This window comes from Gymnoscopelus braueri, assembly GCF_963280865.1.
Source record: "Gymnoscopelus braueri genome assembly, chromosome: 19".
NCBI lineage: Eukaryota > Metazoa > Chordata > Actinopteri > Myctophiformes > Myctophidae > Gymnoscopelus > Gymnoscopelus braueri.
Genome location: NC_137621.1, coordinates 13160837 through 13232925, shown reverse-complemented (window position 1 = coordinate 13232925; position 72089 = coordinate 13160837). Strand labels below are relative to the sequence as shown.

General features: G+C 40.7%; 4 protein-coding genes across 6 annotated transcripts; 1 reads left to right on the top strand and 3 right to left on the bottom strand.

The window, feature by feature from the left end:
- Positions 1-2674: 2674 nt before the first annotated feature.
- On the bottom strand, positions 2675-31665 carry LOC308074994 (uncharacterized protein). Of its 2 annotated transcripts, XM_080414569.1 has the most exons (16): positions 31611-31665; positions 31233-31344; positions 30108-30129; positions 27477-29484; positions 26953-27119; positions 26642-26862; positions 26347-26476; positions 26000-26097; positions 25337-25484; positions 7266-7315; positions 6537-6751; positions 5952-6193; positions 5572-5688; positions 4343-4490; positions 3476-3523; positions 2675-3382 (listed from the first exon to the last, which is right to left on the bottom strand). In XM_080414569.1, the coding sequence occupies exons 4-16, from the start codon at positions 29461-29463 to the stop codon at positions 3126-3128; spliced, it is 3828 nt and encodes a 1275-aa protein (XP_080270695.1). In that variant the 5' UTR covers positions 29464-29484; positions 30108-30129; positions 31233-31344; positions 31611-31665; the 3' UTR covers positions 2675-3125. The 2 variants fall into 2 exon arrangements, with proteins under 2 accessions (XP_080270695.1, XP_080270694.1); XM_080414568.1 differs by lacking the exon at positions 30108-30129 and having other exon boundaries at positions 27477-29481.
- Positions 31666-34910: 3245 nt separating this feature from the next.
- Positions 34911-49864, bottom strand: LOC308075165 (uncharacterized protein). The gene is made up of 6 exons (XM_080414832.1): positions 49854-49864; positions 46567-46733; positions 46257-46477; positions 45959-46088; positions 35992-36089; positions 34911-35418 (listed from the first exon to the last, which is right to left on the bottom strand). The coding sequence occupies exons 3-6, from the start codon at positions 46466-46468 to the stop codon at positions 35193-35195; spliced, it is 666 nt and encodes a 221-aa protein (XP_080270958.1). The 5' UTR covers positions 46469-46477; positions 46567-46733; positions 49854-49864; the 3' UTR covers positions 34911-35192.
- Positions 49865-54262: 4398 nt separating this feature from the next.
- LOC308074037 (uncharacterized protein) lies at positions 54263-58990 on the bottom strand. 2 transcript variants are annotated; one of them, XM_080413376.1, is made up of 7 exons: positions 57578-58990; positions 57040-57538; positions 56613-56779; positions 56301-56521; positions 56006-56135; positions 55663-55760; positions 54263-54755 (listed from the first exon to the last, which is right to left on the bottom strand). In XM_080413376.1, the coding sequence occupies exons 1-7, from the start codon at positions 58640-58642 to the stop codon at positions 54536-54538; spliced, it is 2400 nt and encodes a 799-aa protein (XP_080269502.1). In that variant the 5' UTR covers positions 58643-58990; the 3' UTR covers positions 54263-54535. The 2 variants fall into 2 exon arrangements, with proteins under 2 accessions (XP_080269502.1, XP_080269501.1); XM_080413375.1 differs by having other exon boundaries at positions 57040-58990.
- Positions 58991-64051: 5061 nt separating this feature from the next.
- LOC308075275 (KH domain-containing, RNA-binding, signal transduction-associated protein 2-like) lies at positions 64052-71121 on the top strand. Its single transcript, XM_080415017.1, has 10 exons — positions 64052-64370; positions 65677-65801; positions 66183-66299; positions 66423-66569; positions 66694-66818; positions 66929-67202; positions 67339-67415; positions 67533-67594; positions 68091-70084; positions 70509-71121. The coding sequence occupies exons 1-9, from the start codon at positions 64217-64219 to the stop codon at positions 68201-68203; spliced, it is 1194 nt and encodes a 397-aa protein (XP_080271143.1). The 5' UTR covers positions 64052-64216; the 3' UTR covers positions 68204-70084; positions 70509-71121.
- The last annotated feature ends 968 nt before the right edge of the window (positions 71122-72089 follow it).

Here is a 72089-nt window from a genome sequence, read left to right as displayed (position 1 = left end):
CACCAGTTTCAGTCCTGAAGCTTGTTCCATTTGTGTGGAGCATAATACATGAATGCAGTTTTTCCATGTTCACTGCTCTTACGTGGACTGGTATATCTAATGTGTGTTTGTGAACGTGTTGAGTGACTAGTAACCTTTGGTTCCAAAAGCGAGGTTAGGTATAAAGGAAGTTTACCACACAAGGCCTTATAAATAAATAACATACAATGTTGCTCTCTACGAACTGCGAGAGATGGCCAACCCACTTTATCATATAAAATACAGTGATGGGTGAGATAATCATCACCAGTAATACAATGCAAAGCACTGTGGTAGACTGCATCCAGAGGCTTCAGTGTGGAGAGTGAAGCATGCATATACAGTGTATCCCCATAAGAAAAACAGGACCTGTTTCTGTAAAGGAAGCCAATTTGACCTCTTAATTTTTTGATTAGGTTCTCCACATGAACCTTAAATGAGAGTTTGGCATCTAGCCAAATGCCGAGGTATTTATAAGATGTGACCAGCTCAATTTGTTCGCCTTTAAGAGTGTAAATACCATGCATTTTGTTTTGTTGGAGTTTAAAACAAGCTTAAGGTTAATTAGAGCCCATTGAAACCTATTGAAGGCAGTCTGCAAATTTGCAGTGGCCACTTCCAGCGTTGGGGCAATACTGTATAAAATTGTGTCGTCTGCATAATAATGGACATCCCAGTGCGGAGAGGGGAGTGCAATATTATTAACATAAAGAGTGAATAAAAGGGGGCCCAAAATTGAACCCTGAGGGACACCTTTACCAATTGACAAAGAACTGGATTTAAAACCATCAGCAACAACAGCTTGAGTTCTATCCGTCAGATAGTTGGAAAACCATCTGACCGAGAGATCATCCAAGCCAATGGAGGCTAGCTTTTGTAATAAAATATAATGCTCCACAGTATCAAACACTTTAGAAAGATCAATAAAAATAGTAGCACAGTGATGGTGATTATCTAGACCAGTTAGTATGTTATTTGTGACAAGCGTTGTAGCTGTCACCGTACTATGTCCTGGTCTGAACCCTGACTGTTGAGGTTGGAGCACAACATGCATTTAATAAATGAATCAATTGGCATATATACTGTACAGTAGTGCCCATATGAAGAACAACTCTGAGCATACAATATAATGACATTATTTATTGATTTGTTTAAAAAAAAATCTAGACTATTTAATTGTTCAATTTGGGCATTTTGGTAAAATTTACTTAAGAGTAATAATTAGTGTGGTTGCCCTAACAGGGCAACCAAACTATTGTTATAGAGAAACTGAAAAACTTCAGACCGCATCTCCTCCCACAGTTTTCATGACGCAGCTCCCCATATAGGCCACGCCCATTTGCGTCAGGATATATTTTCCGCCATTTTGAATTTTCTTCAAAACACACTTATTGCTCCTTTTCCTTCAAATTTTGTCCAAATCTCACACAAATCGGTACACGTGATCTATGGACCCATGCGATAAAGATATCCAAACGGCATTTTGATAGTCCTTACCGTTCGTCCGTAAATGGCTTCCAAAGTTAGCGGGAGGGGCCCGTTTTACAAAAAAGCCCACAAATCACGAACGAAACGTCCGGTCAATCCCAAATTTAAATCACATGTCGAGGGTGGTTTACTCAACAAATCACCAAAGACCAAGGAGATATGATTTCTTCGAAGATTTAGACCCCCATCCACTTCCTTGTTAACTTAAAGGATCTACACCATGAATAAAAAAAAAAGTGATATTTAATATCATATGGTGTATGTCCCTCAAACCTTTTTCAAAAGGTTTGAGCCTAAATCATCACTCAGATATAATCATCCCAAGTCAATTGTCTCTGGCTTATACAGCACTTTCAGCTGCAATACCAAAACGTCCTTTTGGGCAGGGGGGGGCTACTGAGCAATTCTGTCTGGCCATCATCAATGCAATGGCAAGGCAAGTGATGTCACTTGCATTGCCATTCTGAAATGGCCTGTTCAGACACGCCCATTCTGAAAATCTCTGAAATGAGAATGAATGACTGAATGTGAAAAAAAAATATTTTTGGGGGTACAAGAGACACTGGGGAGCCCAAAAAATACCCCCCCCCCCAAAAACAAAAAATTAAATTCATGGTGTGGTCCCTTTAAAACTTAAAATAAATCTGTATCTCGGCTCCTGAGTACTTTTTTTTTTTCAATGAAAAATCTCTGGCAGTGGGCAAACGCGGCCAGCAATAATTGTGGCAGTGAATGAGTTAATATGGATTTAGGAGGTTTCTGCCCGACAGCAACGAAATGCTTTCTAAAATCTAAAATGCATTCCCAGTTTTAACGAGTTAAAGGATGTGATTTTGTGGGAATGTGATATGATAAAACAACCTTAGAATGAAGATACTACAGTATGGGTACAAATCACATTCTGGGAGACATCTATTCTACTATTTTTAAGTGAACTAAATATGAAATTATAAAGTATAAAGTACACAGGCTACTCAAAGAGAGTTGTATTGTATCTTTAGATTCATTTTTCGCTTATTTGTCCTTTTCTTTACAATCTAAATGATGCTGGCAGTATGGATGGGTTACAATGTCTGAACTGTAGACAGAAACATTTCATTATAAAAAGAAGAGTCACATCTTATCCAAGGGTTAGTTTTATTTATTACAAAACGTTTTCCCGTATATGAATAAGGAAACACAGCAGATATTGGTAAACATTTTAAAGGTTCATGACCAAAACATATAAACACTTGTGAGTCATGTCATTGGACTAGGTTTAAAGTCTTCACCCCCTCTTCCGATTGGTCGATATTTGATAGTTCCTATTTTTTGCTATAACCTTTGAATGGTTTGTCGTACAGACTTGTGAGTCGCATCACTTGATTTGAGAGTTACTTAGCCTCGTCCCCTATTCTGATTGGTCAATATATCATATATGTTTTTCCCATAACTTTTGAACAGTTTGTCGTACAGAGTCATGAGTCAGCTCACTGGACTCGGACAAAAATCCTTGTCCTTCATTAAAGTTACTTAGCTCTGCTCCCTGTTCTGATTGGTCGATATTTGCCCCTAACGTGGACAGAGGTGCGAGGGCCCGGTCCATGCAGGGTCCACCCACCGTAGATCCGCCCCTGGTATTATTCCTGACCCAGTAACTCCTTCATGACCAGCTTCTCATTTATAACAAGAGCTTTGTACAAGATCTCTGCTGCTTCAGCGGTGGTCACACTGTCAAGGATCGTCCTCATGCTTTGTTGGAGTGTGGTCTCAGCTTGGACGTTGGCGGCCATTTCAGGATGGAAGTCCTTACTTTGCAGGTAATCAAGGATGGGACCCACGGTCTTCACTTTACTGACTAAAGCCTCCCGATTTTCCATCAAGAAATTCTGTTTGCCTTTATGCAAATCAAAGGATAACATACTGTAAATCTTAAGATTGTTAAGTTGAAAGAAAGAAAAACACATATATGAAGATAATGGGTGTGTACCTGAAACAGAATGGCTGATGGGGTTCATTCTCGTTGGTTTGGTTTGTCCTGTGGATGACATGAAGTGAAAGCCTTTACTGCAGGGTTTACACACATGATTAATATTATATTTAAATATTAATCTGAATAAATATCTTCTAATCATATTACATTATGTTAGTCATCAAAGTAGCAGCTGAATAAACAATTATGAACAGAATTATAATTGTGACTATTTAGTTTAATAATGTAAATAATCGATCTATGAATGCAAAAACCTCTGTGTGTAACTTTCCCCCAGCATTACTCAAGAACCGTAGAACCAATCTACCTCAAACTTGGCCTGTGTCTCAGAGGACCCGAGAGTGTGTTGAGCTGAGTGGGAAGTCAGAGAACACATAATCTGTCTGTCTGTTTGTCTGTCTGTGTCTTTCTTTCTAACCGGGTGGGGGTATCGTTCTCACTAGGCATTGGCCTATGCTTTATTTTTTATATATTAGCCATATCTCTGGTCCAAAGATATCTTTGGTCCAAAGATAAAACAATCATAGCTTTTAAACAAAATCATCATGTTCCTTTTTTTTTACCATGTCTAAAGGTTTAGTTGTGTATAGGACATAGTGCATGCCAGTGCAGTAAAAGCAGACAAGTGACATATAATGAAGCTATGTTTGGGTTATACATCGTTTAGGAGTAGTGTCTGTAGTAAAGTATGGTATGTAATAATGGTAACAATGCCTGCCTCATGCATACAGAAGGGGAGCTCCAGGTGTTCTAATGCAATGAATAGTGGACTATGGGTCTGCACAGGAGAAACCCGGATTAAAGGTGTGAATGTAAACAGCAATGAAATGTTCCCCATAATTCATAATGAACGAACAACTGTACCTTTAACACTCAGGTTGCTATGCGTCCACACTTTGTTCTTCTCAGGTGCTTGCACCTCCAATGAGACGACTTCTGTATTGAGATCCATCTTCACCATGAATGTTGGAGGGTAATTTGGTCCATAGTTCAAATGGTAAGGATGCGAAGCCTGAAGACACATAGAACTGTTTTACTATTACATCGATGTATTACTGTAGTAGTGCTAGCCTCAGCAGCAGCAGCAACAGCAGCATTCCTCACCTCAAAATGTATTTGGAAGTCACTTGAAATCTCAGACTAATGAAAATTGGCCTCACCATCATTTTATATGGCTTTTTGACAATAATTTACTAAATAATTTTAATCAATTAAACATAATTGCCGCAACTAGGATTTCTTAGGACTTTTAGTATGTTGTTCTGGTGACTTCATAGAAATGGTCTGTGAAGAAAAAAATTATGTTGCCATCATTTTATGACTTTTTGACAATAATTGGCGTCCATTTTGGATTGATGCCAATTAAACATTTTTCAACGTTTCTTCCAGTTAAGGGGGAGTTTTTTGTTGCCACCTTTGCATAAATGTCTTGCTGGGGATTAAACAATATGGGGTCTCTGCTCTACATGTAAAGTGTCTTAAGACAACTTTACATGAAGTGGGCTGTTCTAGAACCACCATGAGGCCAATTTGAATAATTGGGGAGGTGGTTTTTGCTTGGCCTACTGGGAGTGTACGTGCAAAGTTACATGGCAATTGGACGCTGCGTTTGTGGCATTTTGTGAAAAATGAGTCACTTCCGCACACTTTGAATACCAATCATAGCCAATCGGAATGGAATCTGAAAAATCGGACTTATACATACTTGATCAAGTGACCACAAATATGTAGCGTTTGTGTGAGTTTTGGACAAAATCTGTTTGAGTAGTAGAAAAAAGTGTGTATTGACAAAAATGTAAAATGTCAAAAAATCTTGTCAGGCGGAAATGGGTGGAAATGCTAAACTCAGATTGTAATTTTACCATAACATGGTAAAAGGGTTAGCCCTAACTGACCCTAACCCTAGGGCCACAAAGGCAAAGTCTTAAAAAAGAAAAGCAAGTGTAGTATTTTTGTTTTTTCGTTGTATATGCAAGCAGAGAATCCCAGTAACATAATGAGATATTGGGTTAATTACATTGATTGAGTAAATAGTATTGTAACTGTAACTGCTGTATAACACCAGGTTATACAGTGGGTTTAGTGTGTGATACCTTAGGTTGTACATCATGTGGAGGACAGTGCAGACTGTAGACTTCCCCTGGAGTGAAAAAACACTCTGTCGGAGTGTTGATGTATTTATCTTCTTTGTTGTAAGACTTTGCTATCACCTACAATGACAACAAGACACCTTGACCAGCTGGTTCACTCATAATGTCTGGTACATTGACAGATTTTACAGGCTATGTACACAGGCTTTGTTGCCATTAATATCTGGGTAATTTTGTCCTTAGACTACAATATAAACTTTGGTCTTGAATTACTATCCTCTGGTTGTCTTTTCACAATCTGAATCTATTTCATGTTTTAGTACATACGTTTAAATAGATTTAAAGCCTCTAAGATGCTCGTTACTTAACAGAACATACATTACCTGTTCAATATCCACATTGCTTGGCAGCAGTAATACTTTCATCTCAAGTATGCAGCTTGGTTGTGGAAGGAACAGCAGAACTTGACCACGGGTTGGTTTAGGGTTAGGGCAAAGTAGTTTGTAAACCAGCCCAAAGAATGACAGGTGGGTCACATTTACAACCACGTGAGTCTTGGTCACTTTCAGTGGTTTTAAGAAGTTCACCCCCTCATCTGTGATGTGGGCCACAGAAAGGTCATCATCTGTGAAAGGTTTTTAGACATTTATCAGATTATTTACCATGAATCATATCATTCTGAAAATCAAACCCAAAACAATGTGTACTGGGTCTAACGTGGCTGCAATGTTCATTCTCAGGACACAGAAGTCATTAAGTGTTGTATCTGATTTTCACATCCTACATTTAGTTTAAATATCAGCAACGTTCTGCTTTAAAAATAGATTCCATTTCACGGTAAACCTCAAAAAAAGAGAGAAAGAAAGAAAATAACACAATTGCTTCTTTAACACCATGCCTAAACCATAATATACAACATCCCACGTTGGTTTCCAACATATTATTGTCTTTTACACTGTGTAACTCACCGGCTGTGACCTCACAGTGTGGCAGGTGTAGCTGGCAGACAGACTGCTGAGGACACTGGATGTCAAACAGAGGACCTGCAGGAGTCCCTCCTTTTGACTGGAGCTGTTCCTCATCCCACTGAACAGTCCTGTAGAGGACTTCTCCTTCCCCTGACGTTTTAAACGCCAACCCTGTCTTTCTGCACTGGAACAGCCCTGTCTCGGGTAACTTGAACCTGTGACACAAAACAAGCATTTATTTGTATACATATTATGTATATATAATATAAGATATTGTGGGGGCTTTTCTGCCTTTATTTAGTTAGTACAGTGGAGAGAAGCATGAAACAGGGAGTCAGGGAATGAATGACATGCAGCAAATCTGCCGTCAGGCTTGGGAATCAAACCCGGGACACCCTTAACCACTTGACAACCGGCACCCCAAAACATTGATTGATTGATCATCTATTGACTTCATTAGGTGTCATGATGCCACATGTTGCATCCAGTTCACGTACAATCACAGTGGTTGGTTGAATAGAAACAACATGTTAGTGGAAACAGGAAGACCTGTGGTGATTGATCACCTGATGTTCTCAAAGACAACTTCTACTTCTATAGACGAATCCACAGACGTGCTGCCTGTAGTGCCTGTAGGCAGCCTTAGCTGCGGTGTCCACACCGCGACACCGCAGCTATGCAGCGGGTCTGTGGATTCGTCTATAGAGGAAGCTGTTGAGGATGACCTACCTGTATTCATTGGTTCTGTGTACCGTGTGCACGATGGGGGAAAAACTGGTCTGAAAGACAAAGCAGGAAACAAACTATCAGTGACTTTCCTGATGTTCAGTCTGTGTGTTTCTTTAATGGGAGGGGCCTATTTACTCAAATCAAAACGGCACGTGTCACGAACGCGGGATCCGATCGGCAACAAATTCGAATCGCACGTCGCGCGGCCTCCGACGGTATTCCTCCAGGCGTATTCCTCGAGTTCCGGCGGCCGCCTGCGACCCGCGACCGGCGTCGGTGCAACCACAATTTGCAATTTCCCAGAATTGCGACGCGTCTAGTTCATATATATTACTCTTGCTCAGACAGTAATATTGTAACGAAATGTATTACTTTAAAATGAAGGTAATAAGCAATAAAATCTATTAAAAATATAAAGTAACTTGACCAATAATGCTGAATAAATATAAGTCAGACACATGATTCCTCTTCATGAGTTAAAACATTTTAAAGGTATTTGTCAATTCTTTGTGTCCTGAGGTCGTTTGTGAAACATCATGTGTTTAATCTCTGAAACAGTCAATGTGTGTCCATGCGGTGGCCAGGCACCCGACCTGTTGAAGTGTCCTTCAGCAAGGCATTGCCATTGCTCATTTATTTTGAAGTTGCTTTGGATGATCATGCCATAACAAAATATAAATAAAATATAATGATCCAACCTCAGTGTGTCCAACTCAAGTACATTGGTACAGTTTTACATCAACCCAAGATGTTCAGAGAGGAATGGGTCGGTTTGAAAGAGAAACAATATCATCCTTGAACTTGCAGCAGTTCCTTTGCTCCACACTGTGTCGATGACAAAACGTGCCTTTTCATGTTTCACTTTCTCCACATGGGCCATATCATATTCTTCTTTGATTATCACGTTCTTCTCTAAAAGTTTGTCCAGGAGACTGTTGAGGACAGGATCTGAAACGCTGTTGATGAATCTGCTCCGCACGTCACACAGTCTAACTTCTGCTGGAAGAGTCGGTGTGCGTTGAACGTGTTGCTTTCTAGTAGGAGCTATCCCAGGAGCTGTTACACAGCGTTTCCATACACAGTCAGAGGTGTTACTGTGTCTTAGAAGCAATGTAACAAGCTCAAACCTGCCCTTTAAAATCACATCAAATGTTTCGATGTAATTGTGTAATTCATCAACTTCAAATGGTGCGATATCAGGTTGAATTATGATGGAATCATCTTGAGGGGAAGTGGAGAGGGTGTATTCTTGCTTTGGGATTAGTTTACAGGGAGGGTTTCCAATGTAAATCTCTTCTCCAACTAGCTTCCTCCGTCTCTTCTGCACTTCATCCAGCACAACGTTCCCAGGTAGCAGCAACACTTTCAGGGTTGATCTGGTGTCATCATTATCATCAATAGGTGGTTTATAAAACAGTGACACCAATGCCTGGACAGGACGGGGCCCGAACAACATATCGATGATGACACCAAATACAGACATCCCAGTTACATTTATGATAACATGAGTTTCTGTGATCATATGGGGTTTGATCAGCTCAAAGCCATCATCATCCATCACATGGACAACAGACAACGATTTGCCTCGACCCATGGAGAGGATCTCACAATGTGGAAATTGTAACTGACACACAGACCCCTGAGAACCTTTTATGTCAAACAGTGGTCCTGCAGGCCTCTTCATGCCGAGCTGGGATAGAAGCCCTCGGTCCCAGGGGACTGTCCTGTAAGTCACATCTCCCTCTGTCTCCAACTTAAACACCAGGTCGGTCACGTTGCATTGGAACAGTCCTGCTTGGGTGCAGTGGAACCTGTAGCTTTCCTTGTTTTCCACAACAATGATATCAGGTGTAATTTTCTGTGTTTTGTACAGTAGTGTAACATCATTTACGCTGTGGGACCGCTTTGCTCGGAAACTTTCCTCGTTCTTTAAACATGGAATTTGGCTCAGTGAGGGTAAGCTGTGAGAACGAGGCAGAGAGATGGATTCTTCTATCCTCAAACCACTGAAGCATGAACTTAGATCAGTTTCATCTTGGAGCTCCAATGAGTGATGCACAGAGGACAGTGACTCTGTAACAGGCTGGTCTGTGGTTGACAAATCACAGGCTGTGTCACATGGCATCATTTCTTCTGGGGAATCATGGGAGGACTGTTTTGATGTGGATGAGGAAGACAACATGGGGGAGACTATAACAACAGACGGATACATGTTGGGTGTAATTACTTCCTGTGGAGTATCTTGGGAAGATATTTTTCTGCTTGTTTCTGTCTTCTGATCTAAAGTGTCTACCATCTCACTATGCTTCACTTCTTCATAGGCAACTTGGAAATGAGTAGTTCCCTAAAAAAGAGAAAATGAAATTAAATCATGGACATTTAACTTATTAACCACATTGACACACTAGTAAATGGCACTCAGCCTAAACAAAGCCACACAGAAAAGCACTAACCCCTAACAATGCATACTCCTCAAATCAGAGGATCATGACTCAGTATTTCAGGGTGAAAACAGAGAATAGCTGTCTGACAGGGTGAGAAGAGAAAAAGGAATGTATTATTTATATATTATTTCATTTATTATTTCATTTATTATTTTAATACCTTAGGAATTCATGCTGCTGATTTGTGTTTACTGTCTCAACAGTTATTCTGCATGATTATTTATTGTCCAGAAGGAGTTGGCCCTGCAAGCCTTTATGCAAATACCATAACCACAACATCTAAGCCTTTTATGAAAAGACCCTAACCCCAACGTCTAAGCCTTTATGTACAGACCCAAACCCCAACGTCTAAGCCTTTATGTACAGACCCTAACCACAACATCTAAGCCTTTTATGAAAAGACCCTAACCCCAACGTCTAAGCCTTTATGTACAGACCCAAACCCCGACATCTAAGCCTTTATGTACAGACCCTAACCCCAACATCTAAGCCTTTTATGAAAAGACCCTAACCCCAACGTCTAAGCCTTTATGTACAGACCCTAACCCCAACATCTAAGCCTTTATGTACAGACCCTAACCCCAACATCTAAGCCTTTATGTACAGACCCTAACCCCAACATCTAAGCCTTTATGTACAGACCCTAACCACAACATATATGCCTTTATGTACAGACCCTAACCACAACATATATGCCTTTATGTACAGACCCTAACCACAACATATATGCCTTTATGTACAGACCCTAACCACAACATATATGCCTTTATGTACAGACCCTAACCACAACATATATGCCTTTATGTACAGACCCTAATCACAACATATATGCCTTTATGCACAGACCCTAACCACAACATCTAAGCCTTTATGCACAGACCCTAACCACAACATCTAAGCCTTTATGCACAGACCCTAACCACAACATATATGCCTTTATGCACAGACCCTAACCACAACATATATGCCTTTATGTACAGACCCTAACCACAACATATATGCCTTTATGCACAGACCCTAACCACAACATCTAAGCCTTTATGCACAGACCCTAACCACAACATCTAAGCCTTTATGCACAGACCCTAACCACAACATCTAAGCCTTTATGCACAGACCCTAACCACAACATCTAAGCCTTTATGCACAGACCCTAACCACAACATCTAAGCCTTTATGCACAGACCCTAACCACAACATCTAAGCCTTTATGTACAGACCCTAACCACAACATCTAAGCCTTTATGCACAGACCCTAACCACAACATATATGCCTTTATGTACAGACCCTAACCCCAACATCTAAGCCTTTATGCACAGACCCTAACCACAACATATATGCCTTTATGTACAGACCCTAACCACAACATATATGCCTTTATGTACAGACCCTAACCACAACATCTAAGCCTTTATGCACAGACCCTAACCACAACATCTAAGCCTTTATGTACAGACCCTAACCACAACATCTAAGCCTTTATGCACAGACCCTAACCACAACATATATGCCTTTATGTACAGACCCTAACCACAACATATATGCCTTTATGTACAGACCCTAACCACAACATCTATGCCTTTATGCACAGACCCTAACCACAACATATATGCCTTTATGCACAGACCCTAACCACAACATCTAAGCCTTTATGCACAGACCCTAACCACAACATATATGCCTTTATGTACAGACCCTAACCACAACATATATGCCTTTATGCACAGACCCTAACCACAACATATATGCCTTTATGTACAGACCCTAACCACAACATATATGCCTTTATGCACAGACCCTAACCACAACATATATGCCTTTATGCACAGACCCTAACCACAACATATATGCCTTTATGTACAGACCCTAACCACAACATATATGCCTTTATGTACAGACCCTAACCACAACATATATGCCTTTATGTACAGACCCTAACCACAACATATATGCCTTTATGTACAGACCCTAACCACAACATCTAAGCCTTTATGCACAGACCCTAACCACAACATCTAAGCCTTTATGCACAGACCCTAACCCCAACATCTAAGCCTTTATGCACAGACCCTAACCACAACATATATGCCTTTATGCACAGACCCTAACCACAACATCTAAGCCTTTATGCACAGACCCTAACCACAACATATATGCCTTTATGTACAGACCCTAACCACAACATATATGCCTTTATGCACAGACCCTAACCACAACATATATGCCTTTATGTACAGACCCTAACCACAACATATATGCCTTTATGCACAGACCCTAACCACAACATATATGCCTTTATGCACAGACCCTAACCACAACATATATGCCTTTATGTACAGACCCTAACCACAACATATATGCCTTTATGTACAGACCCTAACCACAACATATATGCCTTTATGTACAGACCCTAACCACAACATATATGCCTTTATGTACAGACCCTAACCACAACATATATGCCTTTATGTACAGACCCTAACCCCAACATCTAAGCCTTTATGCACAGACCCTAACCACAACATATATGCCTTTATGCACAGACCCTAACCACAACATCTAAGCCTTTATGCACAGACCCTAACCACAACATATATGCCTTTATGTACAGACCCTAACCACAACATATATGCCTTTATGTACAGACCCTAACCACAACATCTAAGCCTTTATGCACAGACCCTAACCACAACATATATGCCTTTATGTACAGACCCTAACCACAACATATATGCCTTTATGCACAGACCCTAACCACAACATATGCCTTTATGCACAGACCCTAACCACAACATCTAAGCCTTTATGCACAGACCCTAACCACAACATCTAAGCCTTTATGTACAGACCCTAACCACAACATCTAAGCCTTTATGCACAGACCCTAACCACAACATCTAAGCCTTTATGCACAGACCCTAACCCCAACATCTAAGCCTTTATGCACAGACCCTAACCACAACATATATGCCTTTATGCACAGACCCTAACCACAACATATATGCCTTTATGCACAGACCCTAACCACAACATATATGCCTTTATGCACAGACCCTAACCACAACATATATGCCTTTATGCACAGACCCTAACCACAACATATATGCCTTTATGCACAGACCCTAACCACAACATATATGCCTTTATGCACAGACCCTAACCACAACATATATGCCTTTATGCACAGACCCTAACCACAACATATATGCCTTTATGCACAGACCCTAACCACAACATATATGCCTTTATGCACAGACCCTAACCACAACATATATGCCTTTATGCACAGACCCTAACCACAACATATATGCCTTTATGCACAGACCCTAACCACAACATATATGCCTTTATGTACAGACCCTAACCACAACATATATGCCTTTATGTACAGACCCTAACCACAACATCAGCGTTGTCATGGTGATTTTTTTACTGGCCGGTGTTTTAATGACGTCACACGCACGCACGCGTGCCGTGCATTTTATTTTACCTTCAATTAGGAAACATGTTTGTATAGGAAATGTTTTTTAGCTTAGTTTTAGTCTTTTGAATCTAATACAAATTCAAGGAATGCCATGAATTATTATAGAGCTGAAACTAAAAGTTTGCTTTGAACGAGTATCTTTCTCTTCTTCGCCGGTGGCTGAGGCATTGCTGCGTGCAGATAGGATCCTGGTAGCAGCCCTACTGAAGCCAACATGCTGTGTTGCTTACCGTGTAGCCTATAGATGTGAGGTGTGAGGAATCTGAGGAAACATTTTCACACTCACTAAACCTGTTATGCAAAGTAGCCATTTGGGTACTTGGCTCGTGAATCTACGGGGGGGGGGGGGGGGGGGGGGGGGGCACGTTCTAGCTTGCACATGCGTGAACGCGCGTGCACTGTACCGTGCCTTAACTTGCGCGTGAAAAAATCACTGGCCACATGCCGTCCTACTCCGTGTGGCTTCCATGACACCACTGCACAACATATAAGCCTTTATCTACGGACCCTAACCACAAAATCTTAGGTAGCAAGTAGCATGTTTGTTTGTCTGTCCGGCCCGCAGATACTCAACGATGCTCTACAAGCAGAATGGGTTGAACCCATATCATAGGCTGTTAGCCGGGTGAAAAGTGTTCATGCCCAACTAAGATATGAAGTGGTCCTTGACGAGACAGTACAGCAGGTGTTTTCAGTCTCCTCCCACCAGTGAGAGGTACCATTGAGGTACCATTGTGTCACACAAATATTTACCTATCTTTGCCATTTTAAAAAGAAAATTGCTATAATGTTCACCTATCATGTCATGGCCCGAATAGGGATGCTAGGGTTACTTGTTTCTTCCACCACTGTTTGTTATTTCTTATCTCTACACATTGTGTTCTTTTCAAAGTAATAAGTTGAAGCTTTTTGTTAGAGAATTATCAAGTAATTTACATCTCTAATTCTCTATCATTAAATAAATAGTAATAATATGAAATAATAATTTTCTCTACAGGACAGGCCTGGAATTTTGTTGTTGTTATTAATATTATTATTATTGGTTGATGCTATATTAAGTCATTTTGCTGGGGACCCCCTGAGTGTGATCATACGGCCTATTCACTTCTTTTGGGCTCGTTTCTCTAATAACATCTGTCAACATTGGTGTTGGTATTGACAATAATTTCTCATTCATAAGATCAGGCCATATTGGAGAACAATGGGCCTCATGCAGCAACCGTTCTTAAGAGAAAATGTCTTCTTAAACCCACTTAAGAGGTTTTTAAGAAGATTTTGGTATAGTCCAATGTTTTCTTAGCTGTGATCTGTTCTTAGGTAAGAACAGAATCTACGCACACTTTCGTAAGAGGACATTTTTTCTTAGACCCACTTAAGAAGTTTTTAAGAAGATTTTGGTATACTCCAATGTTTTCTTAGCTGTGATCTGTTCTCAGGTAAGAACAGAATCTACACACACTGAAGAGGACTCTTAGGGTGGCCTTTGAGTTCTTAAGCGTGACATGTTCGTGCAAAAATTATGTATTCTCAAAGTTTCTTCAATTCTACAGTTGTATAATATAGGATTGAAATTACAAGAATATTTTTATAATATCTTTAGAGCAGTGGTTCTCAAAGTGTGGTCTGAGGACCCCCAGGGATCCTTGAGGGAGTTCCAGGGGGTCCACAGCAAACGAGGAACAGTTTAATCACTTTAACCCTATTTTATACTTCGTTTGAAAATAGATGATCTACAAGCTCACAACGCGTCCCATTACTGGCCATTTTGAGCTTGTAGATCGGCTATTTTCGAAACATTTTGATAAATCTTTTCAAAAAATCCCAGGCAGAAAATATTTTCAGGTGGGGGTCTGCAGCCAAATGCAAGTCAATTTGGGGGTCCTTGACATGAAAAGGTTTGAGAACAACTGCTTTAGAGTTTTCAATGGGTCTGAATCTAACCCAAACGGACCCGGTTGAGTTGAAGCCCAAGCCCCATACCCACTCCACAACCCCCCACCCAACCCACCCTCATCGCCCCCCCCATACCCCCACCCCCATATCCCCGACATTCGCCACACCCCCATTTTCCTGTCCCCTTCCTACCTGAAAGCCCCCCTATACCCATCCCCATACCCCCCCCCACACACACACACAGCCCCCTACACCCCTCCTTGCACCACCATATCACCCACCACACCCATATTTCCACCCCATTACATACCAAGCAGCTGCTACCTTAAAGACCCTCCATATCCACCCACCAGCTTTCAGTAATAAAATGTTTTATATCCACTACTAACGCTACTCCTGAACATGAAATATGGATAACATGCCATTTTCAACAAATTTACATTGATGTCTAGTGGTGATATGTTATTTAATGTGAGAGAAATAATAATATGCATTCATTAATTCAATTAAATAATGTGCTGTTCACTTCAGAAGTACCTCCACAGAACTATTTATTTATTTATTTTTATGTTTGGAGTCTGGTGAACCATCTTTAGACTTTAGTTTAGGTATTCTTTACTTCATTCTCTCAACTTTATTTCTGTGTGTGATTTCTGTGTGCAGCAATCACACACAGGTGTGACTGCCGGCAGAGCCATGCAGTCATGCAGTCAATGGGCCTCATGCAGCAATAAGTTCCTAATGTTTCCTCTTACATTTCTTCCTAAGTGAATTCCTAAGAGAAGTCGAGTCAGATTCATGAAACGTTCTTAAAAGGCAGAATTGGGCCTCATTCAGCAACAGTACTTAAGAGGAAATTTCTTCTTAAACCCACTTAAGAAGTTTTTAAGAAGATTTTGGTATTCTCCAATGTTTTCTTAGCTGTGATCTGTTCTTAGGTAAGAACAGAATCTACGCACACTTTCTTAAGAGGATTTTTTTTCTTAGACCCATTTAAGAGGTTTTTAAGAAGATTTTGGTATACTCCAATGTTTTCTTAGCTATGATCTGTTCTCAGGTAAGAACAGAATCTACACACACTGATGAGCACTCTTAGGCTGGCCTTTGAGTTCTTAAGTGTGACATATTTGTGCAAAAATAATTAATTCTCGAAGTTTCTTCAATTCTACAGTTGTATAATATAGGATTTAAATTACAATAATATTTTTATCATATCTTTAGAGCAGTGGTTCTCAAAGTGTGGTCTGGGGACCCCCAGGGGTCCTTGAGGGAGTTCCAGGGGTCCACAGCAAACGAGGAAAAGTTTAATCACTTTAACCCTATTTTATACTTTGTTTGAAAATAGCCGATCTACAAGCTCACAACGTGTCCCATTACTGGCCATTTTGAGCTTGTAGATCGGCTATTTTCGAAACATTTTGATAAATCTTTTCAAAAAATCCCAGGCAGAAAATATTTTCAGGTGGGGGTCTGCAGCCAAATGCAAGTCAATTTGGGGGTCCTTGACATGAAAAGGTTTGAGAACAACTGCTTTAGAGTTTTCAATGGGTCTGAATCTAACCCAAACGGACCCGGTTGAGTTGAAGCCCAAGCCCCATACCCACTCCACAACCCCCCACCCAACCCACCCTCATCGCCCCCCCATACCCCCACCCCCATATCCCCGACATTCGCCACACCCCCATTTTCCTGTCCCCTTCCTACCTGAAAGCCCCCCTATACCCATCCCCATACCCCCCCCCACACACACACACAGCCCCCTACACCCCTCCTTGCACCACCATATCACCCACCACACCCATATTTCCACCCCATTACATACCAAGCAGCTGCTACCTTAAAGACCCTCCATATCCACCCACCAGCTTTCAGTAATAAAATGTTTTATATCCACTACTAACGCTACTCCTGAACATGAAATATGGATAACATGCCATTTTCAACAAATTTACATTGATGTCTAGTGGTGATATGTTATTTAATGTGAGAGAAATAATAATATGCATTCATTAATTCAATTAAATAATGTGCTGTTCACTTCAGAAGTACCTCCACAGAACTATTTATTTATTTATTTTTATGTTTGGAGTCTGGTGAACCATCTTTAGACTTTAGTTTAGGTATTCTTTACTTCATTCTCTCAACTTTATTTCTGTGTGTGATTTCTGTGTGCAGCAATCACACACAGGTGTGACTGCCGGCAGAGCCATGCAGTCATGCAGTCAATGGGCCTCATGCAGCAATAAGTTCCTAATGTTTCCTCTTACATTTCTTCCTAAGGGCAGGTACACACTGCAGGAGATTTGGTCCGATATTGCTGTCGCCGAAATTTTTTGGCGCTCGCCGACAAAACCTCCCGATCTGACACAGATCGGCCTTTGATCGGCGAGCTAATGCTCGCTCTGTGTGAAAGGTTCCGCGAGACGATGTGGCCGCGATTATCCGCTCTGCGACGGCTTTCCAACCGTTTTCAGATAACTACCATGTTAGATATTCAGCTCTGTCCCAGACAGGACAGCAGACAATATCGTACAGTATGAAAGGAGCTGCGACCACCTTGCAAAGAGATGAATGCTACAGCCAATGAGAGCACATTACAGCCACCGTGACCACAACAAACAGATCCCCCTCATAGTTACCGTCCAGTCCTGTATTAAGTTAAACATTATTATAAAACAGAATGAGAGTGAGTGAGCATGCTCGAAGGGGGCTGTTTATTTGAGACTATTGCACAGAGATAGAGAGAGAGAGAAAGACACAGAGAGCGAGCGATGTGTGTGTGTGTGTGTGTGTGTGTGTGTGTGTGTGTCATTGTCTGTGACTGTTGCCAGATTTTGCGAGAGAAATAAGCAACCAGGTTTGTGAAAACAAGCCCAACAACTATGAGCACTTTAAGCCTATATACAAATACATTGGATACTTGAAAATAGACGATCTACAAGCTCACGTTGTAGATAGGCTATTTTTAAAGAAGAAATTGGGGGGGGGGGCGGAATTTGTGGAATATTTTCCAAATCCACACAGATCTTGTATGGGGGTCTATGGCACAATATATTTTCAGAAGGGGGAGGTCTGCGCCTCTGCGGACAATTAATTATTATTATTAATTTGGGGGTCCTTGCCATGAAAATGTTTGAGAACAACTGGTTCAAACAATATTAGGAAACAAGGCCAAAAAAGCAACTACACTTTCAAGCAACTTTACAGAAAAACAATCCCTAAGTCGCTTATAATAAGCAGACATGGCAACGCTGTCACTGACTTCAGCGCACTTGACGTGCGAGAGAGAGAGGGGGAGAGGGAGAGGGAGAGAGGCATATCACGGGATACGTCGATTAAAATGAATTGGAATAAACACAAATGTATGTATTGGGTCTGACTCTGGAGATAGCATCCTAGTGAACTATCCTACAGTGTGTCAGCCCTGGTCGGGGATCAATCCTGTTGTGAAGACCACAACGATATTATGACAGCCGATTTCAAGAAATAAACTCCTGCAGTGTGTTATGCTTAACGATCAGATGACCCCCGACCACTTAAAGGTCCTGCAGTCTGTACCTGCCTTAAGTGAATTCCTAAGAGAAGTCGAGTCAGATTCATGAAACGTTCTTAAAAGGCAGAATTGGGCCTCATTCAGCAACAGTACTTAAGAGGAAATTTCTTCTTAAAGGAGCACTTCACCCCTGGAAGAAGTTTTCGGTCTTTTAATGAAGTTTAGGAGTCAATAAACAAGATCCTGGGTTTTTTTTTTGAGTAATCTGTGTTTTTAGATATCTAGTAATATTCGCAATATTCGTGACGTTATTTGCGTCATGAGAGATTGGTCTCATTCCTTTCCGCACTACATGTCTCGGCGTGTCTCAGTCAGACCATCTCAAAAGACAGCCCCAATGGGGTGTCCGTAACACTTTGTTCAACCTTCTTTCCCCACTCGGCCACTCCCATTAGCTGCGGCCATCGGCCCTTGTAGAGTGAGGCATTACTTTACCTGAGTTATCTTCTGATAGTTGTACTTGAATGTTGACATGAAATAATAATCCTGTGTAGTGTTTCATAAGCGCAAGCTTGAAAAAAAAAATACAGCGTGGAGTAGCAGCGCTGGTAAACAAACACCGTCACGAAAGGCTAGGATCATAATACCAAGGATGTGACAGTGATGTCAATACTATGCGACACGGAAGTTAAACTGCATGAAGATACTAAGGATGTCCCAGTGATATGACATCACTAACGAATCCTTGGACATATATGTAACTAGATGAAGTTTGCGAGGACAGCCAGTGTTGCCAGATATTGTGAGAGAAATAAGCAGCCAGGTCTATGAAAACAAGCCCAAAAGAAAAATAACTATGCCAAGAGCACTTTACCTAGACATGGGATATTATATATTTGAAAATTGCTGATCTACAAGCTCACAACGCTTCGCAACCCATTGTGAGCTTGTAGATCTGCTATTTACAAAAAAATCTTGAGGGGGAAAAAGTCCAAAATGTGGATTTTTTTTTTTTTTGCAAAATATTTTTATTTGCTTTTCAAAATGTGGAATATTTTTGACACATATTTGTTAGGGGCTCCCTGCCACAAATTATAATTTCAGATGGGGGTCTGTGGAAAAATACATGAACATGTTTGAGAACCACTGGTTTAAACAGCAATCAAAACATTTGGAAACAAGCCCAAATATCAACTACATTTTAGAAAGAAGCCGCTTATAATAAGCAGACATGGCGACACTGGCATGTCTGCTTATTGGTGGTGCGATGGTGGTGCGATGGTGGTGCAAGGAGGGGTGCAGGGGGCTGTGTGGGGGGTATGGGGATGGGTGTGACGGGTGGGTATAGGGGGGCTTTCAGGTAGGAAGGGGACGGGAAAATGGGGGTGTGGCGAATGTCGGGGATATGGGGGTGGGGGTATGGGGGGGCGATCAGGGTGGGTTGGGTGGGGGGTTATGGGGTGGGTATGGGGCTTGGGCTTCAACTCAACTGGGTCCGTTTCGGTTCGATTGTAATTTCAGACCCGTTGAAAACTCTACAGCAGTTGTTCTCAAACATTTTCATGTCAAGGACCCCCAAATTAACATGCATTTGGCTGCAGACCCCCACCTGAAAATATTTTCTGCTAGGGAAATGTTTTCAAGATTTATCAAAATGTTTCGAAAATAGCCGATCTACAAGCTCAAAAAGCTCAAAAAGCTATTTTCAAACAAAGTATAAAATAGGGTTAAAGTGATTAAACTGTTCCTCGTTTGCTGTGGACCCCCTGGAACTCCCTCAAGGACCCTTGGGGGTCCTCAGACCACACTTTTGAGAACCTTTTTTGCTCTAAAGATATGATTAAAATATTATTGTAATTCAAATCCTATATTATACAACTGTAGAATTGAAGACATTTCGAGAATTAATAATTTTTGCACAAACATGTCACACTTAAGAACTCAAAGGCCACCCTAAGAGTGCTCTTCAGTGTGTGTAGTTCTTTGTCGTTCTGAGTCGTGAGACACTCACTATGGGAAACAGCGCCATCTGGCGATGCAACAGAGCTACACACAATACGCTCCCGGGGCCCATTCATTGGGCAAGAGGGTATGTCACGTCACCGGCCGTCCCTTCCCCTTTCCGGAAGGACATATAAGGCCCGGTCGTGACGTAGTACTTCCTCCCTTCAGTTCCTCTGTTAGCAGATGTAACTACGGCTCACACGCATTAAAACTGAATTTATTTAACAAACAACTACAATCTTCGATTCCAGTCTTCACGAGAGAAACCAGCTTTAGCCCTAAAAGTGGAGATTAGGATAAATCGCCCACGGGCTTTCTCTCGCTCCAGAAACCATCTTTACAGCTTATTTCTACCTCGTGGCGAGTTGGCTAACTAGCCACCTTTAGCTACTAACTAGCTACCTTAGCTGCTAACTAGCCACTTTAGCTGCTAGACTACAGCCACAGCTTCCGCTAGCACCTCGTTTCTTTAGGCTAACTCCCCGTATAGAGCTGTTAGCCTAGCTCACGACCGCCTCTCACGATGGCCAACGCTAGCAGCGTCTCCTCCTACGATGGCCCCCTACCATCAGGGCGATGTGGACTCCCAGACTACTCGGCCCTGATCGCCGGAGACAGCAGCAGCGGTGAGTCGCCCGCCATCACCGGCCCCTTGCACCGCGGAGACGCTGAGGCCTTGGATGCTAGCGGCGTTAGCGGCTCTCGTGACACGCCGCAACGGCACTCCCACCTCCCCCCTCGACCCCAGTAGCCACGAGCGGTGGTTCTCATCGCTCGCAGCACCTTGATGGGACCCCACCACTGCCACGGGCCCTGTGGGTCGCAGCACTAGCCTCCCACGGAACCGCAGAAACCAACACCTGACCACCGCCGCTGTGAATACTGATATTCACTACTCCCAGCCCCGCCGTGGCCAGGCACCATCCGCCGTTATTGTTCCTGATGGTTCTCTTCTGGAACAACACACCAGTGGCCCTTCCCCCCCCTCTCCCAAGCGGTCCTTCCAAACGGCAGGTTCCAGCCCCAGGAGGACGTTTATTACTCGGACAAGGAATATTCGGGCGGAGAGGAGGAGGAGGACGACGAGGGGGAACTCCCGTGCTACCAGGGCTCCAGCGACAGCGTCTCGCACAGCCCCAGCCCCGAGCATGGAGCCGACTCCGGAGCCACAGCGGCCCATATCGGAGAAGTAATCTCCACCAGCACCCCCCTCCCGTCCTGCTCATCTGGTCAGCTCTCTCTCCAGGGCCCCGGAGAAGCCACCGACGAGACCCCAAGCACCACCAAGCTCTCCATTTCCTCCGTCTTCGAGAGGGCGGTGGCTAGGTGCAGGCAGCAGCTTCCAGTTGAGGAGATACAAGCCTCCTCCTCCGCACCCACGTCGGCGTTCCCAGGCATGGTCGCCCCAGAACCTCACCAGCCCCGTGTGAGGAAGCTGCCAGTGGCCACTGGATCTAAAGGGAACTTCCATACCGCCTGTAAGGGCCACGCCGATCCCCGTAAGTTCCCTGAGCTTGAGGCTGCAGGACCTCAAACGCGAGGCGGCGTCGGACGTCTTTGAGCCCCCTCCTCCCCCCAATGCTGCCAGGTCACAACGTCGCGACGCTACCCGACACCCTCGTGGGCGGGGTACCTGACCACCCTGACCACCCTGTTCCTCCCAGTGTCTGACAGACCTAGAAGGAGACACAGCATTGCCGACCGCCCCACCCAGGTCTGCAAGGTCAGAGTGGGTGGGAGCAGATACCCCCGTTGACGTTGGGGAAAAGAGAGGGACCCTCACTGGACTAAGAGGACAGGGTCAGGGACCACTCCGCTGCAACCAAGAAAAAGAGGGAATTTTTGCACATTTCTGTGAGGTCGGTACAACATATAATGCCTGTTTTTTGTGCCAATAAATTTGTTACAAAGAACCAAACCTTGCATTATTCAAACTCTGTCGAAATAAGTCCACAGTGCTAGGAAAAGCACCGGTGCTCGGCTTTCCAAACACTGCTGGATACAACATATAATGCCTATCATTGTGTCAATACATTGTTATGTAATGCTTGTCATTGTGCCAATATGTTTTTACACTTGAGTTATTTAAACCCTAAAATCAATATATTGTTATATAATCAAGGTTCAAGGTTCAACTTTATTGTCAACAATACCATTTACAAGTAAAGGCACGTGAATGTTCGCCATTATGCCAATGTGTTTGTTACACTGAATTTAATAACACCAGTGCAGATAATAAGACAAGTATCACCTCTGTCCGCCAGAGGGCGCCTTTGCACCTTGGCACAGGGGTCATGCCGGTTTTATCTCCCGTCCAACAGAGGGCGCCAAAACGCCACTGTAGTAGAGGGATTTCACAAGATGGCCGCACGGAAGGTAGGCAAGATGGCGAGAACCAGGTTAAACCGGATGTTGACATCGAGGAGGCGTGCGGGGTCACGTGACTTCCTCGAATTCCCCAGTCAGTCATATAACGCCTATACTGTCTCTAGGGGGTGCCACACGTGTGGCCCCACCAGATCGACCGACCACGTCACTAGTTCCCATGGTAACGACCGAACGGTTTGTGGGACAAATGACGCCAGCAGCCACGCCCCCCCCAACCCTCCCGCTCGCTGGTTAACACAGTGGAAAGCTTGCAACCCGCCTCCTTGGGTGCTCCGCACCATACAGAAGGGTTACAAGATGTATTTCTCCGCAAAACCCCCCATGTCGGACAAGGTTTGTTCTCCCATGCGACGGGCGGAGCAGCGCTGACTTTGGGAGAGGAGGTTCTCTCTCTCCTAAGCAAGGGCGCTATCAGAGAGGACCAAGCGTGTTTACAACCCTCTGTGTACTGTGCCCCCCTCGTCTCTGGAGGGCGACAGAACGTCTCCACCGAGGAAGAGGGCCCGACTAACAACTCAAACTCGACAGCCAGGGCTAGACAAGATGGCGACGACCAGGCTAGACTGGATGTTGACGTTGAGGAGGAATCTCGTGCACGGTCACGTGACTTCCCCAAATTCCCCGGTCAGTCATATAACGCCCATACTGTCTGTAGCGGGCGCCACACGTACGGGCCCACTGGATCAGACAACGACGTCACTAGTTCCCATGGTATCAACCAAATGGTCTGTGGGGCGAATGACGCAATGGAAAGCTTGCAACCCTTTTTTCTTGGGTGTTACGCACCATACGGAAGGGTTACAGAATGCAATTCACCGTGAAACCTCCCATGTCGGACAAGGTATTGTTCTCCCATGTTTCACTTAGCGGCTAACTGCCCTCACTCACAACGACACATAGCAGTGTTGTTTCTCTAGTGCAGCGCATAGCCAGCCCCGCTGAGGCAACACCGCGGTGACCACCTACCACCGCTACCCTCCACGACCTCCAGCGGGCACCACGCGTGCAGACCCGCTGGATCACGTGACGACGTCACCGATCCCCTTGGAAACGGATTTCAACGTCTCCTCGTTCATGGTGAGTCAGCCTTTGACTAGCTTCGATAGCTTCTATGCTAGCATAGCCCCCGGTCAGGCTACTGTTGTTTCACTTAGCGGCTAACTAGCCTCACTCACAACAACACAGTGTTTTTTTTATTGCAGCAGGTACGTCAGTGTTACACTGTGTTTGTACTGGTCAGGCTCAGTACAACAGTAACACATTGTGGTTGTACTGGTCAGCTCACCTGGACAACAACAACAACACACTGCGGTTGCACTGATGTGGTTCTTTCCATGTCAGGCGCAATGTTGTTTCTTTCATGCGGAGAGGTAATGCAGCCATGTCTCTGGGAGAGAGGGTCTCTCTCTCCTGAGCAAGGGCACTATCAGAAAACTATCTACGAATCGGAACCGACTGGGTTTTCTTCGAAATATTTTCTGGTCAAAAAGAAGGGGGGAGGATATACGACCCATTCTGGATTAAGGGGTCTCAACAAGTCTCTTATGAAATTCAAGTTTCGTATGCTGACGACCGTGGCGCTCCTGCGCATGGTACGTCACAGGGACCGGTGGACCAACATAGACCTGAGGGACGCTTACTGTTCGGGTTTCACCGTCAATTTCCAAAGGAGCGTTTTGGTTCCGTCTCAGCAGACCTCCCTTATAGGGATCTCACTGGACTCGACCACGCTCATAGCACGTCTGTCCCAGGTGAGATAGACGGCTTCCTGTCCTGTGTGAGGTCTTTCCGAGTAGGAAAGAAAGTCACTTACAAGCTATGCATGCAGGTGGCGGGTCTCATGGCTTCGGCCATACACCTGATCCGCCTAAGCAGGCTATTTATGAGACCTTTTCAAAGGTGGATGCGGGCTCTCAGGATCCCGCCTACCATGGAGTCTCGACAAGGTCTGGTGTCTCCACTTTGCATGGATTCACTCGGGCTGTGGTCACGCGCACTTTTTCTGTCAGAGGGTGTCAGCATAGGTGCTGTGATCTCACGGAGGGTCATCGCGACGGACACCAGCCTCACAGGCTGGGGCGCCGTCTGCGAGGGCGCACGGCAAGGGGGGTGTGGGACCTCGGTCTACAGTCGGCCCACACATAGGCCTACATGTTACATTTACATGTTACATTTACAAAGCAAGTTAATTTGTATAGCACATTTCATAAACAAAGGCATTTCACAGTGCTTTATATAAGACATTTAAAGGCATACAAATACATTTAAATAAAGAATAGAAGGAATACAAAAGAGAAATAAAAAACAAATGTCAAATTGCAACAGTGGTTTTATGTTCTCTCACACAATTTGAAATAAACTCACCTTGCGTTTCCACGCAATATCTAATCTTTTAAACATTTCCTCCAGGGTGGTCCTTGAGTTCCAGCCTTGTTCTTGGGCAAACTTGTAAACGCGTCCAAACAGACCAGGAAACATCTCCATCAGGTCAAGATGAGCTACATCCGCAGCTCTGTAAACAGAGAGAGCAGAGGTCACTCAAGTCACATATTCTGATGGTGACCTGTGACCACACTCACAGCTATAGTAATACAACCGCCATATCATTTTCTGCAATATGATCAAACCTATTTGACAGGATTCAATAGAAGAGAATGGCAATGTGAATACAATAATTTTTCATTGGCCTGTACTGTTGTGGTCATTCGAGGAGAACTCCATACTGCATGATGTAAACCTGTATAAGGAATTGCAGATAAACACTCTGATGATGGCTAATGTGAACTGCAACCTGTGGCCCATTGGGTTGATTTCCTTGATGATAAATTCATACTTTTGATATTTTTGTCCTAAAATTCTGATACAGAGAACTGACTCAGACATTCCAGGAAATTATTTCGTTTTGACAACGAAGGAAGTGCTCCAGGAGGAGTGCTCCACAGTCCACACATCATAGAAATAAAGAAACCAAATATTTTTGTATTTACACATATTGACCAGAGTGATGTTGTTTTTAACTCAACTTACTGGTGCTCACGTGCATTGCGTATGAAGCGCAGCAGTCCAAATGTGTTCTCAGGGTAGGGCTTCTTGCCATCCATCTTCTGGACCAACGCAGGTGGGAACTGGAAAAACATTAGACAACAACTTAGATAAAATGGACTTGGGAACATGTTGTTACATTGACAAAACAAGTTAATTTGTATAGCTCATTTCATAAACAAAGGCATTTCACGGTGCTTTATATAAGGCATTTAAAGGCATACAAATGCATTTAAATAAAGAATAGAAGGAATACAATGGAGAAATAAAAAACAATTGTCAAATTGCAACAGCGGTTTTATGTTTTCTCACACTATTTGAAATAAACTCACCTTGCGTTTCCACGCGTTGAACTGTCCCTGCTCAGCATACTGGTCTAATGCACCGATGAGGTCCTTGTCAGCATTTCGATAGTTCTGAACTTCTTTTTCATTTCCAATGTTCCTCAGGTACTCTACTCTCCTGGAAAGAAAAGTACTGAAAACATTAGGCTACTCTGAACAGATTTGTAGAATATACATACCTTACTGTAGGATGAAACTGATTAAGATTAAATGTATAATAACGTTTAAATATCAGTGAATGAATGAACAATATGTGGATAGGAAATGTTTTAGCTTATAGTACCTCTCGTTTAACCAAAAGAAGGGATGAGCCAAGCATTCCTCCACTTTAGGTCTTTTCTTTGGGTCTTCATTGATCATCTGCTCAATGAGATCCTTAGCAACCACATCCTGAACCTTATCCAGATTGTAGGCTCCATCCAAAATGTTACCTACACATCTAGCCGCTTTGCCAAATGGATGGTGTCCTCCAGATAGGATGTAATATGTTAACATTCCAGCCACCTTAAGAATGAGCATCATAGTTTTGTAAGTATTTTAATCATTCATTTCATTCCCATTCATTAACTTCTCACACAGAAAAAAAACAACAACCTGGATGTCAGTGCTCCTTTTATATGGGATATCATCTTCGTCTTCATCCAAAGTCTCCTTTGCCTTCCAGCATTTCGTTCCTGCACTGCTTGTACGGTGGGTTGTTTGTCCTTCTGGTAATCGACGGCTTATTCCAAAATCAGCCAATCTTGCTCGCTTTTGAATATCTGCAGGGCAAATTGGGTAGATCAAGGTTTTTAGATTGAGAGAGACACACACACACACACACACACACACACACACACACACACACACACACACACACACACACACACACACACACACACACACACACACACACACACACACACACTGTACAGTATATACTATACTGTGTGTGTGTGTGTGTGTGTGTGTGTGTGTGTGTGTGTGTGTGTGTGTGTGTGTGTGTGTGTGTGTGTGTGTGTGTGTGTGTGTGTGTGTGTGTGTGTGTGTGTGTGTGTGTGTGTGTGTGTGTGTGTGTGCGTGCGTGCGTGCGTGTTGCTTATGTTTATTATATTATCTGCTTGTTTATTGTAGCTTACCAATCAGCACATTCTGAGGCTTGATATCCCGGTGGAGAATAGGAGGATTCTGACGATGAAGAATACTTAGGCTTTTGAGAAACTGATTGGCAAGTTCCCTCCTCAATTCAGAAAGGCTGTCTTCAGGAAAGTCACGTTTGATGTATTCTTCCAGTGTGTATTCATATAACTGAAGTCCAAGGTAACCAAAGTATTTATCCTCTGTGAAGTCAACATATCGTACGATCGAAGGATCATCAAGCTCTGGAAGACGTAAAAAGCCTTCCTCAATCTTCAGCACTTGGTAGTTGGATTTAGTCATTCTCTTAACTGCGACTTCAGTGCCATCATCTCTTAACCCCAAGAAGACCTCAGTTCCATCACTTCCCTTTGCAATGCGGAATTCATCATCTTCCACAAACATAAGGCTCCCGACTTTGATAACTTTACAGTTATCAATATTTGCAAGCTTCTCTAACTGCTGCCTCCATCTGTCACTTATTTGGTGCCATTTTCGTACTTTTGGTGATGTACTGACAATGGGGTCGACAGGCTGCACATGTGAACTTTCAGTCAGACCAGATTCCTCAACAGGAACAGTTGTTGGCTTTTCTGCATCAACATGAACTTCATCTTTCAGCTTCTCTTGCTTTACATGCTTGGTGCCTGGTGGCTCTGTATTGGTGATCGTGGAAACTTCACATTCTGAGGATGGCTTGTTTAGATACCTTTTCAATTCTCGAAGCCTTTCTTTCAGGTTGTCATCTGTCTCCATGTCTGCAGATGCAATGATATCCTCAGGCACATGATCTATTCCCATTGACATAAAGCTGTTTGTGGCACGCTCAAATGGAAGGTTTGCCAGTATGCCGTATGTATACTCCCTCATATTAAACTTCTCTTTCTTCACAAAAGGAACAAGCAACTGCTCTTTCTTCACAAAAGGAACAAGCGCTTTGCATAATTTGTCGATCAGGTTCTGATTCCAGTTATCTTTTACTTTAGTTTTCTGTGTAATCACATAGAGCGTCTTCAAAACTACATGCTGTATTTCAGGAGTGCTTGCGTAGAGGAGTATCAGTAGTTCGGGGATAATAGCCAGTGATACCTCACTGGATATCTCTCTCAGTGTGCAGAAAACTGCACTTAGATTTCTGACAACTGTACCCTGTGTTTGTTCATTGGGAAGTTTTGGAAGCCGCTTGCCTGCATTTTCAATGTAGAAGTTCAGCTTTTCGTTGTCCTTCAACCACTGAAGAGTTCTCTGACGATACTCTTTTGCTGGTGGCCCCTTAACATTAAAGAGTCCGTCAATCATGTTTATATGGGTCTGGGGATTTTCCTCCAGCATATAACGATCAAAAATGCTGAAAACCTCTGTTGGTGTTTTCTGTTGTACAGCAAGTGTGAGATCAATAAAAAGTTTGATTTTGAAATAAAAGTCATCACCACTCAATGCAAGCTTATCCATCATTTCAGACACTTTTCTGTTGTAAATTGCTTTTTCATGACTTGTAGTATTGAATAAATTTACAATCCCTCCAGCTTTGATGAGGACTTTCATGATATCATCCCTATCATTGACGGCAGCATTGAGAAGTGGTGTCAGCATTGAGAAGGGAAATGGTGTGGTACCATTTGGATTTGCTCCTGCTGCAAGCAGCCTCTGCACAAAATCAAGTGGTGTTTTCTTAATTGAGGCATAATCCAGAGGGGTCCATTTATTTGTGGATAACCGATCTGGGTTTACACCTTCTTCACTCAGAAGAAAGGCACAAATGTCCTCCCTGTGAAATGCCACAGCAGCAGTCAGAGGACATATATGATCATTCAACTCCTTGCATGGGTAGAGGCCATTAATGTCTTTGTCTCTGATAAATCTTTTGAGCTTCTTGAGGTTGTCCCTAATAATGAACTGTATTATATGATGTGTTTCTCTTCGGGCAGCTGCAGTCACTGGTGGAACTAATTGGAATGTAAAATTCCCACTCTGCGCAAATAGATCCATTTCTTTGCTTCAGATTAACTGCTGGGTAAAAGAAAAACAGTTTAATACATCTGACCAGTACATCTATTACTTATATATCATGAGCTTTATATTTTCTACACATGTTAAAGAAGGTGGAGGGTTAGAACTGTATATGAGATTGTTGTGTACTCTGCAGAGCACCTAAAAAAACTGTACTTGAACTTGACCTTTACCAAAGATTTGATATTAGACTTGTCTCTCTGTCACTCCAGCCAGTTAAGATGCAGGTATTTCACGTAGAATACTGGTTGCACTTGCCTTTTCTTCATGAAACCACCACTTTGAAATGACTATCATTCTAAACCTGACTAGTCATACTTTTCAGTAGTCTGAAAGTAGGATGTTTTAGCTGAAATATATCAAATAAATTATGAAATGTGTACATATTCTGTATTTATGGTCAAGCATGAACCCACTAGTAGAACAAACAGTAAAAATAATTTCATGTCTCTATATTGTTCCATTTCCATATTATATTTACTTTTGAAAAGCTCTTAGTTCTTCATTCCTTGGACCAGTCTAGTAATTCAGCTCTAAATGCCCGTATTGATGTTACCTTTCCTCTAGACTTTTAACTTCCTTATTTCAGACTGAGAACAGGACATTCTATGTAGTTGTCTTACCTGACAACACTTGTTAATCAATCTGAAAAAGAAAATGGCTAGTAAGGGTATTTTTCATAATATTGTAGTCACATAATGTTGTGCCATTGAAAACGTATTTGCTTTTAAAATACTATGAAGTGTGGCAGCTTTAATAAATATATTGTTGTTGACTATTAGAAATATATATATTTTTTCTAAATATCCACAGGTTGACAAAGTAGACACATAGCTAATGTTCTGGACACTGTTTTATATTGTGTAGATATATCATTCTAGATAGACATTCTACCCAGAAATACCACTCTATACTTTTGTTTACAAACTCTCCGATCTGATCTAATAGCAAAAGGACTACAAATGTCATTAACAATTACATTAAATTAATATATAAATCTGTTTAATAAAGTTGAAGTTGTTTGTCTGTCTGTAGGTCTAGACTCTAGACAAATATGAACATGCCAGACGTCACAGAACTGATGTCATGGATGACTGACACCTTTTTTTGCCTGCACAATGCTAGGTATCAATATAGACAGACACACAATGCTGACATCAGGCTTGACAGTGCTGATGCAGTTGTTGTTGTTTTTGTTTTTTTTACCCATTTAGACCGGGAAATAATCTGTGTCATTTTTAGATTTCTTTGGCAATTAAAAAAAATTGCAGATATACAAGCTCATAGCGCTATGAGCTTGTAGATCTGCGATTTTTTTCTTTAATTATATATATTTTGTAGAATATTTTGTTCCAGGGACCCCCCGCCCCAGAAGAAAAAAATTGAGTTACAAATATATATATATTAAAAGATTTGTACAAATTTTCACGATTTTTCAAAAATAGCAGATCTACAAGCTCATAGCTTTGCACGAGTGCCGCGCTATGAGCTTGTAGATCTGCTATTTTTGAATAGCCAAAGAAATCTAAAATGACACAGATGCGTCCCCGGATTCAATTGGTTAATTGATTGAATACTTTATTAGTCAGAAATGTAAACAGCACATGGTACAGTAAGACGTTAAGGCTAAGAGGGTAACACAAACACAGTCCTGGGGACTTGTTTCCATTGTGGTCCTACAGTGGTATTCAGTTCATCAACATTATCAGCACTATTATGTACAAAATAGATGGGAAATTGACATTTACCTCCCCTTGTAGTCTCCTGATAGATGTTTTTTTTTAAGAAAACAGTGTTACACATCCTTTAATGGAGGGCATTCCACATTTTGGTGGCATAGTAGTAGAATGAGAATGTTCCCTGTAAAAAGTCAAAGCCTTTGAGCGCAGTTCACTAGCGTTAGTGTTTATGTGATCAATGCATTTCGATGATGTTACTCAAGAGCTATTGGCAAGACCTGGTTGGTTGATTGATACATGATGGTAAGAGTCATGCCCTATTCACGCTTTAAATGAAATACATACAAAACTATGGTCATATTATAACATACGTTTTATATAATTATAATTGCTCAGCCTGTAGCATAAAATAACACCATTAAGAATAATGTGGTAAATTAAACTTACAATTTCCAAGTATAATCTTCACATTGACACAGGCACGTCTGTCTTTCAAAACCCCATCAACACCTGTGTAAGGCTGATGCAACCTCATTAGAATGAAAATAGACCAACTTGAAGTCAGGACAGCCCTCTACATTCTAGAAAAACCTGAATGACAATATCTGACTGGAAACAGGGGATAGTCATTTGAACACATACCGACAACAGGCGGAAATGTAAAACTATGTAGAATGTTTTATTTACTTTGTAGTGACTCTAACATGGATTGTCATAGCAACACAAAGAGGGCTTGTAGGAAAGGTGTGGTTCTACTGAATCCAGCAATACCAATAGCTGCATACTCATAGGGTTATGCCATTAAACGTATATAGTGTTAGTGTCCCAAATGAGGGGAAAAATTAAACAGTCCTATGAAATCTATATGACACAGATTGGTGAACATCTACCTCTGTCAACAACAGGAGGCACTGCTCTGAAGGAAGTCAAGGACTTCAAGTACCTGGGCTCATGGGTCAACTCAACTGAGCAAGATCTTAAAGTGAGGAAGGCACTTGCATGGAGGGCCCTGAACGGCATGGCCAGTGTATGGAACTCCAACCTCCCCCGACAAATCAAAGTCAGCTTCTTCTATAGAGTCTGTTCTCCTATATGGCTGTGTATGCTGGACCCTGAAACCAACCCTGCAGAAGTCTCTAGACGGGTGTATGGAGAACCGGGATGACTGGAAGCGACGATGGAGGGCTCGTCTGAGGACGACCTAGAGAGGTAACAATATGGTTACTGTACATAGAGCGTAACAATAGTGTACTTACAACATGGATACTGTACAAATTCTGCAGTGTATTTTGTAGCTTGTAGATCCGCTATTTTCGGAAAAGAGAGAAAAATGGATGCAGGGCCCAGTATAGACCCCTGGGGGACTCCGGTCAACTAAGTATATGGGGTCGTTGTGGTTAATGCAGAAGTTACATGATCTTGTGGTTTTGTGTGTGTGTGTGTGTGTGTGTGTGTGTGTGCGTGTGCGTGCGCGGGCGTGCGTGGCGTTGCTCTCCTGCAGGCCTATCGAACTCTAAAGCCACTGGCGTCCTGGGTGTGTGACCTGCTCCATAGGATCAGGTTCCTGCAGAGCTGGACCTCTGGATCAGCGGCTTCTTCTTCCCGCAGGCCTTCCTCACCGGAACCCTGCAGAACTACGCCTGCAGCGCCACCGTATCCATCGACACCATCGGCTTCCACTTCCAGGTTAGCCATGCAGGCCCGGGAGGCACAGTGGTGCTCAGCGGCCGCTCTCCGTTTAAGACTTTACCTGCTGATACTTAACCTCTTAATTTATCGTACGATGGTGTCACACAAAAATAGTGAAAAGAGCTGATGTACAAGCTCATAAACTTTTTATAATGTAAACATTTGTTTTTCAAGTAAAATGTGTAAAAGCCTTTGACAACATATCGGGGCAACCCAAATTGGTCACACACAAGCTTATAGATCTATTATCACAATAAAAAGATATATCATTGATAGAAGTGGTCTAGGTGTACACCCAAAAGGTGACGTGTGTTTCAGATCTTTTGTACACACCCATTTAGTGGACAAAACGCAGCAGTAGAAGTCGATACCGCTGCTGGTGTGAATTTTACGTAATTTAAGTACACAGTCATGCACATGCTGTTCAACTGATCAATTAGGCCTATATACTGTATGTATTTATAATCAAAGATATGTAAACGTATTGTGTGTCCTACAATATGTTATTACATAGTTTGTTGAATACTTGATTCTGATTGGTCTGTCAAGGCATTCTGAATCAGCAGTCTGTAATTTCTGAATAATGGATCCCTGTTCTCAATAACAGACTGCTGTTCTGCCTCTGCTTATGTTGCTATAAAAACAGAATTTAGAATAGAATAGAAAAACATTATTGGAATAAAACAATAAAAGAAAAACATCAACGTGGTTAAAGACAAAAAAAGCCAAAACTTGTTTCCATTGTGGTTCACGCCATAAAAAACACTCAGAAAAGGACAGAACAACAGTGCAAACAGGACTAATAAATAAAACAATACGAGGGGGGCCATGGGGGTCCTAAGAACGGGTTTAGTTGAGTTCAAATTGTGTTTAGGTGGAGTAAACCATTTTCTATATCAATAATGTGTGTCTAATCACAAAATAAGTAAGCGTGTAATAAGCAAGATAATGTACAATGGTCATCGCTTCACCCTAAAGAGGTTATTATTTACAGTGATCACCAACTCGTATAGATTGCTAGTCATAGAGTTAAATTAACATTGTGGATTTTAATGTGGATTTTATGTCTGTTATCTCTATATGTATGTGAGCAACCTCCCAGGTCAAATTCTTAACACGCATGCAGTTATATTTGTAGTGTGTATACCTAACAAATGCTGATACTTGCAGACTTGAATCAGTGATTCTTGATAACTGAGATGTAATTCTATACTGTACAATACGTTCTACAGAGAACAAAACGAGTGATTTCATATGTTGACACTTAACAAAACTATTGTGCAAACAATGATCACAATCATGAAAAAGGTTAGGGTTTTGTATGCTCTCGTATTCATCTGGGGATTCTCCTCAGCCTCAGTTTTACATGAAGGGATCGGGTGATGGCTGATTTTACCTCTTTCAACATGGCGTCTCTGTTTTGGGTATATCTTAACTAACTAACTAAATAAGTACATTTACTAAATTTTGATCTGCTATTTTCACCAGTCACACCAGGCCTTTCAAACTAATTAGCACTGAGCTGGGTGTGATGATGTCACACCTGTTGCAGAATCAATCATCCTCACACATGAACCTCTGTCATGATGACATGTTGTTTTTATCTGCTCTGGTTTTTTAACTCCTTTTTTCCTCAAAAAAACAAAAGTGGTGACAACTACTACTGATTGAACCAAGCGCATGGCAAGCAGCGTCATTTATGTGTGTAAACCACCAGAAATAAAAGGACTTTGCCTGTCATCCCTCTACTATTGAGCCTGTTACAGTACAGCACCATTCAGGAGTTTTGAGCAGAAAAAATTGGTATGCAACTCCATGAAAATATTTAAGTATTAATTATACGGATACTCTCCATATGTATGTGGTGAAACATGGTAACTTTAAGTCTATTAACTACTGAATAAAAGTGTCCTAAAACAAACATCCACTCTTTTATCTTAAGCATTAATGTAAGCATATATCTAGTTCAAACCTGCAGATGGTGCTAAAGACCAAATCAAGTAATGAATGGCCCATGAGACAATTGGAGACGTTATGCATATGCAAAGCTTTATTATGAGTTTGGATATTTCCAGATAACTTAACATTTCTGTTACGGTATAATACCCATCAAGTGTGAAGTGTTTCTGCTCTGTTATTAGAGCCCAAATCATAACTACTGATTCTGTGTACATATGAGTGCTGTTGACCCTAATGCTTCAGTAGAAGAACATACTGTAACTCTGTTCATGAGGTTATATCTCTATTCATGCAGTTTCCTTTAATAGACAACAAGATATGTCAATGACTCATACTCATACAGTATATCAAACTGAGCTCATTTATTTTGTGTCCTTCTAGTCACTTCGAGTCTTTGAGTCCAGATTCTTGCACTGGTAGACTGACACTTGTCTTTCTCTCAGGGTTTGGGGACTTGCACACAACAGTGGTGCCGACATCTAATCTTTTCAACATTTCCTCTATGGTGGTGCTTGAGTTCCAGCCTTGTTCTTGGGCAAACTTGTAAACACGTCCAAACAGACCAGGAAACATCTCCATCAGGTCAAGATGAGCTACTTCCGCAGCACTGTAAACAGAGAGGGCAGAGGTCACTCAAGTCACATATTCTGATGGTGACCTGTGACCATAGTCGCAGCTATAGTAATACCACCGCCATATCATTCTCTGCAATATGACAAGATTCAATAAAAGAGAATGTAAATGTAAATATCATTTTTCATTGGCCTGTACTGTTGTGGTCATTCTAGAAGAACACCACATACTGCATGAGGTAAACCTGTATAAGGAATTGCAAATAAACACCCTGATGATGGCTAATGTGAACCGCAACCTGTTGGGTTGTTGGGTTGATTTCCTGTTGGCCCGTTGGGTTGATTTCTTTGATGGTAAATTGATATTTTACTGTACATGCAAGTCGATACCTTTGTATCATTGTCCTAAAATTCAAATGTAACAGAGAGTGATAAACAGAGAAAAGAGAAAATTTTGTTTTGACAATGAAGAAAGTGCTCCAGGAGGAGTGCTCCACAGCCCACATAGAAATAGAAATAAAGAAACCAAATATCTTTGTATTTACACATATTGACCAGAGTGACTTTCCTTTGTGTTGTTTTTAACTCAACTTTTTAACTCGACTTACTAGTGCTCACGTGCATTGCGTATGAAGCGCAGCAGTGCAAATGTGTTCTCAGGGTAGGGCTTCTTGCCATCCATCTTCTGGACCAACGCAGGTGGGAACTGGAAAAATATACAACTTAAAAGATAAAATGGACTTTGGAAAATGTTGTTACATTGACAAAGCAAATTAATTTGTATAGCACATTTCATAAACAAAGGCAATTCACAGTTTTTTATATAAGACATTTAAAGGCATACAAATGCATTTAAATAAAAAATAGAAGGAATACAATAGAGAAATAAAAAACAATAGTGGTTTTATGTTCTCTCACACTATTTGAAATAAACTCACCTTGCGCTTCCACGCGTTGAACTGCCCATGCTCAGCATACTGGTCTAATGCACCGATGAGGTCCTTGTCAGCATTTCGATAGTTCTGAACTTCCTTTTCATTTCCAATGTTCCTCAGGTACTCTACTCTCCTGGAAAGAAAAGTACTGAAAACATTAGGCTAGTATACTCTGAACAGATTTGTAGAATATAAGTACCGTAGGATGAAACTGATTAAGATGACATGTAATAACGTTTAAATATCAGTGAATGAATGAAAGATAATGCGGAATGGAAAGTTTCTCTTACCTCTCGTTTAACCAAAAGAAGGGATGAGCCAAGCATTCCTCCACTTTGGGTCTTTTCTTTGGGTCTTTAATTATCATCTGCTCAATGAGATCCTGAGCAACCACATCCTGAACCTTATCCAGATTGTAGGCTCCATCCAAAATGTTGGCTTCACATCTAGCCCCTTTGCCAAATGGATGGTGTCCTCCAGATAGGATGTAATATATTAACATTCCAGCCACCTTAAGAATGAGCATCATATTTTTGTAAGTACGTTTTCATCATTAATTTCATTCCCATTCATTAACGTTTCACACAGAAAAAACAACAACCTGGATATCAGTGCTCCTTTTATATGCAATATCATCTTCGTCTTCATCCAAAGTCTCCTTTGCCTTCCAGCATTTCGTTCCTGCACTGCTTGTACGGTAGGTTGTTTGATCTTTGGGTAATCGACGGCTTATTCCAAAATCAGCCAATCTTGCTCGCTTTTGAATGTCTGCAGGGCAAATTGGGTAGAACAAGGTTTTTAGATTGAGAAACACAGACAGACAGACAGTATTGTGTGTGTGTGTGTGTGTGTGTGTGTGTGTGTGTGTGTGTGTGTGTGTGTGTGTGTGTGTGTGTGTGTGTGTGTGTGTGTGTGTGTGTGTGTGTGTGTGTGTGTGTGTGTGTGTGTGTGTGTGTGCACGCGCGCACGCGCACGTGCACGTGCGTGTAATGATGTTGCTTATATTTTTTATATTATCTGCTTGCTTATTTTTCTTTTGTAGCTTACCAATCAGCACATTCTGGGGCTTGATATCCCGGTGGAGAATAGGGGGATTCTGACGATGAAGAATATTTAGGCTTTTGAGAAACTGATTGGCAAGTTCCCTCCTCAATTCAGAAAGGCTGTCTTCAGGAAAGTCGCGTTTGATGTATTCTTCCAGTGTGTATTCACATAACTGAAGGTAACCAAAGTATTTATCCTCTGTGAAGTCAACATATCGTACGATCGAAGGATCATCAAGCTCTGGAAGACGTAAAAAGCCTTCCTCAATCTTCAGCACTTGGTAGTTGGATTTAGTCATTCTCTTCACTGCGACTTCAGTGCCATCATCTCTTAACCCCAAGAAGACCTCAGTTCCATCACTTCCCTTTGCAATGCGGAATTCATCATCTTCCACAAACATAAGGCTCCCGACTTTGATAACTTTACAGTTATCAATATTTGCAAGCTTCTCTAACTGCTGCCTCCATCTGTCACTTATTTGGTGCCATTTTCGTGCTTTTGGTGATGTACTGACAATGGGGTCGACAGGCTGCACATGTGAACTTTCAGTCAGACCAGATTCCTCAACAGGAACAGTTGTTGGCTTTTCTGCATCAACATGAACTTCATCTTTCAGCTCCTCTTGCTTAACATGCTTCCGTCTCCTTCTTTTCTTATTCTTTTTGGATCCTGGTGGCTCTGTGTTGGTGATCGTGGAAACTTCACATTCTGAGGATGGCTTGTTTAGATACCTTTTCAACTCTCGAAGCCTTTCTTTCAGGTTGTCATCTGTCTCCATGTCTGCAGATGTAATGATATCCTCAGGCACATGATCTATTCCCATTGACGTAAAGATGTTAGTGGCATGTTCAAATGGAAGCAGGTTTGCCAATATGCCATATGTGTACTCCATCATATTAGACTGCTCTTTCTTCACAAAAGGAACAAGCGCTTTGCATAATTTGTCAATCAGGTTCTGATTCCAGTTATCTTTCACTTTTGTTTTATGTGTAATCACAAAGAGGGTCTTCAAAACGACATGCTGTATTACAGGAGTGCTTGCGTGAAGGAGTTCCAGTAGTTTGGGGATCATAGACAGTGATACCTCACTGGACATCTCTCTCACTGTGCAGCAAATTATATTAATACTTCTGACAACTCTATCCTGCATTTGTGCATTGAGAAGTTTTGGAAGCCGCTTGTCTGCATTTTCAATGTAGAAGTTGAGCTTTTCGTTATCCTTCAACCACTTAAGACATCTCTGACGATACTCTTTTGCTGAAGGCTCTGTATCACTAAAGAGCATATCAATCATGTTCACATGGGTCTGGGGATTCTCCTCCAGCATATAACGATCAAAAATGCTGAAAACCTCTTTTGGTGTTTTCTGTAGTAAAGCAAGTTTGAAATCTATAAAAAGTTTGATTTTGAAATACAAGTCATCACCACTCAATGCAAGCTTGTCCATCATTTCAGACACTTTTCTGTTGCAATTTGCATTTTCATGACTTGTATCATAGAATAAAGTTACAATCCCTCCAGCTTGGATGAGGACTTTCATGATATCATCCCTATCATTGACGGCTGCATTGTGAAGTGGTGTCACCATTGAGAAGGGAAATGGTGTGGTACCATTTGGATTTGCTCCTGCTTTAAGCAGCCTCTGCACAAAATCAAGTGGCGTTTTCTGAATTCAGGCATAATCCAGAGGGGTCCGGTTATTTGTGGATAACTGATCTGGGTTTACACCTTCTTTACTCAGAAGAAAGGCACAAATATCCTCCCTGTGAAATGCCACAGCAGCAGTCAGAGGACATATATGATCATTCAACTCCTTGCATGGGTAAAGGCCATTAATGTCTTTGTCTCTGATAAATCTTTTGAGCTTCTTGAGGTCGTCCCTAATAATGAGATGTATTATATGATGCGTTTCTCTTGGGGCAGCTGCAGTCACTTGTGGGACTAATTGGAAAGTAATATTCCCACTCTGCGCAAATAGATCCATTTCTTTGCTTCAGAATAACTGTTGGGTAAAAGAAAAACGGTTTAATACATATGACCAGTACATCTATTATTACTTATTTAACTGAGGCTAAGTTTAGATGAGCTGTATATTTTCTACACGTGTTAAAGAAGGTGGAGGGTTAGAACTGTATGAGATTGTTCTGTACTCTGCAGAGCACCTAGAAAACTTGTACTTGAACTTGACCTTTAACAAAGATTTGATATTAGACTTGTCTCTCTGTCACTCCAGCCAGTTAAGATGCAGGTATTTCAGGTAGAATGCTGGTTGCACTTGCAACAATGCCTTTTGTTCATGAAACCACCACTTTGAAATTACTATCATTCTAAACCTGACCAGTCATACTTCGCAGTAGTCTGAAAGTAGGATTGTTTAGCTGAAATATATCAAAAAAAGTTACGAAATGTGTACAAATTCTGTATTTATGGTCAAGCATGAACCCACTAGTAGAACAAATAGTAAAAGTAATTTCATGTCTCCATATTGTTCCATTTCCATATCATATTGAATTTTGAAAGCTCTTTGTTCTTCACTCCATGGCCCAGTCTATTAATTCAGCTCTAAATGCACGTATTGATGTTACCTTTCTTCTAGACTTTTAACTTCCTTATTTCAGACTGAGAACAGGACATTCTATGCAGTTGTCCTACTGTACAATATATCCTAACAAACACAGCACTTCTATTCTATATAATCTATTTAATAAAGTTGAAGTTGTTTGTCTGTAGGTCTCTAGACTCTAGACAAATATGAACATGCCAGACGTCACAGTACTGATGTCATGGATGACTGACACCTTTTTTGCCTGCACAATGTCAGGTATCAATATAGACAAGACACACAATGCTGACATCAGGCTTGACAGTGCTGATGCAGTTGTTGTTGTTGTTTTTTTTAACCCATTTAGACCGGGAAATAATCTGTGTCATTTTTAGATTTCTTTGGCTATTCAAAAAAATAGCAGATCTACAAGCTCCTAGCGCGGCACCGAGTGCCGCGCTATGAGCTTGTAGATCTGCTATTTTTTTGAAAAATCGTGACAATTTGTTCAAATCTTTAATTATATGTATTTTTAAACCGAACATTTGTAGATTATTTTGTTCCAGGGACCCCCCGCCCCAGAAGAAAAGATTTGAGTTACAAATGTTACAAAAAAATATATATATTAAAAGATTTGTACAAATTTTCACGATTTTTCAAAAATAGCAGATCTACAAGCTCATAGCTTTGCACCGAGTGCCGCGCTATGAGCTTGTAGATCTGCTATTTTTGAATAGCCAAAGAAATCTAAAATGACACAGATGCGTCCCCGGATTCAATTGGTTAATTGATTGAATACTTTATTAGTCAAAAATGTAAACAGCACATGGTATAGTAAGACGTTAAGGCTAAGAGGGTAACACAAACACAGTCCTGGGGACTTGTTTCCATTGTGGTCCTACAGTATGTATTCAGTTCATCAACATTATCAGCACTATTATGTACAAAATAGATGGGAAATTGACATTTACCTCCCCTTGTAGTCTCCTGATAGATGTTTTTTTTTTAAGAAAACTGTGTACTATGCCACATTTTGGTGGCATAGTAGTAGAATGAGAATGTTCCCTGTAAAAAGTCAAAGCCTTTGAGCGCAGTTCACTAGCGTTAGTGTTTATGTGATCAATGCATTTCGATGATGTTACTCAAGAGCTATTGGCAAGAACTGGTTGGTTGATTGATACATAAGATACGTAAGAGTCATGCCCTATTCACGCTTTAAAGGAAATACATACAAAACTATGGTCATATTATAACATACGTTTTATATAATTATAATTGCTCAGCCTGTAGCATAAAATAACACCATTAACGAATAATGTGGTAAATTAAACTTACAATTTCCAAGTATAATCTTCACATTGACAGGCACGTCTGCCTTTCAAAACCCCATCAACACCTGTGTAAGGCTGATGCAACCTCATTAGAACGAAAATAGACCAACTTGATGTCAGGACAGCCCTCTACATTCTAGAAAAACCTGAATGACAATATCTGGATGGAAACAGGAGATAGTCATTTGAACACATACCGACAACAGGCGGAAATGTAAAACTATGTAGAATTTTTTATTTTACTTTGTAGTGACTGTAACATGGATTGTCATAGCAACACAAAGAGGGCTTGTAGGAAAGGTGTGGTTCTACTGAATCCAGCAATACCAAAAGCTTGCATACTCATAGGGTTATGCCATTAAACGTATATAGTGTTAGTGTCCCAAATGAGGGAAAGAATTAAACAGTCCTATGAAATCTACAGTATGACACAGATTGGTGAACATCTACCTCTGTCAACAACAGGAGGCACTGCTCTGAAGGAAGTCAAGGACTTCAAGTACCTGGGCTCATGGGTCAACTCAACTGAGCAAGATCTTAAAGTGAGGAAGGCACTTGGCTTGCATGGAGGACCCAGTGTATGGAACTCCAACCTCCCCCGACAAATCAAAGTCAGCTTCTTCTATAGAGATCTGTTCTCCTATATGGCTGTCTATGCTGGACCCTGAAACCAACCCTGCAGAAGTCTCTATAGACGGGTGCTATACCAGAATGTTGCGTGCAGTACTTAAAGGGATAGTTTACCCCCAAAATGACTTTTTTTCTATCGATTAGTCACCCCATGGAGACTTGAATGAATGGATATTTTTTAGTTTTTGTCGCATTCCTAAGCCAATAATTTGATGACCGGCAGCGGTAGGGAGCGGTTCCGGTAGGAGATACAAAGGAGACTCTTTGTGTCTCCTACCGGAACCGCTCCCTACCGGTCCTCTGGTCATCAAATTATTGGCTTAGGAAAGCGACAAAAACTAAAACATATCCATTAGTCTCCATGGGGTGACTAATCGATAGAAGAAAAATAATCTGGGCAAACTATCCCTTTAACATCAGCAAGAGTGAACATGATACCAACAAGAATCTGCATGATGAAATGCCAAGGGAATGTCCCACATTAACATACGTGGATGTACTCAAGAAAGACACAGGAGCGCAAAGTACCAACAAGCTGGCCAGATGTATGGAGAACCGGGATGACTGGAAGCAACGATGGAGGGCTCGTCTGAGGACGACCTAGAGGGGTAACAATATGGTTACTGTACATAGAGCGTAACAATAGTGTACTTACAACATGGATACTGTACAAATTCTACAGTGTATTTTGTAGCTTGTAGATCCGCTATTTTCGGAAAAGAGAGAAAAATGGATGCAGGGCCCAGTATAGACCCCTGGGGGACTCCGGTCAACTAAGTATATGGGGTCGTAGTGGTTAATGCAGAAGTTACATGATCTTGTGGTTTTGTGTGTGCGTGTGCGTGCGTGTGCGTGCGTGCGTGGCGTTGCTCTCCTGCAGGCCTATCCATCTCTAAAGCCACTGGCCTCCTGGGTGTGTGACCTGCTCCATAGGATCAGGTTCCTGCAGAGCTGGATCTCTGGATCAGCGGCTTCTTCTTCCCGCAGGCCTTCCTCACCGGAACCCTGCAGAACTACGCCTGCAGCGCCGCCGTATCCATCGACACCATCGGCTTCCACTTCCAGGTTAGCCATGCAGGCCCGGGAGGCGCAGTGGTGCTCAGCGGCCGCTCTTCGTTTAAGACTTTACCTGCTGATAACCTCTTAATTTATCGTACGATGGTGTCACACAAAAAAAGCTCATAAATGTTTTATAATGTAAAACATTGTTTTTTATGTAAAATGTGTAAAAGCCTTTGACAACATATTGGGGCAACCCAAATTGGTCACACACAAGCTTATAGATCTATTATCACAATAAAAAGATATATCATTGATAGGAGTGGACTAGGTGTACACCCAAAAGATCTTTTGTACACACCCATTTAGTGGACAAAACGCAGCAAGTTCATACCGCTGCTGGTGTGAATTTTGCGTCATTTAAGTACACAGTCATGAACATGCTGTTCAACTGGTCAATTATATACTGTATGTATTTATAATGAAAGATATGTAAACGTATTGTGTGCACTACAATATTTTATTACATAGTTTGTTGAATACTTGATTGTGTAAATAAGTAAGCGTGTTAATAAGCAAGATAATGTACAATGGTCATTGCTTCACCCTAAAGATGCTTATTATTTTCAGTGATCACCAACTCGTATAGATTGCTAGTCATTGAAATCAGTGTTAAATTAACATTGTGGATTTTAATGTGGATTTTATGTCTGTTATCTTTATATGTATGTGAGACACCTCCCAGGTCAAATTCTTACATGCATGCAGTTATATTTGTAGTGTGTATACCTAACAAATGCTGATACTTGCAGACTTGTATCAGTGATTCTTGATATCTGCCATGTAATTCTGTACTGTACAATAAGTTCTACAGAGAACGAAACGAGTGATTTCACATGTTGACACTTAACATAACTATTGTGCAAACAATGATCACAAAAAGGTGAGGTTTTGTATGCTCCCGTATTCATCTGGGGATTCTCCTCAGCCTCGGTTTGGCATGTAGGGTGGTTGATGGCTGATTTAACCCCTTTCAACCTTGCGTCTCTGTTTTGGGTATGTCTTTAGAGGCAAAATAACGAACTAACTAAATAAATACATTTACAAAATTTGTTTCTGCTATTTTCACTGCATACTACCATTGATGGAGTATAAAATACTACTTAAGTGGTTAAGCAGTCACTCCAGGCCTTTCAAACTAATTAGACACTGAGCTGGGTGTGATGATGTCACACCGGTTCCGGAATCAATCATCCTCACACATCCAACAGTCAGAGAGCCTCTGTCATGACAGGTTGTTTTTATCTGCTCTTGTTTTTTAACTCATTTTTTCCTAAAAATAAAAATAAAAATAAAAAAGTGGTGACAACTACTACTGTTTGAACCAAAGGTATGGCGAGCAGCGTAATTTATGTGTGTAAACCACCAGAAATAAAAGGACTTTGCCTGTCATCCCTCCTCTACTATTGAGCCTGTTACAGCACCATTCAGGAGTTTTGAGCAGAACAAATTGGCATGCAACTCCATGACAATATTGAAGTATTAATTATATGGATATTCTCCATATGTGTGTGGTGAAACATGGTAACTTTAAGTCTGTAAACTACTGAATACAATTGTCCTAAATGTGAGCATGTAAAGATATATCTAGTTCAAGCCTGCAGATGGTGCTAAAGACCAAATCAAACCCCATTGTAGGCGATTTTCTGCTAAAGTAATTAATGGCCCATGAGACAATTGGAGACGTTATGCAAAGCTTTATTATGAGTTCGCATATTTCCAGATGACTTAGCATTTCTATTAGGGTATAATTCCCGTCAAGTGTGAAGTGTTTCTGCTCTGTTATTAGAGCCCAAATCATAACTCTACTGGTTCTGTGTACATATATATGAGTGCTATTGACCCTAACACTTCAGTAGAACATACTATAACTCTGCTCATGCGGCTATATCTCTATTCATGCGGTTTCCTTTAACAGACAAGATGTGCCAATGACACATACAGTATATCAAACTCTCCCTCAGCTTATTTATGAAAACACGTTTTGAGTCCTTCAAGTCACTTTGAGTCTTTGAGTCCAGATTCTTGCACTGGCAGAATGAAACTTGTCTTTCTCTCAGGGTTTGGGGACTTAGCAGTGGTGCCGACATCTAATCTTTTAAACATTTCCTCCAGGGTGGTCCTTGAGTTCCAGCCTTGTTCTTGGGCAAACTTGTAAACACGTCCAAACAGACCAGGAAACATCTCCATCAGGTCAAGGTGAGCTACATCCGCAGCTCTGTAAACAGAGAGAGCAGTGGTCACTCAAGTCACATATTCTGATGGTGACCTGTGACCACACTCACAGCTATAGTAATACAACCGCCATATCATTGTCTGCAATATGATCAAACCTATTTGACAGGATTCAATAGAAGAGGTTACGATCGTTTTGCATTGGCCTGTACTGTTGTGTTCATTCTAGGAGAACGCCACATGTCTGCTTGAGGTAAACCTGTATAAGGAATTGCAAATAAACACCCTGGTGATGGCTAATTTGAGTTGATTTCCTTGATGGTAAATTGATATTTTACAGTACATGCAAGTCAATGTACCTTTGTATCATTTTTCAAAAATTCAAGTGTAACACTGATAAACAGAGAACATTTTGTTTTGACAACAAAGGAAGTGCTCAAGGAGAAGTACCACATTGTCCACTCATATTAGAAATAAAGAAACCAAATATTTTCTTTGTGTTGTTTTTAACTCAACTTACTGGTGCTCACGTGCATTGCGTATGAAGCGCAGCAGTGCAAATGTGTTCTCAGGGTAGGGCTTCTTGCCATCCATCTTCTGGACCAACGTAGGGGGGAACTGGAAAGACATGCAACTTAAAAGATAAAATGGACTTGGGAACATGTTGTTACATAGACAAAACAAGTTCATTTGTATAGCACATTTCATAAACAAAGGCAATTCACAGTGCTTTATATAAGGCATTTAAAGGCATACAAATGCATTTCAATAAAGAATAGAAGGAATACAATAGTTAAAAATAAAAAACAAATTGCAACAGTGGTTTTATGTTTTCTCACACTATTTGAAATAAACTCACCTTGCGTTTCCACGTGTTGAACTGTCCCTGCTCAGCATACTGGTCTAATGCACCGATGAGGTCCTTGTCAGTATTTCGATAGTTCTGAACTTCTTTTTCATTTCCAATGTTCCTCAGGTACTCTACTCTCCTGGCAAGAAAAGTACTGAAAACATTAAGCTACTCTGGACAGATTTGTAGAATATACGTACCTTACCGTAGGATGAAACTGATTAAGATGAAATGTAATAACGTTTAAATATCAGTGAATGAATGAACAATATGTGGAATGGAAATGTTTTCGCTTTTTATATCGTACCTCTCGTTTAACCAAAAGAAGGGATGAGCCAAGCATTCCTCCACTTTAGGTCTTTTCTTTGGGTCTTCATTGATCATCTGCTCGATGAGTTCCTTAGCAACCACATCCTGAACCCGATCCAGATTGTATTTTCCATCCAAAATATTACCTTCACATCTAGCCGCTATACCAAATGGATGGTGTCCTCCAGATAGGATGTAATACATTAACATTCCAGCCACCTTAAGAATGAGTATCATAGTTTTGTAAGTATTTTCATCATTCTTTTCATTCCCATTCATTAACTTCTCACACAGAAAAAAACAACAACCTGAATGTCAGTGCTCCTTTTATATGGGATATCATCTTCGTCTTCATCCAAAGTCTCCTTTGCCTTCCAGCATTTCGTTCCCGCACTGCCTGTACGGTGAGTTGTTTGTCCTTTGGGTAATCGGCGGCTTATTCCAAAATCAGCCAATTTTGCTCGCTTTTGAATGTCTGCAGGGCAAATTGGGTAGATCAAGGTTTTTAGATTGAGAGACACAAACAGACACACAGACACGCACGCGCAAGCACGCACACGCAGACAGAAAGACGTGGTGATGTTGCTTATATTTCTTATATTATCTGCTTGTTTATTTTTCTTTTGTAGCTTACCAATCAGCACATTCTGGGGCTTGATATCCCGGTGGAGGATATGAGGATCCAGATGATGAAGAATACTTAGGCTCTCGAGAAATTGATTTGCAAGTTTCCTCCTCAATTCAGAAAGGCTTTCTTCAGGAAAGTCACATTTCATGTATTCTTCCAGTGTGTATTCACATAACTGAAGTCCAAGGTAACCAAAGTATTTGTCCTCTGCGAAGTCAACATATCGTACGATCAAAGGATCATCAAGCCCTGGAAGACGTAAAAAGCCTTCCTCATTCTTCAGCACTTTGTAGTTGGATTTAGTCATTCTCTTAACTGCAACTTCAGTGCCATCATCTCTTAACCCCAAGAAGACCTCAGTTCCATCACTTCCCTTTGCAATGCAGAATTCATCATCTTCCACAAACATAAGGCTCCCGACTTTGAAAACTTTACAGTTATCAATATTTGCAAGCTTCTCTAACTGCTGCCTCCATCTGTCACTTATTTGGTGCCATTTTCGTACTTTTGGTGATGTACTGACAATGGGGTCGACAGGCTGCCCATGTGAACTTTCAGTCAGACCAGATTCCTCAACAGGAACAGTTGTTGGCTTATCTGCATCAACATGAACTTCATCTTTCAGCTCCTCTTGCTTAACATGCTTCCGTCTCCTTCTTTTCTTATTCTTTTTGGATCCTGGTGGCTCTGTATTGGTGATCGTGGAAACTTCACATTCAGACGATGGCTTGTTTAGATACCTTTTCAATTCTCGAAGCCTTTCTTTCAGGTTGTCATCTATGTCTGCTGATGTAATGATATCCTCAGGCACATGATCTATTCCCATTGACGTAAAGATCTTAGTGGCATGTTCTAATGGAAGCAGGTTTGCCAGTATGCCATATGTGTACTCCATCATATTAGACTGCTCTTTCTTGACAAAAGGAACAAGTGCTTTGCATAGTTCGTCGATCACTGACAGGTTCTGATTCCAGTTATCTTTTACTTTTGTTTTCTGTGTAATCACATAGAGGGTCTTCAAAACTACATGCTGTATTTCAGGAGTGCTTGCGTGAAGGAGTTCCAGTAGTTTGGGGATCATAGACAGTGATACCTCACTGGATATCTCTCTCACTGTGCAGCAAACTGCATTAATACTTCTGACAACTGCACCCTGCATTTGTGCATTGAGAAGTTTTGGAAGCCGCTTGTCTGCATTTTCAATGTAGAAGTTGAGCTTTTCGTTTTCCTTCAACCACTTAAGAGTTCTCTGACGATACTCTTTTGCTGAAGGCCCTGTATCAATAGTCAAGAGTCTGTCAATCATGTTTATATGGGTCTGGGGATGCTCCTCCAGCATATAACGATCAAAAATGCTGAAAACCTCTGTTGGTGTTTTCTGTTCTATGGCATATGACAAATCTATAAAACGTTTGATTCTGAAATAAAAGTCATCACCACTCAATGCAAGCTTATCCATCATTTCAGACACTTTTCTGTTGCAATCTGCTTTTTCATGACTTGTATTATAGAATACAGTTACAATCCCTCCAGCTTTGATGAGGACTTTCATGATATCATCCCTATCATTGACGGCAGCACTGTGAAGTGGTGTCGGCATTGAGAAGGGATATGGTGTGGTACCATTTGGATTTGCTCCTGCTTTAAGCAGCCTCTGCACAAAATCAAGTGGTGTTTTGTGAATTGAGGCATAATCCAGAGGGGTCCGGTTATTTGTGGATAACCGATCTGGGTTTACACCTTCTTCACTCAGAAGAAAGGCACAAATATCCTCCCTTTGAAATGCCACAGCAGCAGTCAGAGGACATATATGATCATTCAACTCCTTGCATGGGTAAAGGCCATTAATGTCTTTGTCTCTGATAAATCTTTTAAGCTTCTTGAGGTCATCCCTAATAATGAACAGTATTATATAATGCGTTTCTCTTGGGGCAGCTGCAGTCACTGGTGGAACTAATTGGAATGTAATATTCCCGCTCTGCGCAAATAGATCCATTTCTTTTCTTCAGATTAACTGCTGGGTAAAAGAAAAACAGTTTAATACGACCAGTACATCTATTACTTATATAATTGAGGCTAAGTTTAGATGAGCTGTATATTTTCTACATATGTTTAAGAAAGTGGATGGAGGGTTAGATATCTAGAGATATATATCTAGATTTATATAGGAGATTGTCTTCCAAGCACAAAACTTGTACTTTCATTTTATTTTGTTTCGCTCTTGAACTTGACCTTTAAAAAATATTTGATATTAGACTTGTCTCTCTGTCACTCCAGCCAGTTAAGATGCAGGTGTAGTGGGGGAAATAAGCTGCCACTTTGTAGGGGTACAATTGATCTAGTTACTTATGTAAGTACGTAGATCATAGAGTTAAAAAGATGTAGATATATGTTAATACTATCTGTGGATGAAGTGTTGTCAATATTGATGACAATAGATATGCAAGAGGGGCTCTAAGCCTTTCTCTGTCACGGTCGCTACCTGGAGTGTGTATCTGTGCACTTAGCCTCTTAACTCAAACTAAATTCAGCACAAGTCCCCTCCCTTTCTATATCTAACAGGATAGGTGAGACGTAGCCTGATATCCAGCCTGCTTCGCTACGTTCGGCGGACTTTTTTTTCTCTCTTCGAAGCGAAGAGAGAAAAAAAAGTCCGCCGAACGTAGCGAAGCAGGCTGGATACCAGGATAGGTGAGACGCCCCTGCTCCAAAGTAAATGGTAAGTTCCCAACCAACTACATGAACAATGAGCTGACTGAGTGATTTATTTACTTGGAAGTAAACTCTGATCACTCCTTTGTAAGTGTTTTAAACCTGAATTAAATTGTAAATAGCTTTCCAAAAGTGATGATGAAAATAAAACGAGTCCCGAAATAAAGTTCAAAAGTCCAAAATAGAATTAAACATAAGATGTATAATCCCATAAAAATGAACACACACTTAAACGTAGTTTAACGAGAATCTTACCTCTCGCCTGGACACTGTCCCACTTTTTCAAAGGTATTTTAGTGTAGACAACACATTAACGCCTTAAAACGTGGTGATTCTATCTTTTTTTCTCTCTTCCTCTTCCTCTCTTTCTGTATGAACCCACCTCTTCTCGTCAGTCGCGTCAGTCTCAAAGGGTAACCGGAAGACTCGCCCCAAAACACGTTCATCCCCATTTTTTTCGCGGACCAGCACGGTTCTTGTATTTGTTTTATTGAGAATAAAGTTATAAATACATTTAGGGCTAGGCATAGTTTTACTGAGGTTAAGTTTAGGAGCGAGGTTAGGTTTTGGTACCGTTTTACTGAGGTTACGTTTAGGAATAATAAGGTTAGGTTGGTTCAGCATGCATAGTTTATGTTACGTTTGGGAATAATACCGGTACCGCCGGATTTGCCCCGGGGTGACTGTGTTTTGGGGCGCGCGTTTTTGTTTTGGCGCTTTGTGAACGCGCACAAGGCAGTTTCAGTTTCTATTCTTTTTTTTAGGAGGATGAAGCGGGCTTTTTGTTAGCCACGAATGCTACACAAAGTTCAAACTTAGCCTAGTTATAGCTTAAATGGCTTTTAAAAAGCCTTTAGAAAGTGAGGTGGTGCAACTCGCCGTAGGCATATTGCAGATCAAGAAAATCACCACAAACCAACACTACACATCGTGTGTGTTTGTTTGTTTGTTTGTTTGTTTGTTTGTTTGATTGATTGCATACTTTATTTAGAAGTTTGCAGAAAAAAAGCACATGAAAGTACAGTTTAAATTCAAGGTCAACTAAATAGGATTGAAACGCCCATGAAAGCCTAATGGCTTGTTTCAAATGGGGTCCCCATGTACTCAAATCATATACATTAAGGTATCTCATATTGCGTTGTGGAGCTGGGTTCTAGCCTTATAGCCCTGATACATGACTGACTGTCATGGTCTAGCCTTAGATCAAGACTATCGTAGAATCGTAGATATATTTGATCGATTTTGACATTTTTATATCTACGAGAGTCTCAGCGACCCCCCCCCCCCCCCCCAGTTTGCACTGGATTCTCCAAACAAAATATGCAAAATATAAGGTGCTTAGCCGCTTGCTCCAAATGTTAGCTAGGTGTCCGGAGTATTTGTACAATGTATTAGTCCATATTGTTCAATAAAGAAGTGTTTTAATCCCGTCTGTGGCCGATCTGTTGGAATTTCCCAATGGGTGGTAGTACCGGGGCGCACCCGGTGAAAGCCGGAATTACACTCAATGGAAACAGGAAGTATATGGCGTTCGGCCACAGGCGGGATTAAAACACTTCTTTATTGAAAAATATGGACTAATACATTGCACAAATACTCCGAAACCCTAGTTAACATTTGGGGTAAGCACCTTATACTTTGCAGGTGGGCAGCTATGATTGGCTCCGGCAGACTTTTGGGGGCTTCTTGTGCTTCAAACGCTATGTTGGTTCAAACACCACTGAGCAACTTGAAATGAATGATTGTAAAAAATCTTCTGAAAATAGCTGATCTACAAGCTCACAACGTGTCACGATGCAACACGTTGTGAACTTGTAGATCGGCTATTTTCAAATAGCCAAAGTTTAAATGGGGCTGAAGTGGTTAATGTATGTTTTGTAATAATAATCTAAATCTACAAAGTAAGTAACTAGTCACTAAAGTTTTCAAATAATTGTAGTGGAGTAAAAGTATAATATTTGCCTCTTGGAAATACTTCAGTGAAGTAAAAAGAATACAGTACAGTACTTGAGTAAATTTACTTAGTTACTTTACACCACTGGACATAACACTGCCCTCATAGGAAAATGCATCCTGCCAACAGGTCGCTAGGCAAGTTTTCAGAATAAAATGAATACTTGTATACCTTACTGAGTCCTTACACACGTATATAAAGTAATAATGGTTGCTGCAACAATGCCCGTTGTTCATGAAACCACCACTTTGAAATGACTATCATTCTAAACCTGACCAGTCATACTTCGCAGTAGTCTGAAAGTAGGATTGTTCAGCTGAAATATATTTAAAAAAAATATGAAATGTGTACAAATTCTGTATTTATGGTCAAGCATGAACCCACTGGTAGAACAAATAGTAAAAGTAATGTCTTGTCTCCATATTGTTCCATTTCCATATTATATTTACTTTTGAAAAGCTTTTAGTTCTTCACTCCATGGCCCAGTCGAATAATTCAGCTCTAAATGCACGTATTGTTGTTGTCTTTCCTCTAGACCAGGGGTCTTCAACGTTTTTCAGGCCAAGGACCCCTTAGCAGAGAAAGATAAACAGGGAACTGTGTTGCAGATTAAAAATGTCCATAGATTTCATAGATGGCTTCATAGACTTGTTTGACGTACATTACATTTTCTATTAATATCTTAATGTGTATTTTCAGACAGTTAACCTCTTAAACCCTCAACATTTAGTCAACTTGACCATTGGCTCTCCTCTTTTCCCCTCTACACCAACTCCGAAAAGAACAGATCTACAAGCTCACAACGCCTCGCAGCGCGATACGTTGTAGGCTTGTATATCGGCTAAATTCAGCTAATGTTCCCCATCACACAAAGATTTGGCGGACCCCCTGTAGTTACTCTAAGGACCCCCTAGGGATCCTGGACCCTCTGTTGAAGACCTCTGCTCTAGACTTTGAACTTCCTTATTTCAGACTGAGAACAAGACATATGTAGTCGTCCTACTGTACACTATCTCCTAACACAGCACTTGTTAATCAATCTGAAAGATGGCCAGTACAGGTATTTTTCATAATATTGCAGTTACATAAGGTTGTGCCATTGTAAACGTAATTTGCTTTTTAAAATGCTATGAAGATAGAATTTGGTTGTGGCAGCTTTAATAATTGTGTTTAACAGCAAGGAAATATTGGTCTTGTTCCGATGTTGTTCTCACAGAATATTTAAAATAGATGATTGTAAGAGTCATGTCCTATTCACACTTCAAATGAAATACATAAAAAAACATGGTCAGATTATAACTTTAAAATATATATATATATATATATATATAGATATATATATATATATATATATAGATATATATATATATATAATTATGTAATATGACAGCCTGAAGCATAACATAACACCATTAAGAATAATGTGGTAAATTAAACTTCCAATTTACAAGTATAATCTTCACATTGACAGGCACCTCTCACGTCTGTCTTTCAAAACCACATCAACACCTGTGTAAAGGCTGATGAAACCTCATGAGTCAAAATGGGCCTTTGGACCTGCATATGTGTACCTAAAGTTTTCAAATAAAGGTGTACATCTCAGAGACAAATATTGTACTTTTACTCCACTACCGTAGTGGAGTAAAAGTACAATATTTGTCTCTGAGATGTAGTGGAGTAGAAGTAAAAGAATAGAAAATTGGAAACACTCCAACAAAGTCAAAGTACCTCAAAATTGTACTTAAGTAGGCCTACATGTATTTAGTTTCTTTCCACCACTGGCATGTAGGGTGGGTGATAGTCTCGCGTGGCCAGACTGTTGCCTCCCACAATTTTCAAATGTTTCCGGTCATACAGTCTGGGACTCGGAAGCTCTGATCATGATTAGAATATAAACCGGATGTGAAGCGTCCTCCCCACTTCCATTTCATCTTTACAGTCGCTCAAATTTATCCGACTATAAATCAAAATCATTTAAGTATATTTAGCTTGCTGCTTAGCAGAAATGGAAATTAAAAAAGAAAATGTAAAGATATTTTAAAATATATTTTCGTGAACGGAAGTGCCAGTTTCCTCAATCGGATTTCGGGAGTTGTAGTTCCAGACTCTATATAGCATTAGTTCGGAGATTGTGGAATAGTTGTCTGGCTACGCGAGACTAGGTGGGTGATGGCTGATTTAACGATTTAACCTCTTTCAACCTGGTGTCTCTGTTTTGGACATGTCATTATAGACAAATTAACTAACTACTTTACATTTACAACATTTGAATCAGTTATTTTCACTGCATAGCTACCATTGTATGATGAAGTATAAAGCAGTCACACCAGGCCTTTAAAACTCATTTAATTAGCGACTGAGCTGTCAGTGATGATGTCACACCTGCTGCTGAATCAATCGTCCTCACACATGCGAGTCAAAGAAAGTTTTAATCTGCTCTTGTTTTTTTTGTTTTTTTCCTGTGTGGTGACCATGGCATAGACTGTAAAAAACAAAAAGTGGGTACGACAACTACTGACTCAATGAAAAGCATGGCAAGCAGCGTAAATATGTGTGTAAACCACAGAAATAAAATAACTTTTGATCCAGAACCCTGCAGATGGTGCTAAAGACCAAACCCCATTGCAGATGATTTTCTGCTGATGGCCGCGTGAGAAAATTGGAGATGTTATGCTTATGCATATGCAAAGCTTTATTGTGAGTTTGGATATTCCTGGATAACTTAACATATCTGTTACAGTATAATACCATCAAGTATTTCTGCTCTGTTATTAGAGCCCAAATCATAACTCTACTGGTTCTGTGTACATATATATGAGTGCTATTGACCCTAACGCTTCAGTAGAACATACTATAACTCTGCTCATGAGGTTATATCTCTATTCATGTTTCCTTTAACAGACAACAAGATGTGTCAATGACTCATACAGTATATCAAACTCTCGCTCAGCTCATTTATGAAAACACCTTTGAGTCCTTCAAATCACTTTGAGTCTTTGGGTCCAGATTCTTGCTCTGGCAGACTGAAACTTGTCTTTCTCTCAGGGTTTGTGTTCTTGGCAGTGGTGCCAACATCTAATCTTTTAAACATTTCCTCCAGGGTGGTCCTTGAGTTCCAGCACTGTTTTTGGGCAAACTTGTAAACGTGTCCAAACAGACCAGGAAACATCTCCATCAGGTCAAGATGAGCTACATCCACAGCACTGTAAACAGAGAGAGCAGTGGTCACTCAAGTCACATATTCTGATGGTGACCTGTGACCACACTCACAGCTATAGTAATACCACCGCCATATCATTGTCTGCAATATGATCAAACCTATTTGACAGAATTCAATAGAAGCGAATGTAAATGTAAATATAATAGTTTTTCATTGGCCTTTACTGTTGTGTTCATTCTAGGAGAACGCCACATATAGAGCATCGCAGTTCCCGCCCACTTCCTGGTTTTTCCTGGTGCCGGAAGGAAAAACTCAATGCATTTTTCCCATTGACATTTCCAAAAATATTTATATCAATGAATTTAAGCCTAGAATCAAGCCATCCAGGGTCCTGGTGAATCATGACCATAAAACGCTTTTTTTCTGTGATTTTTTTTATTTTACATTTAATTATATGATATACTATATTTAATAAATACCCTTTGTTTTGCCGTTTTCAAAAAAAATGTATCACAGAATCAAACGTTTTATGGTCATGATTCACCAGGACACTGGATGGCTTGATTCTAGGCTTAAATTCATTGATATAAATATTTTTGGAAATGTCAATGGGAAAAATGCATTGAGTTTTTTGCGGTGGAACCCGGAAGGGGCGGGAACTGCGATGCTCTATACTGCTTGAGGTAAACCTGTATAAGGAATTGCAAATAAACACCCTGGTGATGGCTAATTTGAGTTGATTTCCTTGATGGTAAATTGATATTTTACAGTACAGTAAAGTCAATGTACCTTTGTATCATTTTTCAAAAATTCAAGTGTAACACTGATAAACAGAGAACATTTTGTTTTGACAACAAAGGAAGTGCTCCAGGAGAAGTACCGCATAGTCCACTCATATTAGAAATAAAGAAACCAAATATTTCCTTTGTGTTGTTTTTAACTCAACTTACTAGTGCTCACGTGCATTGCGTATGAAGCGCAGCAGTGCAAATGTGTTCTCAGGGTAGGGCTTCTTGCCATCCATCTTCTGGACCAACGCAGGTGGGAACTGGAAAAACATACAACTTAAAAGATAAAATGGACTTGGGAACAATTTACATTGACAAAGCAAGTTAATTTGTATAGCACATTTCATAAACAAAGGCAATTCACAGTGCTTTATATAAAGCATTTAAAGGCATACAAATGCATTTAAATAAAGAATAGAAGGAATACAATAGATACATTTTAAAAACAATTGTCAAATTGCAACAGTGGTTTTATGTTTTCTCACACTATTTGAAATAAACTCACCTTGCGTTTCCACGCATTGAACTGTCCCTGCTCAGCATACTGGTCTAATGCACCGATGAGGTCCTTGTCAGCATTTTGATAGTTCTGAACTTCCTTTTCATTTCCAATGTTTCTCAGGTACTCTACTCTCCTGGAAAGAAAATTACTGAAAACGTTAGGCTATTCTGAACAGATTTGTAGAATATACATACCTTACTGTAGGATGAAACTGATTAAGATGAAATGTAATAACGTTTCAATATCAGTGAATGAATGAACAATAATGTGGAATGGAAATGTTTTCGCTGTTTCGTACCTCTCGTTTAACCAAAAGAAGGGATGAGCCAAGCATTCCTCCACTTTAGGTCTTTTCTTTGGGTCTTCATTGATCATCTGCTCAATGAGATCCTTAGCAACCACATCCTGAACCTGATCCAGATTGTAGGCTCCATCCAAAATGTTGGCTTCACATCTAACACCTTTGCCAAATGGATGGTGTCCTCCAGATAGGATGTAATATATTAACATTCCAGCCACCTTAAGAATGAGCATCATATTTGTGTAAGTACGTTTTCATCATTCATTTAATTCCCATTCATTAACTTCTCACACAGAAAAAAACAACGACCTGGATATCAGTGCTCCTTTTATATGCAATATCAACTTTGTCTTCATCCAAAGTCTCCTTTGCCTTCCAGCATTTCGCTCCTTGACTGCTTGTACGGTGGGTTGTTTGTCCTTTTGGTAATCGACGGCTTATTCCAAAATCAGCCAATCTTGCTCGCTTTTGAATGTCTGCAGGGCAAATTGGGTAGATCAAGGTTTTTAGATTGAGAGACAAACACAGACGCGCACACGCACGCACGCACGCACGCACGCACGCACGCGCACACACACACACACACACACAAACACACACACACACACACCAACACACACACACACACACAGACAGTATATACAGTGTGGGGGGGTGTGGGGGTGTGCGTGCGTGCATGCGTGCGTGCTATGTTGCTTATATTTCTTATATTATCTGTTTGTTTATTGTAGCTTACCGATCAGCACATTCTGGGGCTTGATATCCCGGTGGAGAATAGGAGGATTCTGACAATGAAGAATACTTAGGCTTTTGATAAACTGATTTGCAAGTTCCCTCCTCAATTCAGAAAGGCTGTCTTCAGGAAAGTCACGTTTGATGTATTCTTCCAGTGTGTATTCACATAACTGAAGTCCAAGGTAACCAAAGTCGTCATCCTCTGCGAAGTCAACATATCGCACGATCGAAGGATCTTCAAGCTCTGGAAGACGTAAAAAGTCTTCCTCATTCTTCAGCACTTGGTAGTTGGATTCAGGCATTCTCTTAACTGCGACTTCAGTGCCATCATCTCTTAACCCCAAGAAGACCTCAGTTCCTTCACTTCCCTTTGCAATGCGGAATTCATCACCTTTCACAAACATAAGGCTCCCGACTTTGATAACTTTACTGTTATCAATATGTGCAAGCTTCTCTAACTGCTGCTTCCATCTGTCACTTATTTGGTGCCATTTTCGTGCCTTTGGTGATGTACTGACAATGAGGTCGACAGTCTGCACATGTGAACTTTCAGTCAGACCGGATTCCTCAACAGGAACAGTTGTTGGCTTATCTGCATCAACATGAACTTCATCTTTCAGCTCCTCTTGCTTTACATGCTTCCGTCTCCTTCTTTTCTTATTCTTTTTGGATCCTGGTGGTTCTGTATTGGTGATCGTGGAAACTTCACATTCAGACGATGGCTTGTTTAGATACCTTTTCAATTCTCGAAGCCTTTCTTTCAGGTTGTCATCTATTTCCATGTCTGCTGATGTAATGATATCCTCAGGCACATGATCTATTCCCATTGACGTAAAGATCTTAGTGGCATGTTCAAATGGAAGCAGGTTTGCCAGTATGCCATATGTGTACTCCATCATATTAGACTGCTCTTTCTTGACAAAAGGAACAAGTGCTTTGCATAGTTTGTCGATCACTGACAGGTTCTGATTCCAGTTATCTACTTTAGTTTTCTGTGTAATCACATAGAGGGTCTTCAAAACTACATGCTGTATTTCAGGAGTGCTTGCGTGAAGGAGTTCCAGTAGTTTGGGGATCATAGACAGTGATACCTCACTGGATATCTCTCTCACTGTGCAGCAAACTGCATTAATACTTCTGACAACTGCACCCTGCATTTGTGCATTGAGAAGTTTTGGAAGCCGCTTATCTGCATTTTCAATGTAGAAGTTGAGCTTTTCGTTTTCCTTCAACCACTTAAGAGTTCTCTGACGATACTCTTTTGCTGAAGGCCCTGTATCAATAAAGAGTCTGTCAATCATGTTTATATGGGTCTGGGGATGCTCCTCCAGCATATAACTATCAAAAATGCTGAAAACCTCTGTTGGTGTTTTCTCTTCTATAGCAAGGTTCAAATCTATAAAATGTTTGATTTTTAAATACAAGTCATCACCACTCAATGCAAGCTTATCCATCATTTCAGACACTTTTCTGTTTGCATTTTTGCAATTTGCATTTTCATGACTTGTATTATAGAATACAGTTACAATCCCTCCAGCTTTGATGAGGACTTTCATGATATCATCCCTATCATTGAGGGCAGCATAGTGAAGTGGTGTCACCATTAAGAAGGGATATGGTGTGGTACCATTTGGATTTGCTCCTGCTGCAAGCAGCCTCTGCACAAAATCAAGTGGTGTTTTCCGAATTGAGGCATAATCCAGAGGGGTCCGGTTATTTGTGGATAACCGATCTGGGTTTACACCTTCTTCACTCAAAAGAAAGGCACAAATATCCTCCCTGTGAAATGCCACAGCAGCAGTCAGAGGACATATATAATCATTCAACTCCTTGCATAGGTAAAGGCCATTAATGTCTTTGTCTCTGATAAATCTTTTGAGCTTCTTGAGGTCGTCCCTAATAATGAACAGTATTATATGATGCGTTTCTGTTGGGGCAGCTGCAGTCACTGGTGGAACTAATTGGAATGTAATATTCCCGCTCTGCGCAAATAGATCCATTTTTTTGCTTCAGATTAACTGCTGGGTAAAAGAAAAACAGTTTAATACATCTGACCAGTACATATATTACTTATATATCATGAGGTTAAGTTTAGATGAGCTTTATATTTTCTACACATGTTTAAGAAGGTGGAGGGTTAGAACTGTATAGGAGATTGTTGTCTACAGAGCCCAGAAAATGTGTACTTGAACTTGACCTTTAACAAAGATTTGATATCTAGACCTGTCTTGCTGTCTCTCCAGCCATTTAAGATGCAGATATTTCAGGTAGAATGCTGGTTGCAACCAGCAAAAATGTCTTTTGTTCATGAAACCACCACTTTGAAATGACTATCATTCTAAACCTGACTAGTCATACTTTTCAGGAGTCTGAAAGTAGGATATTTTTTAGCTGAAATATATAAAATAAATTATGAAATGTGTACATATTCTGTATTTATGGTCAAGCATGAACCCATAGTAGAACAAACAGTAAAAGTAATTTCATGTCTCCATATTGTTCCATTTCCATATTATATTTACTTTTAAAATGCTCTTAGTTCTTCACTCCATGGACCAGTCTAGTAATTCAGCTCTAAATGCACATATTGATGTTACCTTTCCTCTAGACTTTTAACTTCCTTATTTCAGACTGAGAACAGGACATTCTATGTAGTTGTCCTACCTTGCAGCACTTGTTATTAATCAATCTGAAAAAGAAAATGGCCAGTAAGGGTATTTTTCATAATATTGCAGTTACATAATGTTGTGCCATTGTAAAGGTATTTGCTTTTAAAATGCTATGAAGAATGAAGAATTTTGGGTGTGGCAGCTTTAATAAATGTTTGTTTAACAGCAAGGAAATATTGGTCTTGTTCCGATGCTGCTCTCACAGAATATTTAAAATACATGATTTTAAGAGTCATGCCCTATTCACACTTTAATGAAATACATACAAAAATATGGTCAGCTTATAACACAATCTTTTTTATATAATTGTAATTGCTCAGGTGAATTCTGACTGCCTTTAGCATAAAATAGCACCATTAAGAATAATCTGATGAATTAAACTTACAGTTTCCAAGTATAATCTTCACATTGCCATGTACGTCTGTCTTTCAGAACCATATCAGGTCTGTGTAAGGCTGAAGGCAACCTCATGACTCAAAATGGACCTTTGGACTTCCCTATGCTTATGCATTTATTGTCTACAATAAAACAGGGAGGAAATCAAATAGACTGTTACGCCCCGGCCTAGGGGAACATATGGTGTTGAAGACCGCCCTTTCCAGCTCCCAAGAACCGCCGTCCAAACAGTTTACTCCAAATCATCATGTCATCACTCCAACCAAAACTGTATTTCCGGGTAGATAACACCGGCAGCGTCGCATTGGAGCAGTATCATTCATTAACCTTATATCTGTAAGAACAGGACATGTATTGTTGTTGACTATTAGAAATATATTTTTTTTTTCTAAATATCCACAGGTTGACAAAGTAGACACATAGCTAATGTTCTGGACACTTTGTTTTATATTGTGTAGATATATCCTAGACATTCTATTTCTACCCAGAAAAAAACACTCTATACTTTTGTTTACAAACGTTCTGATCTGGTCTATAGCAAAACGACTACAAATGTCATTAACAATTAAATCTAAAATCTATTTAATAAAGTTGAAGTTGTTGTCTGTCTGTAGTTCTCTAGACTCTAGACAAATATGAACATGCCAGACGTCACAGTACTGATGTCATGGATGACTGACACCTTTTTTGCCTGCACAATGCCAGGCATCTATATAGACAAGACACACAATGCTGACATCAGGCTTGACAGTGCTGATGAAGTTTATTTTTATTTGTATTGATTGAATACTTTATTAGTCAGAAATGTAAACAGCACATGGGGCAAAAAGACGTTAAGGCTTAGAGGATAACACACAAATACAAACACTATATGTACGAAAGAGATGGGAAAATTACATTCACCTCCCCTTGTGGTCTCCTGATAGATATTTTTTAGATTTTTAAAGAAACCAGTGTTACACATCCTTTAATGGATGGTGTCAGGGCATTCCACATGTGGGTGGCAGTGCAGTATGAGAATGTTCCCATGTTTGTTCTATATTGCTCCATCTGCTTGGAATGAGCTCCAGAAGTCCTTAAAAATCTGATCACTTCCATCTTTAGGTCATTTCAAGGCAATGGTTTCCAACATGTGTGTTCACTGCTTTATTTAATTATTTAATTTTGTTTTAGTTTACTTTGTTTGTTTTAGTTTAACTTTTTTTTGTGTGTTTTCTGTCTTCATCATAAAGGTTATGATGATGATATTTGGGTAGTACCAGATCATGGTTGCTCCCTCTAGTGTCATGGCCATGTCGGTGTCAGTAGTTAGACAGGTATGAGGCTATTGAGGGCACTCAGTAGTCCATCCGTCATACGGATACTGACATCATATACTCACTACTGGCCTCCCATGACTGCTTCAACGGAAATGGACATTTGAGACAATGCATACAACAAGACACTTCTGCATACTAGAGATCTACATTAGATGAGCTGTTAAAACTTCACTCAGTTTAATTGACAATTCGCAGACAGGACAGCATAAAAATGGCAAATCAACAGAGCAAAGGCAAGCAAAAGAAAAAAAACAAAAACAAGGCAAAAACTTCTGGCAATAACGTTGAAGAAGCCTTTATTCAGTGGCTATATTTGATCATGAAAATGTTTACAGATCCAGTTCCAAGTCCAAACTGTGGTTTAAATCTACAGGAATATAAATCTTTGATCAACAAGTGTTCATGTAAAGTATTTGTCGCTTGTTGGTGTTGTTGTCATGGAACAATCAATGGGGTGTCCTGTTCTCTTCTCTCTTGGGTTTCCAAACTGTTCTACTGTCTCTCTGTCTTAACACACCTGGACCATTGATATGCTTCCTGGGTGATTCCCATGCTAATTTGCACTGTGTTGCTCCCCATGGGGGTTCCTATTCAAACCTGCAATTCTGAACATGAGTGGTCAGCTAAAGTGATTTGTGTCAATGGTTGTTTTTGTCTGGGTTTTCAAATTGCTACGATAGTGAAAGAGTGTGTTTACTATTTACATGATCTCACACTTGCAAACGTTATTTGAGAGAGTTCGCTGTACATAGGGGTTGCCAATGTCGACCAAACAGCCTGTCAAGATTAGCTACCCTGTATCTTAACGACATGCCATGCGTCCCCATTTTGAGCAAATTGTCTAAAACAAATCTTTGAAAATAGAATATGTACCAGCTCACATGTGACAGGTTGTGATCTTATAGATCAGCTATTCTCGGTATTCGTTGACACGGTTGCCAACCCCTGATCTAAAGAGTGGAATGAAAAAAAAGAGAGAAAATAATAACAGTACCTAACTAACTGGAGTGCCAAGTGGACTTGCATGCACGCATCTCATTCAACATCTCATTTATCTGGCATTCTCTTCCTCTAAATGTGAAGTAGTATGCCTAGTCTATGAAATCACTGCATGTGTTCTTTAGCAACCACAAGGCCTACTTACTTTAAGATAGCAGATCCTCTAGATATGACCTATATTATCATCTTATTTCTCTGGGCCCCAATGTTCTAACTCAAGCATTGACCTAGGATCACATGACAGTATTAACCCTCCCTATGTGACAGAACAGTTAAACCGGCCTGTTCTGTTCCATAAATACGTATCATATACGTAGCTACTGCCCAAGGTGTGCCACATGACAAGTCCTATTAGTGGTGGTATAAGTAGAAGCAGAATAGCCTTTTCTGACTGGCTATAGCTAAAAAGAAATATGGCATTCTTAATTTATATTATTAACCTTTTAGACAAATTGCAGATCTACAAGCTCTCCATGTGTCACAGTAACAACACATTGTCACTCATGCGTGTTATGCACTTGTAGATCTAGATTTCACTAGGCTGTATGTATGTATGTATGTATGTATGTATGTATGTATGTATGTATGTATGTATGTATGTATGTATGTATGTATGTATGTATGTATGTATGTATGTATGTATGTATATATGTATGGCTTAATATGGTTAAACTGGCAAAAAGTAGAGTAGAGTAGTAGAGTGCCAAAGTTTGATGTTTAAACCACACCCACAGGGCTCATAAAGACATTTTCCCTTTAAAAAATAAATGTCAAAATCACTTAATATGTAAAAAAAATAAAAATAAGCGCCCAATCATTGATTCTGTCAGGGTGGTGGCTCCATATGTTTGTCTTTAATATGAAAAAAGGTAGGATATGCACATCCCTTTTATTTAGCGCAGTCTGTGGTTTAGCCTTGTAGTGCACGTGGGCTTGTATTGTATCTGCTTTTTGGATACATTTAGTTCTTTTTCGGCATCATTTGATGCTTGGTGTCTTGGTGTTAAATTATAGGTGGAAATTGCCATAATTTGTCATAAGAATGTACATGTGTACACACACACACACACACACACACACACACACACACACACACACACACACACACACACACACACACACACACACACACACACACACACACACACACACACACACACACACACACACACAATACAATTCAATTCAATTCAATTCAAAGGGCTTTATTGGCATGAGAAAACATACGTTTACATTGCCAAAGCAGAAAGCACAATACAACAATACAGCAATACAATCAAAACAAAAAATATGTACATTTGAAAGTCAGAATCTTCAATAGATCAATTTCACACACACGCACGCACACACATAAATTATATAGCAGCTCACAAGTATGCTTGTAGCATAGGCTTGTAGTAGATAGGGTTTTTGAATGGGAAATGTTCTTCCACCCCCCACAAAAAAAGAAACTCTCGTGACGTCATTGTCTCTTCCTGAACGTCCTCCCCGGAGCCGTATCCGGCCAATAGGCCAATCAGCGGGCGTCATCGTCTCCCCCCTGAACCCCGCCCTCCTAGAGGATCCAGCCAATCGGCGGTCGCCATCGTCTCGCTACATTATCAAAAGCAACTGCGCCACCATTCTTCTTTGTCCACGACGAGAAGCAGCAGCATAGCGAAGAGGACGCTTTATTTATCCGTTTATACTGTTGTTCATCCAGTTCAGGCCGCTATTATTATTATTATCACCGTGTGTCTCCGGGGTCATTGAATCATCGTCATAAACCCAGGGTTAGGACTTTAACTGTAAAGTAATGAATCAGATGAAGATGAAGTCAGACGCTATGGCTGAATCGGGTCCCGCTCAGAAGAAAACCAAGATGGACGACAAGTACCTGCCGGAGCTGCAGGCGGAGAAAGACAGCCTGGACTCGTCCTTCACGCACGCCATGAAACTCATTAATGCAGGTAAAAAATGGCTCTTGTCATCGCTATTGTGTTTGTCGTTGCTGTATGCTAGTAGCATGTTTGGATAATAATACCACGGTGAACAGGAGTCTAGTAACGTGAATGTAGGCCAAGGCCTGCTTTTGGGTCTGTCTGCAGGCCTGTGCCCACGAACAGGGTTGCCATGTCTGCTTATTATAAGTGACTTTGGGCTTGTTTTTCTGTAAAGGTTGCTGGTTGCGGTTTTTGGGCTTGTTTCCTATTGTTCAAACAGTGGTTCTAAAATATTGTTTTAATATGTATCGTCGTCCCCCCCCTCAGAAAATTACCCATTTTCTCTCGAGATATATTTTTGAAAATATCAGATCTACAATTTCACAACGCGTTCCATCGCGACGCCTTGGAAGCTTGTAGAACGGCTATTTTCCAAATAGCTGGTGTGCTCATGTAGCCTTAGTAGTCGCTTATTTTGGGCTTGTTTTCATAGACATGGTTGCTTATTTCTCTCACAATCTGGCAACACTTGCCACGAACGGATGAAGCATCTGAAATGTCCATTTTTTAAGTTTTTTTTATATTAAACTTACCTTCAAGTTGACCAAACTGAAGCCTTGGATCAAGACTATCATTGATGTATTTTATCGAGTCTGACTTTTACTTATCGTAGATAATTTAAAAATCGATAAAATACGTTATGCTAGTCTTGATCCAAGCCTAATCAAAGTATAATGCCACGTGTAAAATTAGAAAAATTAAGCAGGGTTTTTTAGTCCAATCTGCACCTGAGCACCACGTGTAGGCTACGTTAAATAACAGTACAGTGAATGGGTTATTGTTAAGGCCGGTTGCAGTAAACATCCCTGTTTTAAGGTGGGGTTTTTTTCAAAGAGGGGTTGCAATTATTTTTTGCTAAAACTAATTTAGTCCTGTAGCAGTGAGTTTTGGCAGGATCAAACTGAAAATTGTATGATTAAATAATACAAATGGTTTGAAATAAACCTATTGTTTTTGAGGCCTGCTATTGTAGGCCTGAAGTGTAGCCAAGTGCACTTTTGATTGATAAGATTAAATTGATTTAAATACTACTTAACGGTTTGCAAAAAAGGCACAGTGGCACAGATTTATACAAATGAATGCTGAAAGGATTCTCAAGCCAGGGGATTGTTTCCATTAAGGTCCTGTGTATACTTTTTTTTGTCCACTTTAGTATCTATGAAAGAAACTCAAGTTCTTAGCAGATGTTTATATGAAGATGTTTGTATTCAGTTTTGGCACTGTATTCTGGCGACTTGGTTAATAAGTACTTGTATGCAAACCTTTTCTGCAGAAATCGAAAGGATTCAGAAAGGAGACAAGAAAGACCTGTCAAATGAAACGTACCTGGACCTGTTCACCACAAAGAACCTCAAGCTCAAAGAACGTGTCCTTATTCCCACCAAACAGTACCCAAGGGTAAGTGTTTTGCCCTTGTAACCCTACTGGCCAGGTGTGCCATGAACCACTTGGCTTAGAGCCCATGTCCCCTCTCTTCCAAGAGTATCGCTTTAACTGGATCAGAGGCATTGCCACAAGTGGTCTGGGACTATTCAAATGGCCACACAAGCTGGGGGCATTTGGCAGACACACTTAACGAGTGCAAAATCGGAGTAAATGGCACAAACCAGTGTACAAAAAAAGACAATCTAAAACCATTTGGAGCGTTTTTTACTACGGTAGCTCTTGTATGATGTGTTGACATTGATTTGCCGTAGCTATAGTGATGTGCACGTACGTGGCCCAAGTCTTCATCTTGTTTGAAATGTCTTAATCTTGTTCAACATTCTGTGTCCATAGGTCAACTTTGTTGGTAAGATTCTGGGACCTCAAGGTAACACCATCAAGCGACTCCAGGAGGACACTGGAGCCAAGATCTCAGTTCTGGGGAAAGGCTCTATGAGAGACAAGAATAAGGCAAGTATTAGATTAAAAAATATTTCCAAAAAGTCAGGTCACAGTGGTGAAGGCATGCAAGCTTGTAATTCCGCCATATTGGTAATTTTAGAGTGTTTCATTAACATGTATTGTGATCCTCAGGAGGAAGAGCTGAGGAAGGGAGGTGAGGCGAAATATGCTCACCTGTCCATGGAGTTGCACGTGTTCATCGAGGTGATGGCCCCCATTCCGGAGGCCTACCTGCGTATGGCTCGCGCCATGGAGGAGGTCAAACAGTTCCTGACCCCGGTACGTGACAAACAGAGCCTCTTTTCTCCCTCAACACAAACAAGCAGATGAATGGACCATGGTTATTTATATTTAAAAACGGCCAAGTTTTTTTAAACTTCATTGTCATGTCCCATGTCTGCAGGAGCCTGGTGAGCAGGAGCAGTACATGGATCCCCACTATCTGAATGGAGCACAGGATGGGGGCAGGGGACGAGGTGGTCACCCAGGCAGGGGAAGAGGAGGACCGCACAATGCGGGAGGGCCTAGGTGAGATATTGTTCTCTTATTAGTAGCATGTTTTTTCTTTTGCGTCATTTTGGATTGTCATTTAGTTGGATACCTTTTTTCATTTTGTTTATTTAAATTTCACTCCACAGGGGACGAGGGATGCCACGTGGCGCCCCTCACGGAGGTCTGCCACTTGGTGGTGCTCCTAGGGGAGGAATGGGCAGGGGTGGAGCGCCTAGAGGGGCACCTTCTGGTCGAGGTGGCATGCCTTCTGCACCATCCAGAGGTGGCTCAGCTCCCCGCTCTAGACCACCTCCCACAGGGGCACCAAGGATGCTCCCCGCCGCTGCCCTCTCCCACCAGCAACACCAGCATCAGCCACCACAAGCGTCACAGCCCAAACAGGATGCCTATGAAGAATATGTAAGTTCTCCTTTTTATATGACTTTTCTGTTGATGACGAACAATTATCAGTGGTCGTTCCTGGATCCATTCTCTTTCCCCCCTGAATGACTCTCTACAGCATTTTGTTTATTCAAGTTTGTTTTGTTTCCCCCAGCCTTCATATGAAGAATCCTATGCTGAGCCTGCCTATGAGAGCTACGATAGTTATTACAGTCAACAACCTGCACCTGCGTAAGTCTCTAAGCCTCTTGATATGTTTGTCAGTCGGATGACGTGCAAGGCCATATTCGATGACTGAGTGTTTGCTGTATGCAAGTCTCCTAATTTTGCTCTCTGTTCTTTCTTCAGGGATACTGAGTACTATGATTACGGACACGGAGAGGCTCAGGAGCCAACATATGAACCATATGGTAAGATGGCAACAACATTCCTTCTGTTTGGCCAAACAAATGTGCCTTTTGCTCTGTAGTTGGAGATTGATATGAATTATCGAAGCAATGATTTAATCTCCTATATAGATCACACTTTGCAGAGGTTGACCCGTGGAATAGCTTATACTCTATACTGCTGCATGGTCATCTTAAAAAAGGGGGAGAGAATGAGGTTGATGCATTAAGTGTACATGCCTTTTGCCAGTTGAAATTGTATTGATGGACAGTTGAGTGTCAAGAGAGACAAATTTGACCTTAGACAGGCATCAGTTTTTGGTGCATTTGTGAGTAGTTTTCCCATGCGTGTCAGTGCGGTATAAGAATCAACTTGCAGAAAATTGCTTGAGCTTGGTAATCGAACACAGTGAACTATGGTGCCTTTATTTATGAAATATATTGTATTATGTTTTGCATGTATTGTCGCTGGTATGGTCCTTTATAAACCCAAGTTTGTGTTTGTTTCTCGTCCTTGTAGCTCAAGATGATTGGGAGGGACAGTGGTCCAGCGGTGGTCAAGGAGGCAAAGCACCTGCTTCCAGGCCAGGAGCCAAGGGAGCCTACAGAGAACACCCATACGGAAGATACTGAATGAATGGCCGCTGGTAGAGAGTTGCCAGGGCAACTGTCTCCAATTTGTAACTCACTTTTAAATTTTCAAAAGTAATTTCCCCCTCATTTGTTCCTTTTTTATGTTCATTTTTATGTTTATTTTTTTATATAACGAACGAGACATGTTTTTGGATGTGTAATTAGTGAGTGCCACTGAAGTTTGAGAGTGCGACTTTTCATTGCTCCGATCACTAAATGTTAATTTCCACTTGCGTAGCGTATGCCGTTTATGAGCTACAGTGACGGGGAACCTTTTTTAGTTTTTGTTTGTTTACTGATGGATATTTCACTTAGCTGTAATGATGTCGTTGTGGCGATTAAGTTACTCACTTAGGCTGCATTTTAAATGTCTTAAATAACAGGACAAAATCTTTCAATGTAACTTTACCAACTAGTTTAGACTTAGTGGCAATTGCAGCCCCCTAAGCTGTTTAGGTTAAAACAAAAACTCCCAGCAGAGGTACTATGTCGCCTTTTTGGTTTATATTTTTCAAACCTAGACATCACGTAAAACCTCATTCAAATCTTAACTGCATTGCAACCGTGGCGATGTTCCGCAGTGTCTTCTGACTTAACGGGCCTTGCTAAATGATCTTTAGTGATCCACTATCTGTTGTGAAGCTTGAAAGATAAATGAACGTTTCATTCAATCTGTAAGAAAAACTGCAGCCGACTCAATATTATGTACATAACCTTAGTACAACTGTATGTGCTCTCTAAAGCCGTGCCGTCTCCAAAATGCATAATGCTTGTGTACTCTTGGCTAAATAGGATATTAAACTTAGCCAAAAAAAAATGTTTTGCTGCAGTGCGTTGTCAATAAAGCCTAGTTTCTTTTTAATCAATCTAAATCTGGTATTTTGCTTTGTTATTTTAGAGAAATGCCTTTAGTTTTTGAAAGTTGTCCTCATTTTAGCTTCTCAACAATACTGAATAAGCCATTCAACTGTATGTATATGACATCATCCTGATGTTAAAAAAAAGTATGCTCTATTTTGACAATGGTCATCCTCTTCGTCTCTCTGTATTCAAAACTTAGCTATACGTGAACTGTTATGTCACCCTCAAAATGAAGCTATCATTCCTTGAGGTAATGTATTGCCAAATACTTTGACATCTGACAATGATGATATAGTGCTTGACCGTGTATTATGTCATCAAGCTATAGCCCGACTATTCCATCTGCCCAAGAGTGGCATGTACCTTCAGCCATTTGAAGTAACTGAATTTCAACAGTATTTCAAATCAAGCTTTCAGGGATGACTTACTTGACTTTGATGAAAAGCTGGCTGTTTTTTTAAAAAGAAAAAAATCGCAGAGGAGAGGATGCTAAAAGCCTAAAGATCGCCACAAGAAGGTAAAACTAACCCCAACACTCATTTGTCAGACTTATTTTGTTTTTTTTCTGTGCAAAATGCCAAGTAATGCAAGTCATCAAAAAACCGTAATAAAAAAACAAAATTCACATGTACAAAATCTGCTATGAGTAGTATTCCCGAGCAAAATTAGTCATACAAAACAATCAGAAATGGTTGTGCAACTCTTGCTCAAAAAAACAACTATGGTCCACCCATTTCACTCACAAATACTTTATGACCAATTTCCACCTTGATAATTTGTTATAGAATGAAAAATGCTGAAATTTACAATTCCGTTAAAAACGTAAAGTATTGGTGTACAAAAAAAACTCTTCAGCTCGAGTTGCATGATACTTTCGTAGTGTTAACACTAAGCTTGCATGAGTGTCTGTGTTTGTTGCTTGCATGTCGAGAGTCTGATTGATTGTTTCTGTTTTAGGTGGGCAGAGCATTGTCTTAGCTGCAGCTGAGGCATTAGCCGTTGTCTTGCAAATAACTTATGGTAAGTTTCAATTGCGGTGCTGTCGGTAAAGAAAAATGCTTCGAAAAGATTTGGCAGTCTTTGCTATATAAGTCCGGTCCATATACAAACTGAATGAGCCACCAGATGCCCCTTGTGTGATGTTAAAAAATGCAAAGGCTGCGCTTATTTCAAAGAATATTACAAAGCGTACATATATACTGTTCACATCTGTGATCTTCCCCAAATGTGTCTAATTTGGCTGATTGTTATATGGAACAATTCTCTTTCACAAAAAAAAAGTTTAACCTGTCACAAGTTAGTCACAAGAAGCCAACAATGATCGTTTACAGGTTTCTCTTTACTTGGGCCTGAAGCCATTTTTTTTAAAAACTGCTAACACTGGTAGATGTTGATGGACGGGAATGGTGGATTATGTCTAACCATGTCTCTTCTGTCTTCACAGGTGTCAACCCACTGATGGATGTTGGACGTGGTTGATGTCTTGTGGTTCCACACATTGTTCTTTGCAATCCCTCCAAAAGAGGGATTGAATCTTAACTGGGAAATGGCCAGCTCTGGGATATGTGGTAGTAAAACTGCAGAGAAAATATGGGTCTCCAAACTACGGCCCGGTGGCCTGATATGAACAGCCTTCCAATTTTCTTATGGCACCCTAATTCATCTTTGTGATTCTTTGTCTGACTGTGTCAGAATAATTTGAGTCAAATCCACCTGCAGGCATGACTGCAATTGCATGAGAGATTGAAAAGGAAGTGTGCTGTATTCTCTTAATCCCTTTATGTCACTTGGTTTAACTTTTGTTCTGAATCAATGGCACCTATGTCAATCATGTTTTAGCCTATTGTCAATGACAAAGTCCAGCCCTCCAATAGTGCCAGACAAGCATCTGGCCTTCCCTGCTTTAGAGCATTTTTTTACTGTATGATATGGAGATCTCTGACCAGGATGCAATTTTGTGTATACCTTTTTCTTAAGTGCGTTGAATGCTCAATGTACACTGCATGTTGTATGACATCTTTTAGCTATTTTATGACTTTGTAAATAAAGTTTTTTAATTACTCACTTTATCCATGTCTGACTCTTCACCCTGACTGAAATGGTCCTTGCTTGGTTTGATATTCTGGCATCTTTATAGTAAAGTCATTGTTTTGCAGCTTCTTTAAATCTTTGAGCAGATATTGTTTTGATTAAATTTACGAAAGTGCTGTTATTGCATGTTTATTTTATACATAGTGGAGAAGTTGTAGGTGTGTACATTCTTTGATTACATGAATTGGGATGTGTGTGACAGTGACCCCATTCTGTCAGAGGATATCTTCTGAACAAACTTCCCAAACTTTTTTGCTCGAGACCCAAGCGATTTTATGTCTGACCGGGACCGAAACTAGTGAAAATAGCAGATCTACAAGCTCACAGCTTAATGCGATGAGGCCTTGTGAGCTGGTAGACCTGCTATTTTCACTACTTCTGAAAAGTGTTAACTATAGGAGTTCTTTTTTTGTAGAAAAGAGGGAAAAGATTGATATTTACTCGCGACGCACAAATGGGTCCCGAGTCCGACCCAGTGTTTTGGAACTCGTCTTGAAGAATCTGAATCTCAACCAAGTCTCAACCTGCATGATGTGATGTTTACATAGTGACACCTGGTGGTGGTTATCAGGACCAACTGCACAAGAGTTTGATGTTCATATTTATAGTATTAAATGAGCATACATTTAAAGATTGGGAGATGCACCATTTTTGATAAAGTCAGAACAGCATCTTCATTGGAATTTCACTAGGTTAATGTTGCAGATGGTGGCATATATTATATTTCTATAGACAAACTAACATTTGGAATGCAATTTATATAACAGTTATCTGATCTTATGACATGGCATTCTGATAGGCCGAGATGCATTCTAATAAGAATGAATGCCAATATCATAGTTATCAATGGCATCAGCTGTCTGGAAAACACGGCATACGTTTGCTACTGGGCGTAAATGTATCTATTAAAATGTCAAATCTATTGGCTTTGTTT

Coding starts and splice junctions, on each gene's coding strand:
- LOC308074037 (XM_080413375.1), bottom strand. CDS start 58,642: ATGGTGACACCACTTCACTATGCTGCCCTCAATGATAGGGATGATATC. Junction 56,136..56,300: donor TTCTTTTGGTTAAACGAGAG/GTACGAAACAGC, acceptor TTTTCTTTCCAG/GAGAGTAGAGTACCTGAGAA. Junction 54,756..55,662: donor CGCAATGCACGTGAGCACTA/GTAAGTTGAGTT, acceptor CTCTGTTTACAG/TGCTGTGGATGTAGCTCATC.
- LOC308075165 (XM_080414832.1), bottom strand. CDS start 46,468: ATGTTAATGTATTACATCCTATCTGGAGGACACCATCCATTTGGTATA. Junction 36,090..45,958: donor TCAACACGTGGAAACGCAAG/GTGAGTTTATTT, acceptor ATATTTTTCCAG/TTCCCACCTGCGTTGGTCCA. Junction 35,419..35,991: donor CGCAATGCACGTGAGCACTA/GTAAGTCGAGTT, acceptor CTCTGTTTACAG/TGCTGCGGAAGTAGCTCATC.
- LOC308075275 (XM_080415017.1), top strand. CDS start 64,217: ATGAATCAGATGAAGATGAAGTCAGACGCTATGGCTGAATCGGGTCCC. Junction 64,371..65,676: donor CATGAAACTCATTAATGCAG/GTAAAAAATGGC, acceptor CCTTTTCTGCAG/AAATCGAAAGGATTCAGAAA. Junction 65,802..66,182: donor CCACCAAACAGTACCCAAGG/GTAAGTGTTTTG, acceptor CTGTGTCCATAG/GTCAACTTTGTTGGTAAGAT.
- LOC308074994 (XM_080414569.1), bottom strand. CDS start 29,463: ATGGATCTATTTGCGCAGAGTGGGAATTTTACATTCCAATTAGTTCCA. Junction 6,752..7,265: donor CACAGAACCAATGAATACAG/GTAGGTCATCCT, acceptor TTTGTGTCACAG/GTTCAAGTTACCCGAGACAG. Junction 3,383..3,475: donor CATCAGCCATTCTGTTTCAG/GTACACACCCAT, acceptor ATTTGCATAAAG/GCAAACAGAATTTCTTGATG.